Consider the following 68,475-nt stretch of genomic DNA (forward strand, 5'->3'; position numbering starts at 1 on the left):
ATCCTAAAAGAGTTTTGAAATTCATAGAAACTATTCTAGCGTTTTCTAGGGGATATCCTTGATAAAATGGATTTTACAAAATAATACAAAAAAATTTGCTCGAACCCTCAGAAATTATTTGGATTGATCCCAGATGAAGAGGTAAAGAGCTAAATCACACGATAGAGACATCTTCAAGGAAAAATTTCACACCGAGTGAAAAATTATTATCCCTAGCATAAAAATTTGACAAAAATCTAAAAAACTTGTCTCTTTGTTCATTGTTGTACTTTAGTGTATTTACATACATATGTATTTATATACACACTTATCTTCTAACACTTTGTTGCATGAATAAATATATACAAAAATATATGTATACTAGAAAGACAACAACATAAACATAAATATGCACAGCAACATATTTGGTCACATTTATGTAGATATACATATGTACATATATGAATGTACATTCTGACTACTTGAGTTGTGCGTAATATGAGTGACTGGGAGACCGCTGAGCCAGCAAATATGTGAGTACTCTCGCTCTCCCGCTATTAGCCTAGAAAGTCTTCAATACTTCAATATCAAATCATTCTAAACAACCTACTCGAACGGCACCGCGTACTAATGATTTTAGCTTTATGCTTTATGGAAGTTTCTAGTTTTCATTAACTCTTCATGGCTGGGTCTGCGCCCAAAACAACCTACTAACAACAAGTAAAATAAGTCTGTTGCTAATAACATACGTAGCTATAGATTTATGATCAAACTCCTCTAAATCAGACACAGTTAAAATCAATTTCTCTAAATTCTCTTAACCTAAGTAGAAAAAAATCGATTGTCGCCTGCTGTTTTTTGACATACAATTTTTGACATACATAAGTACTTTTGAATACTTTAAAATCAAATCATACTAAAAACCTTCACTTAAGTGCCAACCTAAATGTTTTTTATTGAACAGAAAATCGATTATTACATTATCAGACTTAGCCCTGAAATACAAATTTCACACACTAAGATTAATTAAGTAAGTTAGTCTACTCGCCGACTTGGGTATACCATACACCAGGTGAATACACCAGGTGAAAACAAATGTTTCAAATTTCGAAAACCAAATGTATGTCTATTAAATTGTTTTTACATGCCTCATACCATATGCTATCTCACTCACTTTACAAACACACCAGCACTCTGGCGCCGCATAGTGGGGCCTTTTGGCATTTTACATTGGAAAAATCATAGCTTCTAAGCCGATAAAGCGATTTAAAAAGCTTATGATAAAGAATACCTTAAGCTTCAAAATAAATGTTTGTCAAGAGTGCTGGGTGTTTGTGGTGCTGTAATATTCAAGGTCAAAGTCAGAATATACTTATTTCCATGCATGTTTTCGCTTTAAAAATGTAGCGAACCCTCGTTTTTTTCAATCACGTACGGAATTTATCATTATTTTAAACGACTATGTAACATTTTTCAATGTTTTATTTTGATTTTCTAACATAATTACAAAAAGGAAAAAATTAAAAAAATTTTTTAGGTTAATTTCGAAAATTTGCTATTGATGGCTGATTTTTTTCAAAATAATTTTCAATATTTACATCAATATCTGATAAACTCAACATTTTGGGACTATAGTTGCTATTTTTCAAATCCTTTCGTGATCACACGTGGCTCAATGATGCAATTAATGGGTCCGAAGAGGCTGCCAGCTTGTTAAAAAGATCTTCATTTTGTCTAACACGAGAAGTTATTAATGTATTAGTGTATCTGATCCTTTTGTAGTCCTTGTTTTTACATTCCTGTGCTTCTTCGGATAGCTCTCCAATTGGTAAACACTGAAATTCTATTAAATCCTTTAAGTGAGCCAAAATCCTATGTTTAGTAGTTTTTTTAAGTATATTTGGCAAATTTTTCACCATTTTCCATTTACTTGCATAATTAGGTAAAAAACTTAATATTTACATCCAATTTGGTAAACGGAAATAAAAAGGACCAACCTACAACTAGGACCAATTTTTCATCAACTTTAATAACATTTACATGCCTTGTCAGTTTTTCCAACGTAGGTAATTAGCAATCTAACATTGTAGAAAGGCATATATATGAACACGTAGTATTTACAAAACAGCATTAAGCACTGTTATCATTTAAATATAAAGAAGCTACAGCCAAATACGGATGCGCGCTTCTTCTTCCTTATACCTTGCAGCGCATTTTTTAGGCGAGGTTACCTTAGTTTAATGACTTCTGCATCGCTGTCGCGCAGGGCTCCGCATATTGGGACCATATACACGTCTGATAGGTAAATATTTCAGCTACCTAGTGTATTAAGATCGGTTGAGATACTAGATCCTTGTTAGTTGTATTCCACCAAAGTTAAAGAAACGTCAATATTTAGTGCATTTTTAAACGCTTCTAGTTCAATAACGATTTAAGCAATTATTAAAATTTATGAAACATGCTAAGTATTAATAAAGAACATACTTTATTAAAAATCCAAGATCGTTTGTTAAAATCGCCCAATATTCAGTTTTACAGTTGCCACTTTTTTGTAAAAATTATCATTTATTTCCATTTACTAAAAATGTCTCAACTTTGGGCGCCTCTAGCACCCATCAATCTAAACCGATTTGAAAAATTTTTTGGATTCATAATCTCTGAAGTATTCCCTTTCGATTGTATATATCATTTTTGCTAAACGCGATCATGAAAAAACTAATTTTTGCAACGCTATCCGAGCAGAGGCCCAACTGTGCGCCGCCACTAGTCAACGGCCAATTCTGCCCTTATGGATCCCGTAGTAAAATACGTTCATACGCATATTTTGCATGTTTCTAGTCCGATTTCCATAAAATTGTATGTATCTGCCTGTTACATAGATTTTAGCGACTTTAATATACCAATTCACCCTATGGGTGTATGGTATAAAAATGAATAGTTTTACCATATAAATATTTCTATCCTAGATCTTTCAATTCCCAAGTAGATTGACATAATATTCTACAGCCAGCACATTGCTATTAAAATTAAAATACTTGATTTTACATTCGAATATTACATACAAAATACTTTTCGAAATGATTTCCACGAAAAAAGTGTCCATTTCAGTTTTTTGTGTATTTTTTTGTTTTCAATTTTTCTGATCCTTTTCCGCTTATTAACTGTGTCAGTAATGAAAACGTCAATTTTTGAGTAGTAGTTGACCATTATCAGTCGTAATAAACAATTTTCAGCTGAAAATTATAATTTTCTATAAAAAAGATTGATTAATCAGAATAAATTACACTTTACTTCTTGGACTTTTGCACTCAATACCTGTTCATGGTTCTCCGTTCAGTCTACTTGTTGGTAGCTCAAAGTAAGAAAGACTATAATTGTTCTGTCGCATTCCACAACGATAATGCCTCGGAAAGTATGATTTAATTTGTTTAATTCTTGGGTTGTGGCCTTATTTAGTGGGATAAGGTTTTTTCTAAACATATTGAAAGATTTATTTATTATCTTGTACTTATACGAATTTATGCTGAAAAATATTCGTTTAACCCGGATTTGATAAAATTAAAACCATTCGAGTTATTTCGAATTCTTAGACTGGCATTTTAAAATATCAAATCTTAAGATGGCACATATGAGGAAAAATTGATATGAATACAGTGCGTTAAGCTCATTATTTGAATTGAAAAATCTTTTCAGAATTTCTGCAGCCTTAGATGACTCTAAAACACAAGGTGCTCACACAGCTTTATTTTGATGTTCGACGTTTTCGTCCCTGTCCTATCCTATATATATTAAATATATATTACAATTTGATGTTTTCAACAATACTTGACACTTTATAACATTTATCTAATTTTAATGGACAATGTCTCATTCTACTCGAAATTCAAATTACTTTCTTTCTTTTTAATGCAGAGTTAGAAAAATTTTAGACCGTCTTTTTGGTATGAAGTTTTTTGAAGTGTAATTTTACTATTATTATTATTATTATTACTATAAAGTGTAGGGTATATATAACTTTATATGGTCGGAGATGCTTCCTTCTGTGCGTTGCACACTTCTGACCAAAATTAATATACCCTTTGCAAGGGTATAAAAACCCTCGTATAAAATATCTATAATCTTCAAATCAATCGGAAAACTATATAAAATCAACTTCCCAAGTGGCAATCCTTCTATAATATTCGAGAACATATTCTACTTTTTTTTGTAACTCCGTACAACATCAAGTAAATTAAGAATTCAGCATTAAACTTTACTTGTAGTTAAAGAAAAGATGAAACAATTGTTAACAGTTCGATTTTTTTGAAGTTTTTATTTCAAGTTATATTTCAATCATGTTTCACATTTGTTTGTTTGCTTGTAATGCTTTTCTTTGTATAAAAAAGAGTAAATAATTGTAATCTTGTATTGTATCATTGTTTGTTTTTCACGCCTTTGTTGATCCATTTCTTTTTAAAAACATATATATATCTATTTATATATATAAGTTATGGTTATTGGTGTTTGTGGTGTAATAATGTATGGTAAACACTAACCAAATTTACAATAATAATTTTGACTCTTCTTTTCTATTATTGTTTTTTTTTTTTTTTGTTTTTTTTTGTTTCGTTTTTCTTTCTTTCAACGGAAATGCAACATGTTAATAGTTTGTTAATTCATTGTTGTTGAATTCACGTTTGTTTTTTTTGTATTTTGATTTTATATATTTTTTTTTTTAATTTTTCGTTTTGTTTTATGGTTATTCTATATATTTTACGAATAGCTCTTAACGTACACCCAATTATTGCTACCGATCCAAATCGTGCCATTGCTCCCCAAGAAAAAGCAGCTCAACTGCCTAAATGAGGAGTGGCCGGACGATCGGCCAATAGCAAGCTCTTGAGTCCAGAGAGGGCATAAAGTTAAATTTATATGAAAGAGAATTTGAATGAAAACTGCAAAACATGAGTTGGCCCAAGTAAAAGAACAAGTTAGTGAAGGGTTATTACTATTTGGGGCTGAAATTGTGTGTTTTGGATGTTTTACCACATTGGAGATATGGAACACCAAAATTGTTGTATAGCTTGGGTGTAAAACTCATTTGTTGCACGAATTTTGTTTTTTTTTTTGTTTTTAGATTTTGTTTTCTTTTTAAGCAAAAACAAATGCAATTGTTAAGAAAAAGCGTCAGTGATTTTGTGTGTCAGAGTGTTTGTCGTTAGAAGTATTTCGCTTCTCTGTTGCTCTTCTCTATAGATGTTGAATGTCGTTGTTAGAAGAAGAATAAAGGAAAAGAAGAAACTTTAAGCGGCAAATAATGATATCTGGAGACTGTGCTTGAGTGTTGTTAATGGCTGTGAGTTGTTTTTGTGTGTGTGTGAAGTGAGATGAAGTGTGTGTGTTGTTGTTTCTGGTGTCGCTTGGAGTTCACTGCTATTGTTGATTGTTTAGTGTCTGTGTTACTTTTCGATTCTCTCGAAACAAAATGATACTCGTTTTCGTTGAACTCCAAACGCGATGCTACTGCTGGCGGACATCCGCCTAAACATTTTGTTGGCTGCACCAAGCTCTTGGTCGTACTATACAGTGGTGGTGTCCACCGACTCGATGCGTGCAGCGCCCGTGTCATCTGCGCCATTGCCAGCAGCTGTTTGATCTTCGCCATTGAGGGCTCCGCCATCACCAGCATTACCGTCTTCTCCAGCGCCAGCATTACCACCAGCTGCATTGGTGCCCTTTTTAGCTCCAAACTTGATCAGCTCTACATTGACATTAATGGTTTTTGTCTGCACTGGTGTTGCGGTCTCGACCGGCTCAGTTGTCACAGCAGCAGCATCGCCGCCGTCGGCAGCAGTAGATTCTGCACTGGCACCACTGCCTCCACCAGTGGTAATCGTCAGAGAGAGATCGTTCAGTGACTTTAGCACCTTGTCAATATCATCCTGGGTGCTGGGAGTGCCATTGCGATTTCCGAAGTGCAAGAAGCATTTACCAAAATGACCTATAAACGAGTGTAAAAGAAAAGCACATTGTAGAATTAATAAATTAACAGACTATGTTTCTTGGCTACCTTTCCACGTGATTGACATGGGATTGCATTCGCGTTTGCGCAATTCCGTTTTCAAATCTTTGACGCGAATGTCGCGCGTCAGGTTTGTCAATTTGATACAAAAGTCACGAGGAGCGCGGTTCTTCTTCTTTTGACGACGCTCGCCACCTCCGGCCTCATTTTGTTTACGATCCTCACTCTTTGCACCACCCTCAACACCGGATTGATCGCCCTCAGACTGCAAACCAAATGGTTAAGGGAAGTTAATTTAAAGTTAAAAGATTTTCTGATCCTTATTACACTTACCCTAGTTGGGCGTCTGCGACGATTAATATAACGACCTTTACGACGGGGAGCACGCTTCTGTGCGTTATCCTGCTGCAAAAAAAAAACGAATAACATTTAATCTAATATAGTATTTAACTGTAGAATTTCAAAAGAATAAACTTAACGACCACAAGGAAAAAATATCAAACAAGCTAACTTCGGCTATGCCGAAGTTTATATACCCTTGCAGTACTTGGCAATAATATTGTTACATTTTGAAATTTCTTTCCCAGCAATTCAATTCATCAATACACAAACAAACATTATTACTCTCTTTTTACTACAATTTGTTCTTCCATCATTCCCTAAACAAAGCACGGCACGAATGCACATACAGCTTATGTAGCGTTGCGTCTGTATGTGTATGCGAGTGCGTATGCTCTGTTGATTTGATGATGACGTAGAAGGCAGCAAGCAGCGCTGCCGGCAGAGTTTAAGCCGATTTATATTGACTGTAACTTGTGTTCTATTTATCCGATCGGAATTAAATTTTGGGATCTGATGTTTTATATCCAATACTATCACATTAGTAAATTTCATTAGGATACTTCAATTTTGATGAAAATGTTTCTTCTAGAGCTATATGATATAGTGGTCCGATCCTGATGATTTTCATACTTTTTCTTAGCCGGGTAATAAAAAGACCCCCCCGATAGCTCTTAAGATGGCTGAGTAAAACGCATACACGCGGATGGACAGACGGACATGGCTATATCGACTCAGCTTCTCATGCTGATCAAGAATATTTATACTTTATGGGGTCGGAAACGTCTCCTTCTGCGCGTTACAAACCCTCTGCAAGGGTATAAAAACATAAAACGGTCTTCGAACATATTCTCTTCGTTCATTTTACATTTGGCAAAGTATACACCATAACAGCTTCATTTTGTGTACTTACTCCACCGACTTGCTGTTCGTTATCAGTCTGAGAGGTGGTGCGTCCTGGGTTTCCTCGTTGGAAGCGACGACGCATCGGTCCACGACGACGCCTATTGTTTTGATGCTGCTCGACATCGGTATCTTCCTCCTTCAGGGCTATGGCCTTGCCCGACTTCTCTTCTCGCTCCTTAAGCTGTTGCAACACGGGCAAAATCTTAAGGCGACGCTCGGACAACACTTCCCAGAAGACACCGGCGGGACGGGGCAGGTGTTTGGCCACGCGTATCACTTCGGTGGGCGTTATAATTAAATCCACCGGTGTATCGTATTTCTGAAACAGGTTTACAGGCAACGTGTCCACCACCTGCAAATCATGCACAATTGTGGCAATGACTGTTTCTGGTGTAATGGCGCCCAATTCAATCAGGAGACCTATGTCCAGATCGGCAAATCCATTACCGCGGCCAATGCGATAGCCATCGCGCGACACCACTACCGAACCGATAACTACCAAATCAAGTTTCAGGTTACTGTCAAGTCCAATTTCCGTGCGGTACTTTTGTAATTCCTGGACACGCAGGGCCACCTTTTTTTGCTCATCGGGGGCATCCCCTGGCACTTCAACCTTAAAACAGAGTGCCGACGAGTCACGTGTGCTGGGCAAGTAGACAGTCTTGTTAGCCAGCAGAGCCTGTTCCTTAAAGTCGTGCAAAGCCCGATCGATGTTCACTTTAATGTGGTCTGCAAGTGGTCAAAAATCAAATTAAAATGAGGATAATCAAAATTCAAATTTAATTTTCTTATTGAATTAGGATATTTTTCAACGTACGTGCTTTCTTGAACTCCTCCTGCTGAATGAGCAATGCAGCGGCCTTATCGGCATCCACGAACGCAGGAATTCGATTGAATATGCTGTTAGAGCCGATTCCAACCCTGCCCTCCTGGATTTTCTTCCAGGTTTGGACGCGCAATGAGCGCTTTGTAGGCTCCAAGGGCTGAGCTATAAAAATTAAAATAGGAAACCGTTATATTGTATCGACAATAGAATAGGAATATAGTCGGGGCATTGCATGGAGACGCAACAATTTAAATTTATTTTTGATAGAACCGCCCCAAAGTCGCACGTTATCTCTTATCGCTGACCCAGGTTTTAGCACAAGCATTTTCTTATCACGTCAGGTTCACTTTACTAGGTGATAGCTGATAAACCGGTTTTCACGCCCAGTATACGAAGCGATAGCAATAAATAAAACTGAACAATTGGTAGCTGCATAATACCGCCGTATTCAAATTGGAATTACTTTATTTTTCTCTCTTTTTAATTTTTGAGATAGAAGAAGCAGAGATCTGATGCCGTTTTTAATAGAGTTGCCACCTGTCTGCACGGCACATTGTACATCCACACATACATGTGTTAACGAGTAGTAATTAAATCAAATGCCAACTACTGTCGGTGTTAGAACATTCCTGAATATGTATGTGCATGTGAGTTTATACAACCACAAACGAAATTGCGTGTCTGCGTGTCAAAAAATTGAATTGCAAAGTCTTAAAAATATCGATATTGACGCATGACCAATAAGTTGGCAACGCTGCTGCGACCACTCATTCATACGCTAGCACGCACACACACACACACACACCACAAACATTGCTCAGCGATGAGACCATCAAAATGCGAATTTATCAATTAAACTGAAGAGGGGCAAACAAATGTTTTGCATTTCACGGAAAACTTGTCTTTTCCAAAAGAAAGTTTACATTGATGACAGTAGTTTATAGAATATTCTTAAAGAACCCTCCTCCCATGTACTTGTCGTGTGTGTTTTTGTGTGTGAGGCAGATGCGTGCGTTTGTGTGCTTTGCTTGCATAGAATGACATTAGCGGCGAAAGAGCGAGAGGACAACACACACACACACAAACATATATACCAAAAAGTAAAAATAATAACTTGAAACATTCAAATCATCGGCGGCCAAGAGCAACTTAAATGGTCACCAACTATGATTCACTTTGCACTATTAGTTGTATGTGCTCTCTCGCTCTTCCCCACCGCACACTAATTGTAAAATCTTAAAGCAATTTTCAGCATAAGAATGCGCGCCACGATGACGTAATTAATAATAGCAGCAACAAAACAAACATGGATCGCCGAAGGAAAGTAAAGCGGTGGGGCGGACTCTTACATACATACATATTTGTATATATTTGTTGTTGCCGTCAAATTTAGTTTACAGTTTCAGCAATTTGACAACTCTTATTTACCGCTAGTAATCTATTGAAAGAAATATGGCGGCATTTTTTTCATTCTTTTTTGACAAGTTCGTTTAAAAATGGCCGTAGGCAAAAATTGGCAGCTCCCAACTCCCTGCCCTTGATCCATTTGCAAAGCATGGGAATATATATTCGCATGCTGTGTACTCAAAATTCACGGTGCCAAATGCACATAATTCTAACGCATCACAGAACAGTCATCACAATAATTTTGTTTCACAGACGCAGGCCAGAGAAAAATAAAATACATATGCAATTTCCCCATTTCATTAAAGAAAAAACTTACTTGTCGATGATACCTCCTGCGCTGCGTTAGCGCCATTCTCAGTAGCGGCGGCAGCGGGAGCTGCGTTGCTTTGATTTTCCATTGTATTTCGTTTATATAAAATGTGTGTTTAAACTGTTTTCCGTTCTCGTTTCTTCTGCTACTTTTCTTTTTTTTTCTTCAACAATTTCTGCTCTTTTTCTTTCACTCAATTTACACAATTTACACAGCAACGTCTAACTTCTCCGGCGCTTCCAACAAAACCACGTTGAAATTATCGATAAATAAATAGGGCTAAATGAGTGGAGATAAAAAAAAAAGTTGATATCACTATCGATATATCGATAGTTTTGCATTTGTTTTAATATGGTGTTTACACTTTTTGGTTTATTTTCGTTCGATTACGGCTAAAATGAATGTATGCCACTAAATGTAGTGAAATTTGTGTTCGAAATCCTAGGTGGAGGGTTCGGACAATTTTTTTTTAAAGATTAAAACATACTTTTTTATACCATACACCCATAGGGTGAAATGGTATATTAAAGTCGCCAAAATGTATGTAACAGGCAGAAGGAAGCATCTCCGACCCCACAAAGTATATATATTCTTGATCAGGATCAACAACCGAGTCGATCTAGCCATGTCCGTCTGTCCGTCCGTCCGTCCGTCTGTCCGTATGAACACCTAGATCTCGGAGACTATAAGAGCTAGAGCCACCAAATTTTTTATGTAGACTCGTGTAGTATGTAGAGTGATCAAGTTTATTTCAAATTTTTGCCACGCCCCTTTCCGCCCCCGCAATTTAAAAAAAGCGTTTATCTCAAAAACTATTCTAGCTAGAGACACCATATTTGGTATGTATATTCGCTTAGTAAATGCACACATTTTGTATGTATAAAAATTTTGCCACGCCCTTTTCCGCCCCCGTAATTTGAAAAACTTGATTATCTCACGTATTTTTTTACCTTATGCAATCAAATTTGGCACACTTAAATTTAATACTAATATCTAGCAAAATACCAAATTTGATCAAAATCGGACAAAAAACAGTCGAGTTATGCATATAAACGTTTTTCCATAAGGCCGGAGTTGGCCGTTGGCTGGTGGGGGCGCTAGGGTGCTCGTATGATTGAGTGAGCGAGATACTAAGATATGATTGTAAGAAGCATGTGAAAATGCATTTGTTTAATACAGATGAAATATTTGCTTTACTGGTGTATGGTATACCTAAGTCGGCGAGACGACTTACTTCATTTTTTAAAGATTCCGGATGGTTTTTTGTATAAATTTTCGTCCATATACCAATATTATTTTTCGTTTAGTACACTAATATAAAACTTTAACATCCTGCCATAACAGTAAACTTGGTACATATGTACATATGTAAAATCCTATATTAACTAAATGTTGCCTCTACGAGTTTTTAATAAACAGGAATGTTTTAATCAGTCAACCTGTTATTTTGTAAAAGTTATTTTCAGTGACATTATGTGTGGTTCTAGTCTCTTTTGAAAAAAAAAGTCAAAAAAGAGTCAATTCCGCAAAGCTGCTACAGCGGATTTTAATAACTTTTCGTCTTCCACATACATACACTATCAAATAAAACATACTTTTCGCTTCTGGCAGAAATGAACGGAGTGTACAGATGAGTATAGCTACGCAAATCATTAGGACTCAAAGAACTCACCTGAGGCTAAGAGAATCTCCTCGACTTCCGTTGAATATTGGACACTGGCAAGATTGATAGAACACACAAATCAGAAACTTCACAAATTAATGAAAAATTACTAAAGTCAATGCTTAAACCAACCGGCTACGATAAAGTGAGAAAGTCGACTGAACGTCGGGTGACATTAAAACAAACAGTACGTCAGATTTGGTAGACTTGTCAAATTTGTTATTTTTTTTGCTTTGCTTTTTTTTGACTTAATACTGTTTAATGCTGCTGTTAATCCTACTTATATTGATACAATTTGAATTATTTACACAATACACATTTTATATCTATTAAGTGAAATCTGCCATTGCACTAAAATGATATAAAATTGCCCGGACGGGGTCAACGAATGGCTTGCGACATATGCAACGGGGTTACCATAAGGGTAAGCTCCGCATCCTTAAGGTTTGCACCTCTAAGGTTTGCCTCCTGCAAATCGCTGCCCGATAGATTGCAGCGCTCCAGATCCGCCCCAGCAAGGACTGCAGAGCGCAGATTGCAGTTTTTCATATTAGCATTCTTTAAATTGGCAACACGTAAATTAACACCCGCCATGTTACTACTTTCAAGGCATGCACCTGAAAGATTAATTAATTATGCATATTTATATATTAATTTCAAGAATATATAAATAAATAAATATATATATATAAATTTCACCTTTTAAATTAACGCCCTCAAGGTTTGTGCGGACTCCGGTTGGATCCTCAAAGTTGCAGCCACGCAGATTAGCCCCTTCCTTCAGAAAAAAAGAGACAGATAAATAAAAATGCAGTATTTGATAAACGAATTGAAGCAAACCATGTTAGCACACAGGGCTCGAATGGAAACCAACTGGGCGCACTCTAGGTTGGCATACTGAAGATCCGCTCGCTCTAGACAGCAGTAATTAAGATTCGTGTGAGATAAATTGCAGCGCGACATGTTGGCGTATTTAAAGTTTATGTTCCGAAAGTCAAGCTTCCTCAGATCAGCGCCAGATAAGTTAACGCCTTGAAAACGCAATTCAGTTAGCACAGAAGTCTGTATTATGGCCTTGATCACATCTATTCGCGTGAGAGGTCGATAATCATTGGGTGGTCCTTCCTGCTGACTTATCAGCTCCTCTAAGTGAGCCACCAGAGAACATATGCCGAAAAATCTAGCCTCCTCCAGCACACCTTTGATGCTTATCTGAGCATCGCACACGAACTGGCCATGACGCAAATAATTCAGTATAGGCTCAAAGTAATGTGGACTGCGATCGATCAAATAAGCTCCCTGCTCATCCCTTTCGCTCGGTCTAATTACGTTCCCATCCTGAAGGAACATGCGAGCCAGCATCGAGTCCGGTTCTCGTAACAAAGTGTCGACTGTGGTTGTGTACACCTGACCACCCACATTTAATTTGACCCATCGGCTAACAGCCTGCTGCAGCTCTTCCCCTTCTCCACATTCGTTGCCACTCGCCTCCTTTTCCATCAATGGACATGCACTTTTACCCCAGAGACTTGTTTATTTTTATTTATTATATTGGCCCCTATTTCTCTTTTTGTCTGATACTTCACCCAATATTTTCTGCATGGCTGTATTATCCAACACTAGATGTTTATATATAAATTTTAAATGAAGAATTTAAAATTATTTCATTTTTTGTATAGATTCAATCTACTCCTACGTATGTATCTTTCCTCAAAAGTGATATGTGTCTTTATCCTTAGTTAGTTTCTTTAGATAATACGATTTATTTTAGAGTTTTTTAGCTGGGTTTCTGGACTACCTTAAGATTTGCACCCTTGTTTGCTAGAAATATTTACAAACCCCTTTATTTTGTTTTGTAGGTGCTTTTTATTTCATTATTCCGTTATTCGTTTGTTAATAAATAATATTAATAATAAGTGCTAAAATGCTTCAAAGAGTCGAGACTCCCCACGATACCCTACCGATTTGCCAGCCAAAATGAATGATTCAAATCGAATCATTCGATGTTGGCACCTTTTCTTGATGCAATCGTGAAATCGATTGACTAATAGTACTTCTGGCAACACTGCTTGACTCTACTCATAGAGCTACCATACATTTTGTAAATATCCGATTTAGCTTATATTTTCCAATCCTCTGACACATCATTATACTATATCCTTGATCGAAGCACACGATTCGCTACAATATGGCTACCGCCGAGGGCGATCGTCCAGTAGGCAGCAGCAGTTCGGAAACTGGCAACTCTGCCAGCCAACGGGGAGTTAATCGAGTCCTCCATAAATTGGCCAACTCGCTGGAGGCAGGCGAGTTCTATGAGGCTCATATGATGTATAGGACATTATATTTCCGTTATACGGCTCAGAAGCGATATCAAGATTGCTTGAACCTGTTGTTCGATGGAGCCGAGAAGCTGATTGCCAAGGATCAGCACAGCAGTGCTGCGGATCTAGCTCTGCTACTGATAGACACGCTGGAGAAGAGAGGGTCCTTGCCTGGAGATAATAATTTCTATTGGGTCCCTCGGTTGGGTTCACTTATACGTGGCTTTAGCCCGACTACTGTGGAACGCGACACATTTATAGTGAGTACCAACATGTACATACATACATATATAATTTTGAATGATGTGACAAAATCTTATTGGCTTTTCAGCAACGAGTCGTTAAATGGAGCAGTGGTCTACATGGCAAGTACGGGCATCCAGTTTTGCATAAGTTAATCGCCCATGTGTATTGGGCCGACGGCAACGTTGAATTGGCGCGTCACCATTATCTACTTTGTCAGGATGGTAGTTTGTGTGGCCGGGTGCTAATAGAAATCAGCGTAAGCAAAGGTTTTCGCAGTGAGGTGGATTTGTTTCTTGTGCAGGCCGTGCTTCAGCAATTGTCGCTGAAGGATCAAAGAACAGCCGAAGTTATGTTTTATGAGTATACGCGTTACCACCCCAAGATATTACGGCACGAGTTCCCATTTAGAGAGCCTCTTGTGAATTTCCTTTATTGCTTGTTCCGCCTCATCGACACGAAATCCGTTAACGGCTTCCGAGCCCTGCGAAAGCTCTACGATCCCTCACTAAAGCGGGACACGTCATTTCTAAAATATCTGACGAAAATTGGCATTGTCTATTTTGATGAACAGCCCGAGGTGCCGCACAGTGGTCCATCGGGACTGGGTGGGATGATCGGCGATATATTCAACCGTTTAATGCAAGGCTTTGATGACGAAGATATCGACGAACCGCAATCTTCGGAAAGACGACATAACGCCAACAACGAGCTCGACTAATATCGGCTCTAATTTGAATGGATAATGGACATGGTCTTTGATAGCATTAAGCGCCCGTTTCAGTTCAAGTCGACACCAAAAGCAACAGGAACTACCGCAAAGTCCTTTCTCACCGGACTTTATTTTTCAATGTTATTATTTTAATGTATTGTGTGCAAATTAATTGTACTTTAGTGTAACGGTGCGCTTAATTCGCAATGTATTTAGACTCCCGATCGGATTGAAAAATAAATGTATTTTAAACGTGATTCATTGACTGTTTTTGTATTGTTAAAGAACTTGGCAATCGGTTCACATTTCGTTTACCAAAGTCTTTTAGGCGTACATGGTGTGGGCTAAATTAAGTTAGCAACTTGGCTTTTTTTTAAAAGCATTTATTAGAAAATAATAGAAAATGATATTCTTCCGGTTGGGTGTGTTTATTTGATATTCTTCTTATTGTTGTTGTACATGGTAAAAGAGGAAAATTTATTTTCAAAACAAACTAACAACTATCGAATACCATGTTCGGCTTGATAGCAGCTGTTCCTTACGCAACCAGAGCAGAGGCGGTGCTCGATTCGTATTTCCAGTTTGGTGGCAGAACGCTCCTTGTCTTGTAGTAGCGGGCCAGGCGGTGAATTCTGGATTCGACCAGAATCAAACGGAACTTGCCGTCCTTGTCCTTGCGATTGCGTTCCAAATGCTTGCGGATGGCAACAGCCTTCTTGATCATGTGGTACAGATCTTCTGGGATATCGGGCTTCAGACCCACCGATTTCATGATGCGCAGAATTTTGTTGCCATTCACGAAACGCACCTGTGCAACACCGTGGGAGTCACGCAGGATGATACCAATTTTGGAAGGGGTCAAACCCTTCTTGCCCAACTTCTTAATCTGCTCCTTAACATCTTCAGAGTTCAGCTTCAGCCATGATGGCACTGTGCGACGATAAGGTAGAGCGGATTGGGAAATACCCTTGCTGCAAGAAGAATCGGTGGGTTGTTAGAGCTGTGCGCATTGAGTATAGTATCGCGAGTACATTTGCAAAACATGTGCTTGCCTCTGTGGCCAATTTTTCAACTTCAATCCCACTCTGGCATTGAAGGTAACATATAAATTACATCAAACTATAGCACGCACATAGTTTACAAATGTACTGGTTCAACCGGCTGCTTTAAATTTAATAGAAAATGCAATTTTTACCCAGGAGCGTGCATACGACCCATCTTGATAGCCTGATTTTTGACACGAAAAGAATGTAAAACCGATATCCAAGTATCGATATTGGTGCTAGTACTCACTCCATGCTATCGATACCATTTATCAGCAGAAGCAACTCTGAAAAAAGGAAGAGATTACAAAATCGGTCAAAACAAGGCATCAATGCAAACGATATTCTGACTTTTTAGAAGTTTTTAGCTAGCATATTTGTGTTGTTTTGGATTTCTTATTACAGTTTCTTCTGCAGAATTCTTTTTAATCGATATTATTTCCAAAAACAACTCTGACAACAGTGTTGCCAGAAACATAGAAAGCACGCCGTAGAGATGAACAATGATCAGATTTTTTAATCACTGTTACTTTGGCCGAGAACGAAATATTTAAAAAATTCCCACATAGCAATCGGTTTAGTTTCAATTTAATACACAATTGTCAAAAGGCCTAAATCCGAACAAGAATAAATTTTTAAATAGCTAATGTGCTAAATATATTCATTCTATCTTCAACGCATATTCAAAGTGGGAATCCTTGTTTTCAAATATCCAAGAAGAATTGCAAACACGTAAATGTCGCTCATCTCTAGCTTCTGCCAACTGATGTAAATTTTATTTTTTGTTTTGCGTTAGTTTTTACAGCTGAAAGTCTGAGGAAAACTAGTTAACATACAATTGAGTACAAAGAAAGTGCAAATAAATAAATCCAAATTAACCAAAAGCAAAGACCAAGCCACATCACACAAAGTAAGCAATAATCGAAACTGATATCCACCTGTGCAAAAGTGCAACAATCCGATTAATATTAGCATAAATATTGCATTGTACATTCGCAGGTGTGGCATTCTACAAGATAATGGATGACATTGCGGCAGCGGCCGCACAATCCACACAAGTATCCGACTCAGGATCCGTTGACCATACAACGCTTATAGTGCAACCGGATGGAGAAGCAGATTCTATTCCCATACCATCTGTTGTTGCCGATAAGGACATACTACTAAAGGCAACGACAGTAAATACCAACTCATCCACAACCGTTTCGGTGAGTGCTGATCCTCAGGAACCAGAGCGATGTTGCTGGATTTGTTTTGCCACTGACGAGGACAATCGACTGGCCGCTTGGGTAAAGCCGTGCCAATGCCGTGGCACCACTAAGTGGGTGCACCAAAGCTGCCTTTATCGCTGGATCGATGAGAAAACTCAGAAGGGCAATGCACTGCGATCTGTATCATGTCCGCAATGCCAGACAGAATACATAATTGTGTTCCCACAAATGGGTAAACTTGGTGGTGCCTTGGAAGCAATGGATAATATTATAAAGCGCCTGAGTCCATTCCTGGCGGCCGGTTTTGTTGTCGGCTCACTCTACTGGACGGCTGTGACATATGGTGCTGTTACATTTTTGCAAATTGTTGGCCACGAAAATGGCATGTCCATCATGGAGGGTGGCGACCCATTGATTCTGCTTATTGGCCTGCCCGCTATACCAGTTGGCCTGATATTAGGACGGCTAATACGTTGGGAAGACGCCCTATTGCGTTTAATACGCAACCGCGGCACGGTTGTTCGCAAGTTTCCCTTTGTGAATTTGATCTATCCAAGACTGTAAGTCAGATAATTTCACATCATTCTGGATTATTCAACAAATTTCTTGTCTTTTGCAGTAATCAAGATTCTGAGGAGCATCAACAGAGCATTAGCAATCCGGTCACACCTGCTTTAACCGATCCCTTATCGGCAACTCGCGTCTTTTGTGGTGCTCTGATACTACCGACTATATCCTCGATTGTAGGACGCATACTATTTGATTCTGTGGACAATACATTGCATCGTACTCTTTTGGGTGGTTTGACCTTCATTACAGTCAAGGGTATACTGAAAATATATTTGAAACAGAAACAATATGCCCGACGCAAGAAGCGTCGCATTGTGGACTACACCGAGGAGAATATACGCAATTTCATGCATCGCAATGTTAATCATGCAGGAGGAGGAGCACCAAATGCAAGCGGAGGGGGGCCCCGTAATCAACAGCCACATGCGCCGCTCTCTGGCGGCGTTCATCTAGCGCCGGCGCATGACCGTCAGCAGGGGGCCAATGTTGGCAGCGTTGTTTAAGATGATGATGTTATCAACCATCCTATATCCTATGGCCTAAGACCAATTGGTTTTTCTTTTAAGTTAATTGATTTTCCCCACTAGCAGACACCCCCACTCCACACACACACGCTAAACGCAAAACGAATTCATGCTAAATTTATTGTTAAATGCATTCTTACCACGGAATTGCGCATTATGGGCCAAGAACAAATTGTCTTTTTTTTTGTTAACCAAACCAAAAACAAAAAATTACGACACAGGTTCCCGGTCCCTTTATTCTAGCCATATTAAGGACTTATAGGTACTTCCAAAAAAAAAAAACTATTTTGAATTTATATATTACATATATTTAACATTAATACTTGTAAATTACAATGTTGCCTATGTAAATAATAAAAATCAAATCCTCGGCTTTGGCTGAATTATTGATATAATAGTATGGCCTTTGGAATCGACTACGAAACACTTTGTAATATAGTGCAATGTCCAAGAGATAAGATATATACTTATGTATATGTAGACACTATTGCTTTGCGAATCTGCACAAGACGAAGATCGATCTTCCTAAGCCTTGCAAGAAAGTGTAAATAATATTTCACTCAGCCTTGTAATAGGGCTCTGCTGAGTCATCGAGACTACACACATATCTAAACATTTGCGACACATATACTATGTATATTTATAAGAAAGTATGACTCAATGTGTGTGTATACATATATTCAGCATTAAAGCAGAGCAACAGCTTCTATCCATCTATTATGTATGTTTGATCGAATTGTAGAGACACAAAAGATTCAGCATTAAAGCAGAGCAACAGCTTCTATCCATCTATTATGTATGTTTGATCGAATTGTAGAGACACAAAAGATACTGTTAAAGACCGCGATCCCGTCCGTCTCAAAGTGAATGCTCCAAAAAGCGATCTAATCATTTATAATTGTTAGCAAGTTTTGTGTTTGTTTGTTTTGTCTATTTGCGCTTATCATTGAGAAAACACAACAACACGGTTAGTCGAAAGATATCCGCTGTGTGCATATAGAAAATATATACATACGTGCAAACGGAAAACCCAATCTAATATCGCCACTGGTGACTCTTGAATGCACTTCAATAAAGACTTAGTGTTAAACGTTTCCTATTAAAAAAGAATTGTAAATGGCACTGCCCAAATTTTTCTAGTCTATTTTTTTTTAAATTTCCATTTAAATTTTTGGAAAATGTTGATAAGAAATGGGTGGGAACGACTTCTAGAATGGGTAACTTTCCACAAGCGCAAAGGCAAACCATTAGGTTTATTACTATAAAAAGCTGGAAATAGGAAACCAATGGTTTTCCTTTTTCTATCATTTTAGTTACTATAAGGGGCAGAGTATTGAGCGAATGTGTATGATGCTTTTCATCGAAAGTTGGCAACAGCATCAAGTAAGTCCAACAGGCCATACACAGTTAAGCTTATGTATGTATGTATGTCTACACACTCACACACACGCATACAAACAAAGACAGTCAGGTGTGAGTGGAGTGTAGTGTAACCCACCTGTTCGGGTTTTCAGGAGCAATCACACACGCTAAGTTGTAAGATTTCTTGTTGCTTTCTTTCTGCCACTGCTTGTTCAAATTTGGCGACAGGCAGCAACAGAAAGAGCCATAACTCCAACGGATTGAATTTTGTTCTTTGTGACTGACTGCCGTTTTCGCGGTGGAAAAGGGATTGAGGGAAAACCCAGGCCGGGTCGGGACAGGCAAGGCATATAACGTAAACGTAACGAATTGCTGGCAGTCGCGTCGGTTAATAGCAGCAGCGCTGAGAACTTGGCCCGCAGTCAGTGACTACACTCGGCACGGGCACCATCATCATCGTCTCTTTGTATTGACTGATAAAAAAAAAAAGAAACAAAAACCAAACCAAAAGTAACAAAAACGAAAAAAGAAAAGCTTTCATATATTTGTGCTCTGCTATCGCGCTCGGGGGCAAAATGAACTGAATTCGAACTGGGGAATAGATCGATTGCTTTATAACTTTCGGGCTTGTACTAAATATAAGTAATACTGCAACACATACAAACAAGGGGCAGCAATAACTACACTAGACTTCCCCACCGCCCCCAAAGACCAACCACATTATCATCGTCGTCGTCGGTATTATCACCATGAGTAACACTATGACAGCTGCCCACGAACCGATTCACTACCTGGACAGCATTCTGAATGAAGAGGAGAGAGGTGCTTACAGCCATCAGTGGCGCAATTTCACCATCTCCCGTTCCGGCCGTTTCCGATCGAAGAACAAGAAGCGCGATGCCGTCGACGGTAAACTCTTCGATGCCGCCCACAATTCGGGAGGAGTGTCTGCCAAAGAAAACAACGAAAAGGTGCGTGTCCAGGGCCAAAAGCCTTATCACAAGTTTCAACAATATCAGAGCTCTATATATGTACATATGTATGTAGCTATACCATAAATAGATTGTGCGTGAATGTGATTTATAGGTAACGACATTTTGTCGCTTTTTTTTTATCTAGAATTGGGTCTTAACCAATTGTCACCGCGTCACCATTTGGAAGTTTTTATTATACCATGCATTAAAGTACTAAGAATGAAAAAAGGAAGCTATTCCGATCCCATAAAGTGTATATACATATGTAGTTTGTTCTTCCTCCCCAATTTTAATAAATTTTGGAACATTAATATTTTATTTCACTTTCCATCACTTTTTTGATTCGCATAACCCATGTCAAATTTCTTAGCTCAAAGTTTTACCCATGGATGGTTATATGAAATTGTAGGTATATGTAGATGTTTAATTGATGCATGGTATATTGTAGTCGGTATGACTTCATTTTTCTAGTGAAATGTGCATAATAACATAAAACGGAAATACTCCTTAACAAAACGGAAGTTTTTGGGCTTCATTTCTGTTTTGATAAGAGCGGAAAAGACCCCCTGTTATACATATGTGATTGCAATATATTTATTGAAGGTTATGCGATACTTTGTAAGACTTTCTATATGCTTTTATTTACCATTTCAATGTCACTCCAAGCGACGAGTTGCCTGATAGACTGATGACCTCTGCGAGACATTCATCATCACAAAAAAAAGCAATTAGTAGTTGTTAAAATTTTTTAAAGCTCAAAAACCCCTTAAAATATGAGTATCTAGAGACCGAGTCGACTTAAATGGTTTAACTTTCGGGTCAAGTTGGGTTAAGTTTGGACTTTAGGTTTATTCTCAGCACTTGGATAGAATTTTGACAAAACTATTGATTAAGAAAACTTGTACCTTAATTTGTCCTTGAGTGATTTTTATTGTAGTCAAGATTTATATGTATTTAATGAAGAAGATAAGATTACCAAAAAGGGAATTTTTTTTTGGATGTTAGTCTGCCTATCATTCTCTTGACAAGCTCATAAACCAAATTGCAATTTCGTTCGTCTGTTGGAACGATATGACATTTCGCAATTCTCACATGCCGTAAAGTCCTTTGTTATCGCATAATCCCCCCACAACCCCCCTTTGTTTCATAAAAAAGAAGAAAGGGTCGTATACTTGAAAAAAGGATCATAAAAACAAGCTGAACTGAAAACATTGCGCACATACAATTTCCTATAAAAAAAAGAGAAAGAACAAAAGTTAATTTCTTTTTGTTTCATCTGAGACAACAGAGGCCGACCGAGACCGACAAACACACCTCTCTGGAAACCTTATACACCCATAAATAAGTAAAAGTGACTAAATTTCGCCATAATGTGACACAATGCAAATTATAATACACAAACGTGCATACATACATACATATGTATGTACATATATAAAATGTATAAAAAAAGAAGTGCAATTGGGGGTTTGAGTAAAAATAAAACACACCCTTATGAATTTTGGCAACATGCGAATGTGGTTGAAATTTTGTTTAATTTTTTATTTTGGCAACCGGTCAGCCTGGGATAGAGAGTGTCGCTGGGGCTGGAAATGGGGGGGGGGGGGGGGGGGGGGGGGGGGTTCCGTTGTGGTCGGGTGGCTTGCGCAACTCAAACGCAGTATCCGATCGATCGATCGATCGGCCGACATTGTTGCTGCGTCATCGCTCATTCGTCTGTACATTGAACTTGAAAGAGCCAAGGAGGAAGGGTAGCAGCAGTAGGGCAGGGGAGAATGTTTTATTATGTCTTGGGTGTTGTGGTTTATGGGGGGATGGATTTGATTAAGATTGTTTTACGTAGATACGTATGTAAGTGTGTGTGTGTAGGTGCTAAATGTATCTTATAAACTTCACTAAGCAGCAAGAATGAAATGAAAATTCAACATATGTACATATACATTGAAGCTGAAAACTCAAGTCAATTACAATTGTGGTATTTAGTTGGAAACTCTCCAATCAATGTTCAAAACCCTGTTTCCTAATCCTTCTTGAATCAAAATGTTGCCTACAGGCAACATTAGTCCTGGAAGTGTTAAGGAACATGAAATGATCTTTCAGGATGGTTTTCTCAGGGATTGTCATTTGTGATTTCAGTGTTTTCAACTCTATTAATCAGTTTCAATTGCCGCTGCTGATCAAGAATTATATATGTACAAACAGTTTGACGTCGTATATTAGCTCACTTTGTCGTTAGAAATAGTGAATTTTATGAGTGTATTGGTGCATTATTGTTGATAATAATTTAGCACACACTGTTTCCAAGGTTTTCCAAGCGAAAGAAGTACACACTCAACACTAACACTATATAAAAAGCCCATGCCAGGCCATATCAGATATTGCAAATTTTCTTCTTCATCGACCTGCTAAAATAATAACAAAATACACACACACACATGTTATCACGAATGCTAGGGAAAAAACAAAAACAAACGAAACAACAAAGACAACGGTTTTTTTTTGTATTTTATTATCGGAGCAAGTCTGACTGCATATATATGTATGTATGTATGTATATAGAAAAGTGTTTATATGTACATATTAAACGAGTGTATACATTGTTGGACTGGTTTTGTCGTCTCTTTTGGAATAGAATAATTAGAAATTGTTCATTTGGTGATAATTGTATTGAAGCATTATAGCCAAAAACGTTGGAGTATTTCTACAGGATTCAAATTATTAAACAAAAAATTAAAAATTCCTTTATAAACTCTTTGTATTTTTAACTGTTTTAGTAAAATCCTGTTTAGATAATTTAAATGGTTTCAGTTGCTTGTCCTAGTTTAAAGAAAAACATTAAAGTCAGAAGAATTAAAAATGTTTATCAGTCTATTATGTTCTTAACCTTTTGTTAAGTAGTTCTAAGAACAATATTTTCTGTGTATTTGTTCAAGTGTTCATATGTGTCTGTAGTCAATGGTAATAAGCCTCGATATCGATTAAAATCAGGTCGGCAAACCATAAATACAACTTTCAAGCATGTCTTCTGATAAGTTAAAGTGTAATCTCAATTTAGTTTGATTGTTTAACTTCTTCTATCAATCGGAATCAACTAGAATATGTCTTATCTTTTATTGCAGATCTCATCGCGCAACACAGCCGTAACCGTAACCGCAACCGCAACCGCTAACATGTTCAGATCCTCCACCTCTGCACAGACACAGTCCCCAGTTTCGGGCACATCTGCAGCAGGAAACACAACACGAAGTCAACGTGACAAAACAGAGACCTATAAAAGTTTTTACGAAACGAATTTATAGATAATGAACGAATTGACGGCTTATTATTCTTATTATATTCACCATACATATATGTATATATACTTATATATAACATTTAATGACGCTTTATTAAATCAAAAGAAGGACAGAGAGGAAGGAAATGCCTAGCTGGGGCTGCTCTGGCTGCTGGATGAAGCTTTAGTATTACATAAATATATATTCATTTCCGGAGATTTGATATCAATTTCTCCACATATGTTCTTATATCGCCTGTACATTAATATCTCTTGCTTTGCTTATATTAGACAAGTATTAAAACGTGATACCTATATTTAATTATATGTTAGAATTACTTTATGAAGGATTATTGTTTAATCTTACCAATAAAGCACAAGGTTCGATTAAAACTACAATGAGTTCTTTAGTATTTAAAACATTCGCATGGGCATAGTAAAGTAAATCACAAGGACAAATCAGACCCCTGGGAGTCCGTTTGCACTGTCGCTGCTGCTGGTGCACTTATGTAGCTCACATCCAGCACGCAAAACTTGGCGCGGCACATGGGACACGTGCACTTTTGCTCTAGCCACACTTCACGATCCACATCGCTTTGCCGAGCAGCAAACCAACGGGCCAAGCACTCCACACACCACATGGGTCGGCAGTAGCAGTTGGAGCAGCATGCCTCATCCGTGAGAGGTACGCCCTGGCGATTCACATCGACGCATTGCTTGTTTATCTTAATGTTCGGCTCGGCCAGCATGCAAGCGAAGCATTTGTCTGTAATGGGTTCCGAATTAAAGATGGGATTTAGAGCAACTTGCGTTTTGAAAACATCCACAAATCGATCAATCACACTGCGATGAAATTGGATGTCCGATGGTATGGCGATTGGTCTGCGGACGCGATCCTCCAAATTGCGAAACTCCAGAGCATTGATGCGTATGTGGAAATCGGATACCCCCTGTCGCATGGGCTTCACAACGATGCTGATCATTTGTAATGTATCATTTTGGTCGTGTTGCGAAATGTTGTACGTCTCAGCCTGACAACATAAATAGGTTTAAATCTAGTTAAGTTTTATTGATAAGGGTAAAATAATCAAGCAATATTTGATATCTGTTTCTTTATTCCCAGAAAGCTAATCCAAGAACATCTTGATACATCTCACTCACCTTTGCTACACTGAGCGTAGTGTTGCTTTGATGGGCAAAGTGCACATTGTACATTGTCGTCTTAATCAGCCAGTTATCTGTGGCAATGACCGTGCTAATGGAGTTCAATTTTTTCTTGTAGATCTCCGGTCGACGGAACTCGATGGCAATGTCGCTGGCCACCGTTCGGTAATTTCCCGGATTATTGTTGTTGGCATATTTGGATAATGCCTTATTGATAGGGTGGCGACGCCAGTTTTGCTGGTGCCAATTAAAAATCAATGCTGGCACTGCTAGTACGGCCAGGACGCTAAACCGTTGAGCAGTCTTCCACGTCAGCGTCTTGAATGCCACCGCCTCTTGTGGCATAGGAAAATCTGGGTCTAGGTCAGACTCCTCGAGGGGCTCTTGCGTGGCAAAAACTGAGAACTTAAGTCTGTGTATAAGGAAATATGAAAACGGGAGGCACGAGTGAACAAATAAATTGAGCGATGTCCGCCGCAGGTGGTAGCCAACAAAGTCCTGATACTCCTCGCCCAATAGCCGCGAAAACAGCTGTTCAATAGTAAAACCCAAACGGGAGAACTCCTCTGGTGGGTAAATGATTACCATACAAAGCAGAAAATAGAACAAATTGAAGAGCAGTTCCGACTCGTCCATGTTGCGAATAATTTTGGTGTATTAATTAAAAATGCTTTTGCAGATCTTTAATTTGTTGGTGACCCTTTTTTTATTGTTTGAAAGTCTTTTAATGCAGTTGCCCTAATGTTTACGTTTTGGACATCAAATTGTGCACATTATTTTGACTGTTTGTAGTAATTTACTACAATATTGTTTTGAATAATTATGTTAAAAATAAATAATAATTTCGCCCTTTGCGACTTGCGAATTCGCCCAGCTCAAATGCAACAACAACCACACGCCCGAATTCGCCCCAGCCGCACTTCGCCTTAAAAAATTGTCTCTAGAAGAATACCCAGCAAACATTTTCGCGACCACTTGAGCAGTTGTCTGTCTGCTGTCCTAAAGATACCTATGGTCCAAATTGCGAGCCTTGTACGGACTGCAAAGGAAATGGTATGGAAATATTCAGCCGGTAATGTTTCGATTCTATGGCTAATCTTTTTATTTATTGGTTAGACAAGTGCAAGGGAGCTGGCACTCGTAAGGGGAATGAAAAGTGTCTATGTGATGCCATTCGGGACCAAATTACAACGAATGCTCGAATAAGCATTATGAGTCCTTTAGAGATGATTCCAAGTTGCTTGGTGATGATGGAGGCTGCACGGGTGTCGGTCCAAAGAGTTGTCGGAAGTGTAAAGATGGTTGGCTGATGGACTCGGAAAATGGTTGTGTGGATATTAATGAATGTCTGGAGAGGCCAGCATCCGCTTGCCGTCTCCAGCAGTTCTGTGTGAACAACAAAGGTTCCTTTACGTGCCTGGAATGTGATAGATCGTGCGATGGCCGCGATATTGATGGTCCCGATATGTGCCGTAAATGTGCAACTGGCTACCAGCTTAAGGATGGAAAATGTCAAGGTAGCAAAGAAGTAGTGATTGGTTTAAATGTAATTGAATTAATGCGATTTCCATCCAAGATCTAAGTGCGGAGCAACGCGACTCTTATCTCAACTTGACGAGATTCCTCACGTATTTTGGCATGTGCGTGGCCACTTGCGTGATCTTTCAAAGCTCTGCCAACATGGCTTATATTGTTGGCGGGGCAGTTGCCATTTATATTGCCACCTCCGAGTATTGGCTTAACTCGACGGCTCAATCTGGTGGCCATAAGCCCGAGATCGATACAAAGCAATTAGAGGAATTGATCATGAAATCATTATAAGCCCGCTAGATCCAGATTCAAATATTCCGGATTATGGCATAGATTTATACAATTTATTCTGTGAATAATTCGTCATAATGCCATGTTCTATGATATTCTTTTGCAGAGCATGATGAGGGCGTGGAGAATGTGATGGCTGGGGATGAGCAGGATTCGCCAACAAGGCACATTGAACTGTAGCCTCCCTCCTGCACGTAGTCAATTTTTAGTTTTAATAGACAGTTATTAGTATTATCAAATCAATTTGCCCTTCCAAAAGAATATTGAATATTTTTATTTTTGCCAAAGTTACAAGAAACACATAAATTAATTAAATTTAATGCCAAGTTGCATTTTGTTTTGATATTCATATCACAATATATTTATTTGGTTTTTATAAATTTTAAAACGATAAATCACACATACACAGCGATAACACATAGTGATAATAATTATAAACTATAACATATATATACATATAAAAATTATCAACCCCGGAATTATACATTTGGATTGTTATAAAATACTGCTTGAAGCGCATCCGATTGATTAGCATGGCAAAGTAGATCCCAGGAATCCCACATTTGGATAAGTGGGCTGGTATTCTTAACGAGCTCACCGTTATCAAACCGATTTGTGAATTTCACTGCCTGCAGAACTCCTCTGAAAACTAACATTTTGCATGACGAAAACAATTTTTTTTGGGGAAAAAACGACCAACAAATAAACAAGATGATGAAAGAAAATAAAATTTACGTTGGATTATTTTGTAGGCTGAGAAAAAGTGGGAGCACAAGAATAACATATTTGCTCGGCGAAATAATGGTTTCCTTCAACCAATTCGAATATAGCGGCGAAGAGCGTTTAGCGAAACGAAAAATTTCAATAGTTACAAGTTTCGAAACTAGGAAATGGTGGTTCCATTGATCCCACTTATACAAGAACTACATAAAAGACTCATTTTATTTAAGATTTATTTTGTCGTTGTCATGATATTGATTGCCCGTGTTTTTATATCCGCCTCCAAAGGCGTTAGCTCTATCAAGGAATGGCGTAGCTTCAATTCCAATTGGGCCATAGATCGCTTCATTTTGAACATTTTTAGTATGTATAGGAACGATACCAGTGGAAAGATGTAAATCGGTAGACTCAGCAGGACACAGCAAGCCATTTCTTACTGTTAGCTATTGTAGTTTACATTTGTATTTTTGTATATTTTGTTTCCTCTAAAGAACAATGCTTACTGTTTTCTTATTTTCTTTTTTCGTATCATAATTGAACATGGAGCAACGCATTTGTCATGGTTAAAACAAAAAAAAAAATGGGTACAACTATGAAATATTTGTAGAAACTTTCCTCAATACAAACTATATATGTATATGTATTAGGTCGGTCCTCTTTTTACCATATGTAAATGCCAGATCTTAAAGCTAATATGATTAAAGGAATGTCTGGATAAAGGACATTGGCTTATGGACGGCCAGATAATGGCACTTTCTCGGCTCTACGGCTGCAATTCGCTTAGATTTGGAATGTTGCTGGCGTAATCTTCATTTGAGGCGGAGCTGGAATCGTTGGTAAGTTCAAAACTGTTATCACCACTGGTGCCCGTTACTGTGGTCAGGCTGGAATCATTGTTGGAATTCTGATGCTCCGAGTTGCTCAGATTCGGCAGGGAATTATCTGCATCTGGATCATCCTCCTCTTCATCATCATCATCGTCGTCGTCCTCCTCATTACTCAGACTGTTGGTGCTGCTGCTGCTATTGGCACTGTCTTGTTGGGTTTGCGTATTTAGATTTAATGCGCTAATCTCTGGTAAATTCGCTACTGCAACATTTGAGGTGGTGGGTGGTGATGACCCAATTTCCGCTGAGTTCTCGATTAATAATGTTATCCTGGGCAAATCTGTTGATTGTAAGCTAATGCCATTGCTGGTCCCATCCACCGAGCTGGAGGTAGCCGTTGTCGCCGATACTGCGGCAGGTGTGCTGGGATTGAGTATGGAGAGGTTTGGCACACTTTGTAGATGCTGCTGCGCTTCCTGTATTTGTTCGCTAAGATTGAGAATTGTTAAATTGGGTACATTGGGTATGCTTGATGACGTTGACGCTGAGCCAGCTGTTGCTCCTGTCGTTGTTGCTGTTGTTGTCGTTGTCCTCGTCGTCGTCGTGCCTGTCATGGGATTTTGATTAGAGGAATTGGCAGTAATATTGGATCTGAGTTGACGTGAAGATCGAGTCGGTGCTGTCGGTGGGCGTTCATTTACTAAAGGCTGCGGCACACTCTTGTCGTGCGGCTCTATATGCTTGTCAAAGTAGTCCAAATTTCTAGCCAGGCTACCCGGTTGTTCATTATCTACATCCATATCTTCTTCCAAATCCTCGGTTAGGTCTAGACTAATATGTGCAGCTGGACCATCCGCAGGTCGTTCTGGTTTCGATTCTAAAACAGAAATGAAAGTATTTTAAGCTCTCGATAAATGCGTGTGTCTTTACTAGATTCAATCCTACCACTCAAGAAATCCAAAGCTACAAAATCGGCGGCACTGTAGAGCTCTGCTTGGACGAGCAATTGCAGCAGTACGCCAACTGTGGGTCGTTCGTTTAACTTTCCCGAAGTCTTCCATTCGTCTATCATGACCTGTGATATGCTTTGATCAGGCGGCAATCTCTCCGCAACGCCATCAATCAGGCTTATGTCTTGAGCGCTGTACTTAAGCCCACCGTTGGCAGCTATCTCATGATAATTGAGTGCGCCGGCCGCACTTGCTGCTTGTACATCGAGACCCTTGGGAATGATGGACATCAGCTTTCGCCAGCAAGCATTCACATCCAATATGGTGGCCAGGCGGTAGATGTCATTGTCCTCGACGCGCCGTAATTCCGTGCTGCGTAAATATTTTGGCAAATGCGTTGAGGCGCCGCTTACAGTGACACCGTTTCCCTGCGCCACTCCCACTCTGGTTCCAGCTCCAGCTGGAGCATACCAACCGTTCGCCTTTGCCATATCGACGACCTGCCTATCTTGTCAAGTTCGCTCTCTTCTCTTCTCTGTGGGGGTTTTCCTTGTGCGTGGGCGTGCGTCCTGGGTGGGTCGTTATAAAACCATTTTAATAATTGCTTTGATGTTTTTGTCTGTTGCGTTTCACCGAATACTCTATGTCGTTGTTGGAAAGCAAAAAAATACCAAAAAAGCGCCCACATCTGGGTGGGCGTATACACGGTGGCGCTTATTGCGATAACAGTCTTGTTCAAAATTAATATCGAATACTCGAAATGGCGAAAGTTCAAGTCACAAAGAATCTAAATTCGACATGAATTCTTTAATTAGTCGTGAGATATTCGTTTCACATAAAATTAAGTTTTATTAGAAGGAATATTAAAAATAAATAACAAGTCAAGTTTTTAAACTTAAACTTTTGAGAAGTTCATTTTAAATGGAAATAAAAATGCTATATAATAAGGAAAACTTTGTTGCATTAAATCATGTAGTCCAGTTATTTAGAAACTAGTTTCAAACTTTAAGTATATAAATAATTATATTTGTCTTTCCAAAAAAGTTTTAATGGTAAAGAAAATCGTTAATTAATGTCCCCTCTTCGGAATTTCTTTATTTTAAAAATATTTTTATTCCTTTGCAAAATTAGTTGATATGAGGGTATTCACCTATTACAGACTTCTATATATATCTCAGATTCTGGCGGATCATTGGTATATATGATCCCATGGAATCAAGCAATATACTAATAATTTCATCAAGATGGTGTGCCTTTCTCATAAATGTGGTTTCTAAAGGAACGATCGGCACGAAAAATAGTTTAGTTAAGAAAAGCTTTCTCTATGCAATTACCAACAAATTAAAATATATGAACTATTTTTAAATTAGTAAATTTTATAATGTTAACCGTTTTTTAATATAAATTTTTTTACGACTTATTGTTAGTGTTTTCTTCTTCTTTGATACGCCAGAAGATACTTAGTCAAGGAAAACGAATACACAAGATACACTAATAACGTTCGGAGAAATTTATTTTTAACAAACATTTTTCGAGGCACATTATACAATTCAACTATCGTTTTTTTGTACTCATAATTAAAAAGAAATAGTTTTTGTTACTGAGAAAATTTGAGTTTCACCCTGGCACTGTAGGCCCGCTACAGTGAAAGAATAAATAATTGAATTGTATAAATTGTAAATATATTTGCGTAAATAAAAATGAGAATTCAGGTTGTCTGAATGTTTTATTTTTTACTGATTTCAGCATCAAGCACATTTTAAATCTCCAACGATTCGCAACTTTTCGATTGATTACCTCCCTGCCGAAACATAAAGATTTTAAGCAATTTGTAACTGGAAATAAAACCATCTTTTGGTGTGGTATTGAGAATGTCATTAAACCAAAAGCATAATCTTTTCCTTTAAAAAACAATCTTATGTGGTTGTGAAATATCCCACCTTCTTGTGCTAGTTTTGTTATACAACTTTTATACATTTGGAAGATTGTTTGGTCAGAAAAATATTAATATATTTCGAAATAGTTTTGTACAATTGGACGGAATACAATGAATATGGACAACAAAACTAATTACGTTATGCTAAATATACACGATTCGAAAAATATCTATGTATAAAAATGATTCGATTCTTTCTTACTTTTATATAAGGTCACTTTCTTAAATACGGAATGTTTGAATGACTTGTTTAAAAGCTAAATACGAGACTCATAAAATGTGTGTGTGTGTGTGTGTGGGGTTATTTGTTTGTAAAGCTGTGTGCGCTTTGCCCCAAATCTTGGATGGCTATTTTGGTTACTTGATTTATGTCTCTTACACATCTTAAGCTAGTCTAGAGTTATTAGTAATCTATATAGAAAAAGTGTGTCAAAAAGAGCAATAAACTCATTATTAAGGCGCTATTGACGTTGCTTGTGTAATGCCCGCCACCCAAAGTGGCCGAGTTGCGGGTTGTTTTGCCCATCTGGAAGCGTAAAGTAGGACTGGACATGCGGCCATCGCCACCATTGCTGAACGCAAGGACACGCATGTTGTAGCTTTTGCCGGGAGTTAGAGTATTGATGTATGATTCCAGTTTTTGGCCAATTGGCACAATTGTGTTATTGGCAGTGATCATGTTCTGATCCGTTTCCCAAATGCGTACCTAAAATAAGAACATTGCAGAGTTTTACTTTAGATTAGATCAACATTGATATATTTCATATGCTTACCTTATAGCCTTCAATGGGCTCCTCGTCCTGCGAGGGAGATACATATCGCCAGACGACGCGCACAGTGGATGGATTTATTCCATAGACATGAACGGAGGAGGGCGGTTTTTGAGGCGCCTTACGGTATGTGCGTTCTGAAATGAATAATAATAGATGAATTTGAAATTATTTCTTCCTTTTGTCGGTGTGTCCTTACCTTCGAATCGTTCGCTTTCGGGTCCTTCGCCAGCAGCATTATAGGCCATTACTTTCACAAAATAATATGTATCGGGTTGCAATCCGACAATTAGAGCCCAGTTTCTTGTTGTGCGTGAAAGATAGTACACTGCATCTTCCTCCTGATGGGTGGTCTTCCAATATTTTAACTAAATTCAAAAAGGAGTTGAAGCATTTATATATTCTTTCAGACCATTCCGTTAACTTACCCGATGTCCGATTAGCTTGCCACGTATATGCTCACGAGACATATCAATTGGTTGCCAGGTGACATTGAAGCAGGTCGAATTGAAAGGTAACGCGAACGGTTTCTGGGGCGACACCTGTGGCATGTCCTCAGCGGAATAAATGGTAACCATCTCGCTCTCGGGGCCCTTGCCTACGTTATTGATGGCTTGTACTTTCACATCGTATTGCGTGTAGTAGTTCTCCCGCGGTATATTGACCACGGCGACGCCAACGTTCTCCTGCTTCATGATGATATCCGTCGCCCATTCCTTAGCACCCTTTAACTTCCAGAATACCTTGTAGTGAATGCCGTGACTGTGCTGCTCCTGGGGCAAAAGAGGATCCCACGTAATGGTCAGGTCACCTATCTTGCCACCGCCTCCACCCACATTCCTGGGCGGCACATATGGCTTGTCTTCGTAAGTACTATAGATGGGTGATGGGGCCGATGGAGTTCCGATTCCCAAATCATTGACGGCAGTCACGCTAAACTCATAGGAAGACCAGGGCGTGAGATTCATTACTTCGGCCTGCTGACGCATTGTATATCGGTCGATTTCTTTAGCCTGCACATGAGTCGAGACATTTGTCCAGGTGCGATTCCAATTGGTGCGGCCCAAGATGTTGTAATAGCGTATGGGCCGCCCATTGTTGGCCCCATCCACCCATTCAATGATGGCCTTGGTCTTAGCAATCTGATTCACTTGAACACCGCCCGGAGCACCGGGTGCCCCTTCTATTACGACAACTGTTTTGGCACTTATCTCATTTACGGCAGATTGTACTACGCACTCATAGTCTCCGGCATCGGCCATTGTGGTGTTATGTACGGTCAAACTGTTCCAATCCACAATCTGAAAAGAAAATATTGCCAGTTGAAGTAGGACATCTCGAGAGGAGGCGAAAGGATTGACTTACAATACGCGTTGTGCCATCGTGGTCGTTTTTCAATATCTCGCCATTGTGTTTCCAGACGTAGGCTATGTCCAAAAGCTCGTCGTAGATGGCCTCGCAGTGTAAATAGATCAGATCGTGCTCCTTGGACACAATGCGCTGTGGTGGAGTCTGAAGGAAACGAATTTCTTCTGCAAAAAAGAAAAAAGGATTTTAGACAATTTCAGGATCCGCGGAAGCTTTTATTCTGACTTACGTAGGACTATGACGCGGGCGTGGGACTCATCTGTGCCCGCCTGGTTGGAAGCAATGCAGGTGTACATGCCCTCATCGTCACGCGATGTTGGCGATATTATCAACGTGCCACTGGGCAGAATGCGACGATGTCCCCCTGAACCCAGAAGTTGGCCATCCTTTTTCCACTGGAACTTGGGTCGCGGAGCTGCCTCGGGATCACAGACAATTGTCGTATTGCCATTGAAGACGGCATATATTTCGGCCTCGAGCGGATGCTTCTTGAACGAAGGCTTCATGGAAAGTACACGCAATTGCGATGATGAGAACGAAGTCTTTAGTTGATTCTGTGCTCCGCACTGGTACATGCCCTCGTCCTTATCCTTCTCTAGGAACTTGATTGTCAGCACATTATCCTGGATGACATAGCGGTCCCTATTGATGGTCAGCGGGTCCAGTCGTTCGGCGTTCTTGTACCAGGTGTAGTTGGCATCAGGAATGGCAAAGGCCTCGCATATGAAAGTCACATCACTATTGTAGTCCTTGATCATGTCCTTCAGAGGGATAGTAAACTCGGGTCGCATCTGGATGTTAATGTAAATGCTCTTGACAAGAGTCTTGCGCAGATTGGTGATGGTGCACGTGTATTCGCCGTTGTCATTTGTCGTGGCGTTCTGTATGATGAGAACGCGACCATAGTTTGTCGTATATGCGTTTCTCTGCAAATTTTGGCCCTGGCGCGTCCAGTTGTACGATGGAATCGGATAACCGAATGCCATACACTCTAGCCGTATATCCTCGCCCGCTACAGGGGCCTCGGGGAACACCTTGGGGAATGTGTTGGCGAAGATTAGGGCCTGGTAATTGCTATTGGGTGTGACCCGCAACGAGAAGAAGGGTCCGTTGCGACCCGTATCGGAGACAAGAGTTTGCACCGTGCACGAATAGTTGGCCCGATCCACAGTTTCGATGAACGAGAAATACAAGGCTCCATCATGTGAGACGAACACACGTTGATCCTCCTCCACAAAGTTGGGGAAATAGTCACGAGCCCAATAATAACGCACTGCCGGGTAGTGCTGGGGTGGATCACAGAAAATAGATTTGCCCCAGTTCATTTCACTTGTCTCCGACGAACGCTTTAAATTAAACTCCATAATGAAGCCAAAGTTCAGATGGGCACTCTCCGAGCGAACTCGTCCAAATTTGTTCTCTGCCACACAATGGTAGGCACCCTGATCGAGAGCTTGTTTCGGCTCATAGATGATGAGATTGCCGCCGGAAATGGTGTAGCGATCCTGTACCAGAGGATCGATCCTACGATACTCGAGAGTATCGTTCACATACACCTCGCGATACCATTGATATGTGGGAGTGGGAAAGCCGCCTGCCAAACAACTAAGGGATACGTCATTGATCAGTCGATTCTTGTTCACATCGAAAGTCGTATCATTGGGCTGCTTCACAAAATAGGGACCACGTGGAATGCGCTCCAAATCGCGTATATCCAAGCCATAATGATAGGGACGCTTGTCATCCAATTTAATGTTTACATTATCCGGAGTATAAAGGGATCTCGATTCGCATATAAAGAGATTTAATTCAATTTCGTAGGCGGGCATAAAGACCCATTTATCGCGTTTCTTTGAAAAGGCATAGACCACGCGATCACGTATATAGCCATTGTCGCCGTAGGGCTGGTTGGCACCTGGTTAGGGAACAATAATGTGTTAGTCAACTAATATTTTTCGCTACAAGCACATAAGCTTACCAATATAACCACGCAAATTATTTTGATTCCGTTGATTCACATTGCCGGGCAAGACATTGTAAAACTGATTGGGATTGTTGGGATTCCGATTCAAGTTCAGGTCATTCTGCACCAAGAACCGATTATCGTGAAGATCTTCGTTCTCGAGTGGCAACTGCTCATCGAAGGCGAACGAATCCTCAATATGGATCAGCTGTGTATTGTCATCATTCACCCAATTCTGTGGTCCTGTCTGGCGAGCCGAAATGAAGAAACGATTTTGTCGCTGATTCTGCACGATCAGATTCCTCAAGATGAACGAATGCTTCTCCACATTGTCCACATTAATCAAATCTGCATTGTAGGCTTTACAAATCTTTTTCGCCTCGGCCCAATTGCGTTTGGGTGAGCGTATGAAGCGATAGCACGTTTGCCTAAAGGATACCCAATGTTCGGGGCAAAAGTTCTCTTCATCGCTGAACATATCTCTATAGCCCAAACCGCCAGCTCCTCCTCCCAGTCCTCCGCCTACTCCTCCTCCAGAATTAAGACTATTGCGGTTAAAGGGATCGTATTGGGGCCCTAAGCCAATGCCACCCAGATTTTGACCAGGTCCTCCGACATTCACATTGCCTCCGCCTCCGATTAATGGACGATTGCCATCAAAGTATCCATTGTTTGGGTTGTAGTTGTTCGGATTGTTGTCTAGCAGTGGATTATCGTATTGATTTGCATCGATATTCGAATTAGGTTGTGGTTGCTGTTGTCCTGTGTACAGTGGATTGTAACGCGGCGAATAATCCTTGTTGTAGGTGGGCTGATATGTTTGTGGCTGGGATTGCGGTTGATCCAGATTCTGCTGCGGCATGTATTCACTTCCTGGCAATTGGGCCACAGCCAAGAAACATAGTTCCACCAACAGAAAGTAGGTGAAGTACCTACTTAATCCTCCCACTATTTGGAACATGGTTTCTAGGGGTCACAGAGTGCGAGTGTGAGAACTGCTGCAGATGGCGTTTCACCCTAGACTAAAGACACATTTTTCTTCTGCCCGAAATTCGCTGGAGTCTATAAATAAGAAAACAATAAATAAACTAATTGTTTATTTTCAAACAACAAATGTTATAAACAAATGCTTCATAATGATAATGAGCAACAAAGTTATGCGTGTAGGTGTGCATGCATGTTCATGTGTGTGAGTGCCGTAATTATGTGTGTACGTGTGAGTAGGTGTGGTCTTGAGCTTGCTTTGTTAATTAATTAACAAAAATCTTTAAATCACTGATGTTTGGCTTAACTTATATACAAATACTAAGTTAGTTGCTTAAAGATGACTTCAAAATAACATGACCAATAGTTAAATTTAAACAGCAAAGCCGCCGCCCCAAGCCGAGGTTGTGAATTTTATTCAAAACCACACCTTAAATTTATAAAAAATTATGAATTTACTCTGAGAATGTGTTTCTTTATTCGCCTGATGAGGAATTTTAAAAAGTAACGGAAACAGTTGGCTCACACGTACTTTGTATAGTCCAGTTGGAAAACTTAATTTATAAAACACTTTAAAATTATAATTGAATTGAAAAAATAACAAAAATTAATCACAATTTCGTAAGCAGGTTGGAGATGAGAAAGCCGACAAGTGTGACCGTCGTTTTTTAAGCTGGGTCCAACATCCACCAATCGATATCAATGTTTCTCCAGCTCTGCCGCATATCGATACCTACAGTGAGTCTAAAAAATGTTGTCAGCCATAAAGTTTTCTGCATTAAGCCGCTGTTTTTTTTTGAATGTGGTTAAAGCAAAAATCTGGTAAACATATTTTTTGCAGTTAAATTAAATAAGAGGTGCAAATTCCCCTCAAAAAGTATTGACGGAATTTTGATTTTATGGGACCAAATTAAGGTAAATAAATAGTCTAAATAAATTCAAAATGGGCTTTTTGACACAAGGGACAAAATGATTATCCATATTTCTTTTGATAAAGTAAGCTACCAAACTCCCATCCCGTTTTTTTTTGCCTTTGGATTATATGGTTTGTGCTTTGGGTAAATTTTTTGTCCTTCATTCTGGTTTTTCATATTCTGGTTTTTACTTACTTGAAAATATTAAGTTTGCCAATACATTTTGGGATCACTATATACGAAACGATTCAACCAATCGGTGTGGTGAATGCGTGTGTTGAATATGATTTTTGAATTAGACCCATAATTATAAATTTCCAAAAAATTATTTAAATTCACATATATGTATATATTTCCTGATTTGGTTCACGTAAGTTTAAGATTTATAAACAATAACAAGCTCTGAGGAGATATTTTTAATGGTATTACCAACTAATTTACGAGTAAGAACATAAACGAGGTATTTTGTATAACAAATGCTTGCTTACTGTAAATTTGCGCCAGGAGAGTGGATTAATGTGGATTGTGAGTACAAATAAATAAATTTTTTAAATTATTGTCATTTAGCCCGGTATACCTTCTGACTGGGCTTTGAATAATGTGTCTCAAATTGTACTCAAGCGCATCTGTAATTTACAAGCCTTTGTTATACCAGACGGTATCCAAATCAGGGTTTTTCTTCTGTACACTCTCGCGAACATCCTTCTCAAGACTGGCCACTTTGATTGCGGCGCGTTGCTTGAAAAAGGCGCATCCCAGAGGCGTGGCAAAGATTAGAATGAAGCCACAGAAGAGCGTTTGAATTGGGGCATTTGATCGCGGATATTTAGCTAGAAATCCGTTCTTTTCCAGTTTAGTCATCAGTAAGGGAGTCAAAGCTAGCAATATAAACAAGAAAGATTAGAAATTTGCTTTATTTAAGATTTGTTTTTCTATTAATTACTCATTCCGGGTAAAGCCATGGCAATGCGGCTTAGGATGACCGCTGAGATACCGATGAATGCCGCCTTCTGGGATATTCCAACTTCATTGTTTTTCTCATCAAGTAGTGTAACACCATTCTGAAGCTCTCTGCAAAAATCCATGAGATAAATTAGTTTTAAAGGTAAGCAACGAATTCAAATGTAAGAAACATAAAAAATTCATTCTCTCTTTAGGATCATACTTACTGCATTCTCATGCAAGGAATGTTTATGCAATTCGCAGCTGCCACAGCTGCCAAAGGAACTAGGCGACCCACCAGGGGATTCATATTCTTAACCGCATTGTTGAGGGTTAAAGCTGTGGCTAAGGCGCCTCCAGTGGCCAGGCAATATGAGGTCAGAAGTTGTCTGCAAATGGAACGGCATGAGATAAAGAAGTCCTGCTATGAATGGGTACTTACGTATTGCTTAATGGAGTGGAGCCCGAACGATTTGTATAGTTGACAGTGGCATTGAATGTTTGATTGACCCACTGCCAGAAGACTACAGCCGGGGTGGTTTTATAGAAGGTCATCATACCTAAATGAAACCAACACACACACACGCATAACAACAACAATAAGATAGCTAGTTTAACAATCAAAGCGCGGAAGCAAATTGTTGTGAAATTTTCTAATTGAATCACATTCTACACACTTACAGCCCGTGATGATGGTATTCATTGGCATTTGTGCCGACATTCGTCCAATAATAATCTGCTTCTCGCCCGTCTCTGGATGGAAGGCCGAATCATAAAGATACTTGGCCTTCCATATATCATCCATTGATTTGCACTCGGGCACATCTTTCCCAGCGCGATATTTGAGGACTATTTGGCGAGCACGCTCGAGTTGCTCGTTGGTGGCGAGTATATTTAGCGGATTGGTAACTAAAAAGAAATGCTTGGCTCTGCCAACATACGTGCTCTGATCATATTTTGGCTTATCAATATCGACACGAGGCAATGGAGTCATTTTTGGTAGTTAGTTACTGGATTTTAACTGCAAGTTCAAAAATACAGTTAATTAAATAAACTGAATTAGTATCTAAAGAACAAATCAAAAAAATATTCACAAAAATTAATTGCAAAATGTTGAGTCCCCGTCCGTCTGCTCTTATCAATGTTTGTGACCCAACTGCGTCTCGCTTGTCGCTAGTAAACAAGTTTCTCCCGCATATACATATCTATGCGAGGGTTGCTATAAAATTATGTTTACTTTTTGCATAAAAGTTTTAATTGAAAACTACCATGGAGTAAAAATGTATGCACCGTGAACGATAAGTAAAATCACATCACATCTAATAATCATTAACAAAGGAATTGGTTTAATTTTCTTATCCTTATAGAGTGGCGATAAGCGAATATATTTTACTTCAAGGCTCTTTTACTTTAAAGCAAATGCAAAATTTCATTTTGAAACTGTTTTTTAATCAAATAATGAAATTTTTATATGCCACTTGTATGTAAAGTGATTAAAAATAAATACAACGAGAGTACGTCTAACTTTATAGTTATCCCTCGTATATTTTTATATGTATATTTGAACACATATACTTGAATATTTCTTTCAGATTTTGGACTTGAACCGACTGTCAATGGTCAGCAGTTCGATTATGTATTATGAAGACAAACCGAAAAACAATACTTTTGGCTGTATTATATAATGGCGTTAAAAGGGCGCATTCTTATTGAAAAATCTATATACAAGTGTTATCAGTGCCGCTAGCCGACGCAGACTCTCAGCTGTGCATAAACAAAAGCTGGAGAAAGAGAACAGGTTGTATTCGCCTATGTGTGTGTGTGAGTGGGTGTGTACATACATATACACAGGCACACTCACACACGAATCGTATAATTTTTCCACCTATCCACAAAACACTCACTCGCACGTCTTGGCACTCTCGAGCTCCGGGACCGTTCCTACCACTTTGGCAGTGAAAAAACGACTAAAAAACGAAAACAAAACGAAATCTAAAAGCCTGCTGCTGCCTCCAGAAAGCACACTCGTATCTGTCAATGTTAAGCAAGGCTGTTCTCGTTTTCGATTCCGATCCAAATTACACGGATTTAAATCGCCTCCATTTTAGTAAAAAGCGTCTTCCAAAATATTGTTAAAATGAATCTTCAATATGTTGGTCACAATATTAATCTGCAGTGGATAAATTTGGAACTGGTATTTGTAGAAGCCAATGGAATTCGACAGCAATTAAAATAATTTTTATTATCAGTATCTTAAATCTTTCAAAACCACAAGATTTAAACGGAACAAGACGTAGTCAAAGTAGATGAATGTAAAAATGTTTTCCAATATGTAATTTAAAACGGCCAAGTAGGCCTTTGACAAGTGCTAAAGTACAGAGGTGGTAAGAATTTCGTTTTACGAGTGAGATAGCTTGCGGATGAATTGATATATATTTTATCACGATGGTCGGGGAACCCTGGCCAACTTGACTTTAACATGCTTCTGCACCACGTTGAGGAGTTTGTGCCACATTTTTACGTGCGTTTCCGTATGAACACATAGCTATCGGAGACTATAAGGGACTTGCTGTGGCTATATCCCTTCATGCCATATTTTTTAGATTTATGTATATTGTAGCTAAATAAGTGCACTAACTTTATAAGTTTGGTGACTCTCATTCGAATACTTAGATAATCAATTTAATCAAAGGACTGAATCAATTGAAAACTGTGAGGGCTATGACTAATAGTCAAATTTAATGAATTTGTCCTCTTACGGCATGTTTTGGCCCAATTGGTCGTCTTGCTCTTTACAGATGTCGATTTAATTCCCCTCACCATGAGGGGGAAAAATTATTAACGATTTAGTTAAAAGGTAGGAAATATTTAATATATTTTTTTTTTTTTGTTTGAGCCTAACTCTTCTCTGACCAGGACCAGTGTGACTTGCTTGGTCAGAAGCCTAACATTACCGTCCCCACTGCCTTTGCAGTTCTCATTCATTTTAGTCGTTCTCTAATCATCCGACTGCTCAGTTCTTGAATTAAATTTTTAATTATACAATTTAATGCAGACTCCAAATAAGTTTTATTTCAATTTAAGTTTAAAGTGCTAAAACCAAGTCTTTAATAAAAAGTTTTAACATTTTGTGAAGCCAAGGAATTTAAATTCAAAAGGGTAAGTTCTTTTGAGACAGCAAAACGTTTGGTTCCTTAGACCCAGAGAATAAGAAATAAAAGAAATGTTTAATCGTGTATATAATTATGCTTTTATTATTGGAATCCATTGTTTGACTAAACATAACATCAACAGTTTTGTATTCTAGCAATAGTTTATAATGTGTTTTAGTTAAATTGTCATAATTAAATTTTTTAAAGATTTTTCATTTGTTTTAAATGTAGATTTCGCAAACAATTATAGTCGTAATTAACACAAATGTCAAGATGTTTCTTTGATGTATGCCTAGTTGCACATAGGTGTAACAATTATTGTAGATAGTTTGTATAGTTTTTTTTTTGTTTTTTGGTTTTTGGGTTAGTTTCTGTTGTTTGATTTTAGGTTTTTGGTGTATTTTGTTATCCATCAATCGACTTCAATAGCCATATGTATGTATGTATATTTGTATATATATATTATGTATGTATGTATATGTTTCATAGGTATGTAGGTAGACTTCAGTTAAAAGTAACACGAAATATATATTTGATTTGATTTCCTCAACTATAATAATACATACATATGTATACATAAAATAATTGTAATTGTAATCGTAATTGTAATTGGGAATGGAACATCGATTAATAAGAACACGAGTACTTGTACATTGAAATAACGGTAAAAACGGTCTGTCAATTGAAATTTTAATAATTGAAACACTTAATATTTGACTCTATTTTCTTAGATCGGTTAGTTGGTTTTTGGTTTTTCGTATTAATTTTTTGTTTTTGTAAGATTCTCTCGTATGAAAATTCTTCGAGTGTCCAACGAGACGGAAGATCTTCACATGGGGAAGATCCAATCCTTGTACCATGGTTATAATTTTGTATATGAATAATATACTTATGTATGTATGTATGTATGTGCAACGACCAGTAATTTATGAAGAGGTTCCACTGGGTCGAGACCTCTTCAGAGATGTGTTGGCCCTAAAATGTAGTTATATGTATGTGTGTGGGTGTCTGTGGGGGTTCTTAGTGGGAGTTTTCATTATGCGATTGTTCATACATTTATTGTTTTTCGTTTTAGTTTCAAGGAAGTTGCATTGATAATTCATCGTATTCAGTTTCATCTCATTTCATCATGTCGTCTCCATTAATCTTTTTACACACATTTCTACATACATCCAACTGATGAATATACATGTATGTGTATGTATGTCATTATCTATGTATGTATAACTATGTCTTTTGAGCGCTTTCATATAGCCAGTGCATTGCTCACTATGTTAGTATATTTTTGTATTATTAAATATGTTATGTAGGTATTATGTATGTTATGTTTATATTTGTCATATCTGTATGTATTTATGTATATAGTATGTTAATGTTGTATATATATTTGTCTTACACTTTTCGCTTGCAGCTAAAATCTGATACTGATTCTGTGTGTCGGAGTTTAGATTACTAATACATTTGGGTGAAGGGTGACATTTAGTTAGCTAACGTAAATGCAGTTAATTCTTGGACTAATTCTCGTTCGGAGTTAAATATAAATTATAATTAGTTAATATGTATTATTGTTTCAACAGGATAGAGGCAATTGCGAAATGAAAAATCTTTTCTTGTTTCCAATATGGTTTAACTGGATTTTGTTTTGTTTTTATTTATTTTGTTTCGTTTTTTGGTTTTAAGTTTGTTGTTTTATTTATCAAGCAATTTAACAATTTATACACGAGTCTAAAAAATATTTCATTTATATATTTATTAATGTTTTCGAATTTTAATTTAAAAAAACAAAAGCAGATCTTTCAATTCAAGTACATACACAATACATACATATTTCGTCATTATGCACCAACAATTGACTCTAAATGTATAATTTATTAAATTTTCAATTATAATTTGTGTTTTATTTTTGTTTTGTTTCGTTAATTATTTACATTCAAAAATTGACGCCATTAATTGCCATAAAGTTAATATATCTGTAATTTTGTTTTGCTAACATTAATGCCATATTTTTAGTTGATCAAATAAAATAATCTAAAATGGCGACCAAATTGGAACTCGATTTTTACTTCTGCAATGGATCTGTTATATATGATTGGCCTGGATTGAATGTTTTTGCAAATTCGGATATAGATAGTATGTAGAAAAATGTAATCGTAAGTAAAATTAATAAATTGAAGCAGTAAATTTGATTGAAATAGGAATGTTGAACGGACTTAGAAAATATATTGAATAAGGGAGTTTAGCAAGCGAAAAATTATTAAGGGTATTGAAATTTTGGGTTGTGTCCGGACCACCAAACTGTCCCCCGGATCCATCGACGTTTTCAATGAGAAAAAGGGGAATAGAGTTTATGTATATCTAGTTTTGACTAATGAAATCTGAACATATTTGCTTTTTAAGTTGGCACAAAACAATCTTTTTGACACTTATGATCCGAGAATATCTTGCAAAAGTGTTGGAAATTCGGAACAACCGAAATTAGTTCAGCCCTTTCTTCTTCTTGCTTTTGTTGTTCATTGTTTTGTTTTCGATTTATTGTACAAAAATATATAGTATAGTGCTTTGCCTTGGTTGTTATTGTTTATACGGATGTGAACTAAAAATAAAATATTTAATTGAAACGCGTATATAACAAAAATTCGTTGCTCGATTTGCTGTCGACATTTGTTGTAACAATATTAAACCATAAATATATGTATTAACAATAACAATGTAAATATAAAGGTATATGTATGTACAATATGGTACCTACTATAAAATATTTAAATAAAATTTCTAAAGTACGTATTAACCGCTCTTTGTTTGACTTATTTGTTTTTGGTTTTTCTTATGGTCATGTGTGAAATGTTGCGTTGTTCTGTTCAATTTTGTTTTTGTTCCTTCAAACCTTTGCCATAAATACATATATTTAATGTATATAGTTATTATTTTAGTTTCATACATTTTGTCTCCCTATCTACAGTGCTATGTTGTTGTACACATATGGTTATTTGGTTACCTAAATATCATTTAAATATATATTTTTTGTATATTTTCCATTTGTTTGTTTTTTTCTTTTTCTTTCATTTGGTGCAATGTAAAAATCCATGTAAAACGCGCTTCGAGTATTAAATTTGTCCATTGATTAATGTTAAATATTTCTATGTATGATTGTATGTATTATATACTTATATGGAGTACACACATACATATGTGCATATGTATATGTAAGTATATATCGGCTGTCGGTGCTTATGCTGCTGAAATTGACTATGATATTTGGTGCTTGGTAAGAATCTGGCGAATCCATACATATACATATATGCCGGTGCATCTGTGGCTATATTTTGTCTAGGCTGTTTAGGCTATTTTGCTTAATATGTGCCTAAATGGTAGAAAACGAATGAAATAAGAATATTGTAGTTAATTTATAGGAGATTAAGGCAACACCACGAATTGCGAGTACTACCAAGTTTTCTTATAACAAGAATTTTGTCACCTGTATAGAAGCCTAAACTAGTTGGATTATAATTAACTAAAGCGAAAACAGGTACAGCTTATAGCTTAAAAGTTTATCTATCTTTTACCAATTCCCACTTCGGAACCGACCAATATGGTTTTTTTTTCTATTTTTTAATAAATAAATAAATAGAAAATAAATAAATAATAAATGAATAAAAAAGAAAAATAAACAAAAAATAAAGAAACAAAAAATCCACAATAAAAAACAAAATTATAAAATAGAAAATAACCTTATATAAGCCAATGATTTCGAGTGGGGAATCGAACCAGGGACATTCCCCAAGTCACATCACGAAGCGAGCACTCTATCGTTACAGCCACCGGGATACATACGAAGAAGATGGCAATATTTCTTGATATTCTTTCCACAGGGGCATTTCTTATTCGCATTGTCGCTGTTTTGTCGAAAATTAAAAATTTTGGTCGAGCGAGCTATTGAAATGCGATGTTGTACAACTTCACGTCACACACACACTACGAAGCCTGAGCATGTACCGACGAGTGTACACATACATAGACAGAACGAAATCACAAGCGACGTAGGCCTGCCTTCGTCGTTCTGTAGTCTGTGCTACTCCCCCACTTTACGCTCTCATTGAGAGTACGAACGTTCGGGTTTTCCCGAAGTTCTCTGGGGTTCCATGACTAGGCTAGCGTTTGCAATCAAAAAATCATGAGTTTGTCCTATCTATGTGTTCTATGGTTAGTGCTTTTACTTTACCGACTATGAATAATTTACTCTGGACCTTTTCCATTTCCAAATTGTTTTAAAAGTAAATAGAAAGAAATTCTGCATCTTTTTAAAATATTGTTATTATCATTTTCGTTTCAAATTTAGAAAAGGTCGTCAATATGATTTGGTGTCGAAAAAAAAGAATCAAGGCCAAAAAAAGTTGAACAAAAAATGTAAAATTCCAAGTTTATTTTGCTGTAGTTTCGACAAAAAATGAAGAATAACAGAACTTTGCTTGATATGATGATATTTCCCCTATCCAACCCAAGATACATACATATGTCTACATATTGAAGCGAATCTTAAGAAAAAGGTGTTTTGCCTTTAGAAGGATATTTGGAAACAGGTCTCAATCCAAATCTGAATTCCCATTTTTTAGCTATCTAAAATTGATTTAGGACAAAAACTAGATATGGACAAATACCAGATATGGCAATAGTCAGTAAGTTGAACCAAAACATTTGTTCTTTAAGTTTGAGCTAAGTAAATGATTCTTTTATTTAAACACAAAACCTCCAAATTATCGATTAATAATCTGTCATAATTAATAATACTCACTTGGACACTCGGGTGGGTTCATATAGCCAAACACATTCAATTCATAAAGCGACGCCAGCGTGATGAAGAATATATACCAGACCATGAGTATGATTCCCAGGCGTTTGTCGAGCTTCCAGCCATTTAAATGCGTTGACAGAATCAAGAAGACAACGGTGGAGAAGAGCGATAATGTAGAGTAGGCCAAGCCTGAAATGAAAAGCACAAAACAAAAGAGGAGCCAGTAAGCCAACTCTCGACAATTAGTCATGAAATGATTAGGGGAAACACTGAGATCTAGACACATCGAGGACAGCTACGTAACATGCCAGGCATACCACACACACACACACTGAGAGAAACATCGAGCTATGTTGAGGTAGTTAAGGAGTACATACCCTTGGATATTACGTTGACATGAGAGCCGGGCTTTATGATGGCCGTTTGTATGAACCATGGAAGACCTAAGCACACTAGTATATCAAAGACATTCGAGCCAATTGCATTCGATACGGCCATATCGCCGAAGCCTTCTTTGATAACAGCTATTGAGCTTAGGGCATCAGGCACAGAAACGCCAGCGGCCACAAATGTCAGTCCCATCACGGTGTCCGGTATGGCTAGGGTGGAGCCAATGACGGTGATCATCCACACCATAAAGTACGAGTAGAACGAGATCCAAACCATTGACATAAGAAATGTGAATGGATACCAATTGCGATACTGCTCCAGCCGGCAATCGGGCATGGTCTTCTTGCAAAGAAAGTGTATGGGATAGACGACGTACCACGCCACCAAGGCGGGCAGACCACCTTCAGTGGGTCGTATAAGGGGATCCGGGCGGGGTTCACGTTGCTTGTCTGTCGATTTGTAATAGTCACCAGTGGAAGCAGAAGTTGCCACCACTTGTCCACCTTTTCCGGTCGCTGAAGCGGCGGCAGCTGCTGCTGCTGCTTCGCCTGTCACTACCGAATCAGGCTGATCGGCATTGTAGCCCATATTCTCTTGGCCCATGCCCATGCCACCCCAATTGTCAACGGGCGGTTGGCTGGTTGCCACTGGATTGGGTTGACTCTGTTCTCCCCACGCCGCATTCGGATCCCAGCTGGCATTAGGATCGCTGTAGTTCTGATAATCATTATTTTGCTGCGCCTGATTGCTGTTGGTGACGGGGGAAGTAATGTCGCCAGTCTCCTTCGTTTGCTGCTGTCCCTGTCCTTGGGTATATGATCCTTCTGGCACATTTTTGTAGGTTACCAAAGCTGACTGCTCCTCTTTGCTGGGCAATTTGAAGGGTAGATTCAGGCTCAGTGCCCAGCGTTCTAGCTCCGTGTTAAAGTGCAAAGCAATGCAATAGCCGACATAGCAGAGCAACATTACCACAGACTCGAACTGCAAAGAGAAGGGAATCATTGTAACTGCACTCAGCTCCACTATATTGAGCACTCTACTTACGCAGGATATGACATCGTTGAAGATAATGATCAACATGACCAATATGGACACACAATAGAAGAAACAATCGCGCACCAATGGCCACCAGTTTAATTGGCATACGGTTCCAGAGCATAGGGCGCACACTGAGATCACAAACATAATGTTGAAGACAGCGGAGCCGATGACTCCGCTGATGCCGATGTCATCCTTGGCGAAAAACACTCCAATTACGACGGTTGCCAACTCGGGGGCTGAACTGCCGGCAGCCATGAATGTGGCACCCGCCACATCCGGCGAGAGTTTGAGTTCTAATGAAAAAAGGATGCAATTAGTCGCAGATTTTATTATAGACAATTGACTTACCCTCGCACAAGCGATCCAAGCTGGCCACAAAGTACTCATCGCACACAATGGCGAGGCCGAAGAAAGTGAAAACTGCCACCAGGATGTGGAGAATAAGGCCGCCATGTCGTCGCGCCCATTTGTTCATCAAGGGCTCCGGAAATTGCTCAATTGCCGGCGGTGTACAATTATTTCGCTTCGGCCGCCAAGTGGGCACGGCTCCATGTATAGGGGTGGCCACTGTGGACGGCATCTAAAAGCAATAAAGAGAGAACAAGTTAGCAAAACAATTTCTAAAACAAGTTAACTACTCACCTCGGAGGTTGACAGCGGCTCGTCTTCAATGATTCCATTACTTGGTTCACTAGGTTTTACATTGGTATCCGCATCACCAGCATCCTCGGCTAGGCTGCCCACATCGGGAGTCAGCGTCTGGTCAACGCCCTCTTTGACATCACCCTTGGCCGAGTAAATACTAACGCAGTAGTAGATCAAAAACAGCAGCCCCATGTTCCACATACGGGCGCGGTGGGAGCGACGACGTACGATCTGGCAAATGGAATACAGGATTAGGAATTACACTGCCAAGACAAAGGAACAAGCTACATAAGCACACCATCCAAAGTGCGGCTTACGTTCTCAGCTATCAGCTCATGCCATGCTGCGCCAAGAGGTGATGCCTCTGATAAGATTTGCCATATGCTGAGTGCAAGGTAAGTAACTACCCACTCACCCCCATCCACATCTACAAGTATATAATAAGTACATTCACTTAATATCCTACTGGCAAACTTATTAGGTTTATTTTCACCGACTTGGTGTGGTTTGGCTTGGCTTGGCTAGGCTTGGCTCGATGGTTTGACTCACAATGGAAATTTAATACCATTCCGTCGCATGAATCCAGACTAACGTCTGGGTTTGAGTAAAAGCAAAGGGAAAAATAAAGTTTTTATATGGCTCCAATAGTTTGATACCTCTTTAAAAGTTGAATATACTCTCTAAATTATAGAAAATTTGATATGAAAATTTAGAACTTAAAGTTTGAAAAAGCATTTTGGTTTATTCATGTATAAGTCCAACTGAAAATCACAAATCGACATTAGTTTCTCATATTCTTGGTTTGGACGTTGACAAAAAAACCGATTTCAAATAATTATTAATTTAGCGTTAATAACGCTTAACATCTATATCTAATGTATTATTTATATATTATTTATTAATATCCAATATTTTGAATTACCAAGTTTGCTTCTAACTATTCACATTAATATTCTGCCGTCATCTATGTATGTACATATATTCATTTGGTTTCTATGGCGGTTTTTAGAAAAAATGAGCTATTTAAGTAAAAGTGAATATATTTTAAACTAAAATCGGGCTAGAAGAAAAGCGAATTCAATATATGTCTATATTTATTTTAGCATAGCATAAGTATTTTGCTGTAATTTAATGGCAAACAAGTCTTCTAAGTAATTTCAATAACTTGAACTATTCGCTGTGCGCTGAAAGAGAAGCTAAAACTTTACTCAACCATGTTATGAAATTGTATATCTTTATGTTCTGTTTTAACTTTTACCCTCTAACTTGTTAAAGTTAATTGGGTATACCGAACTTTTCAGAGAGACATAGAATATCGCAACATTGTGCGGAAGTATTATTACTAACGGGTTATCTTTGGCTGGATCCAATTGACAATATCTTTTTGTGGATTTTTTCAGTTATTTTAATCAAATCTAACCCTAACAATTATTAATTTTTTGCCTAATTATTTCCATGTTTTTTGGCCCTGATTAGACATTAAAGTCATAATTTGGAATGGCAATATTACGAATATTTTTTGTACCTTTTTCTATTGTCTTCACCCCAAATTAGTGAATTTTAAAAATGGCCCGAAAAATGATAAAATGTTCCCCTTGAAAACTGATTTTCCTAAGTCTAAAGCATAATTTTTTGTCTCGACACCCTCGGAAAATATTGGTATAAAAGTTATATTGGCACCCATGGTGATAAGCGGCGATCTAGATAAGTATATATCGCTTGTCAAATATCTTAAGTGAATAGGTAGAGTCCTGGATTACCCTATATGTCAGTCGATTAGAAGAATATAATGACAAAAAACTATGTAATTGTTGTTAAAATGTGTACTAGAGATAGACTAGCTATCAGGCCCGGACTGGGACCCTGAGGGTCACCGGGCATTGAAGTTGAAGGGCCCCCTATACTACATGCTTGAAAAATTATGTCGAGGAAAATGAAAGGTACACATTTTTAGGTTTTACATCAAGTATGATCGCTTATGTGAATAAAACAAAAACGACTTCTTACAAACAAACAAACAATTTTATTTGCCTATCTTTTTTCAACAATGCACTTCTACGTAAGGCGTAATTTTACTAGATTTTAAATCATCAAACAGTCAAAAGTTTTTGAAGTAAATTGCTCTGTAAGTATAAGGCTTTTTTTGAACTGCCATAAGCAAGAAAGTTTCTAAAATTTTATAAACAATGTCTAAAGTTCCAGTAGCTTACAGGGCTTCTGAATTCCAGGGGCCCCAGGGTCCATCAGTTTATGACGTTTAAAAAATGATTCGTACTGAGAACCTCGTTTGAAGGGCCCCTAGTAGCTAACTGGTATATTGCTACATTCAACTTCGGTTTTTCAAGAAAATTTTTCTATATTTCATTCGTTTTAAAGGGCCCCAGTCTTTTCGAGTCTGTGAACGACAGGGGCCCCAGCGTCCATCGATTTATTATGGTACAAAAATGATTCTTGGTGGGAACCTCGTACGAAGGGCCCTAGGGACTAAAAACTGCTACTCTACTAGATGAAATTTCATCAAAAGGGGCCCCCTACCTTGAGGGCCCACCGGGCATTTGCCGGTTGCCCGGTGGGCCAGTCCGGGCCTGCTAGCTATAAAACAGAAAACTAAATATATATTGAATAGAATATAATAGAACGAAATGGATGATTTTCCATTGCCTGTGGGCATTAAATTGCAAGAAAAAGTGAAATTTAAATCACTTTAAGTATTGAAAATGCTTGAGTATTTGATATTGAGATAGCAATTAATGCCATCAAATCTCAGTCCATTAAGGCAAATACCCAAGGACCAAAGTTCTTTACTTCAGATTCTAATATCACAAAACTGATAAGCGCTGAGCAAACAGCAACAAGACGCCGACCAAGATTCTGTGTTTGCACTGGCAGAATCTGCTGCATTCTCGTTCCACCCATGGGCGTGGAGCTATGGCCCATGGGCGGTGGAACCTAATAGGTAGGATTTGTCATATGACATCATGGAATTGTTCTTGAATCGTAACAACAAATGTCTTTGAATAACATTTCACTTGTTTGTTATTGGCAAAAATCGTTGATTCTTGTTGTTGTTGTTGCTGGTGTTGCTGGTGTGATAACAACGCAAATTCGTCGCAGCAGATGGAAAGTGAGCGAACGAGAGAGAGAGAGAGAGATGGCGAATAAACGAGTGAGAGTTTTCACCACATTCATAGGTGGAGGTGGAGGGAGGCGAGCGGAGGCAAAGCCACCACACAACGAGCGGGCGCTACTCTTGTGGGCCACTCGGTCAGGCCGCACAATATCGATTTACATTCAGAGACCAAAACCTCCTGCCGCCCCCCAGACGCTCTTACGCGCTGTTGGGTAAGGTTGCAAACGTTGGGAACAACTTGGTGGGTCAGGGGGGAGTGGAGTGGAGGATGGTCGTTTGACTTTTGCTGTTAGTTACAGTTGTTTTATCTGTGTGTATGTGTGTGTGTGATTGTTGATGTTGTTGCTGGAGCAAGCGACGATGACGGCGTCAATGATGCTCACGTCCCGACGACACTCTAACGGAGGCTGCAGCCGACCACCCCACCGACCCACCGACCATCTTATAAAAATAAATGGCTGCGCTAACTAAATACGTAGCTGCGGAAGGAAGGAAATCGGAAAAAGAGAAGGAAAACGTCAGGACTACTGCTTGGTTTTTTACAGCTGTGTGGCATTTGGAGGGAGGGGTGGGGGGCGTTGTTGGGCTTGGGGCTTACATCATACATATTTTCTTCTTAACGTCGCAAAACAATGGGGCAAGCACAATTTCGAGGACTTGACGAAAAAAAAAAATATATATATATGTATATGTATAGAAAACAATGGACAAAGAATAAATCCTTTGGACAATCGGTGCGGGGCAATTGTCAAAAATTGACTTGCCATTTCGTCTCATTTCATAATCCTCTATCTTACCATTTTCCCCCAGTTGTTGTTGCTCCTCGTGTTCGTGTTTTAAGGCTCAAAACTTATTCTTTTTGCACTTTGCAAAATCGAGTGTATTATAACTTTTGGCTTTTTTGTCAATTATACATAGCTTCTGAGGAAAACAGATACAGAAGAAAACCGTTGCATTGGAAAAGTGTGAATGGTTTTCAACAATTTTTTCACTGTATCACTGATGTCTCATTTTCTTCAGAGCACTTGTTTCTTTGTTTTTTTAAATGTATGTTTTTATAATAACTTATTATTTTTGCCGCGATGTGCGTTGATGTATGATTTTGTGTGTATGTGTATGTATGTGTGTTTTTGGTGTGGGGGAGTGTGTGTGTGTGATACGAGCACTACGAGCAGACCAGGCAGAGCAGATTGCCTTTGTTTTCGACTGGCAACGACTGAACACAAACTGAACTGACGACTTCGCGTCGCCAAGTCTGCGGCGTTTTGGCTGGCCAAGTCCATCCCAAAGTGTCGGAGCGCGTGGAAAACTCACCACAGCCGACCGCCCCCCAAAGGGCATCCATTTAAGCCGAGTTGGTTGTGGGAAATTCACAACATGGTAGTGTGAAATTCACTTTTTGCCGACCATTAGAAATATAATATTTTCGGTTATATTTCTGTTCATGTGTTCAAGTTCATTTCTTTACAATTTCTATTTGGCGCTCAAGAAAAATTCAAATTGATTCTTAAAAGCTTTTCACCATTCAGAAAAGGTAAATCAATCTTCTTTGGATATGAGAGGAAATGCCACGGCTTTAAAACAATAGCGCCATCTATGGTTAGCTTACAGATGCAGCCTTGACCTTCTAAGCAAGGACTACGAGGGTTGGTAGACCAATTCGATATACTGAGTGCCAAGTGGAAAGCTTTTTTAAATTCATAACACCAAAATTTATATAAATTATATGCTGTCACAGTTAATCTTACAAGCATAGGACTGCAAATATGTTAGAACGCACTTTGTGTACTTATTTGGAATGTTATAAGTTTTTTATTTATTCTAAATATTAACTAAATTTTGCACAAATACGTTCGGATTCTGATAAGGTTTGGGTCGCATATTTATACAATTTTTTTTTTGTCTTTGCAATTGACAAAATTGATACGAGAAAGTAAGCATATTTTTATATATTTTTGAATGCATAGCACAAAGTCTAAAATTGTACATACACTTATAGAGCTTGACGTGACTGATAACATTCGAGCCACAAATTTAGTTTAAGTTTTGTTTTTTTATTATTAAAGAATAGGATATAGTTATAAACTATCAACCTAACTATATTTTACAAGCACTGGCAACTAAGGCCTTCGGCTTAGACGAAAACTACATCCATACACTAGCCTGGGATTCGAACCCGGATCCTCGTTGTTCAGTTGACTAAATGACTGGGCCACTTAGACAACTCATCTACCGAGGACTGCAGTTTTGTTTTTTACTTGTAGTTTTAGTTTAGAAATGTAGGAAGTGAAAATATTGCTCCACAAAGTATGCAATGTTTTTTAGACACTATTGCAGCTATTGCAAAAACTTTATACTTTTCAAAACAATTTAATTATTGCAGAATCCTGTAGCACACATATTTTTTTTGCATTGTTGCTGTATAAAAAACACATTCAGAAACAAGAGTATATGACAACAAGATGGGAGAAAATTTTCTAGTTTTAAACACTTATTCTCGTATTTTTTTGGCATAAATGATAAGATGTTTATTTCCTTTTTGATTTGTGTGACTTCTAGACTTTTCACATGGTCAAAATATATACCAGCAATTCTGCTAAGCATTACAAAACCATTTAACATATTTTTGTAAGGTAGTTAATAGCTTATCAAATTTTGACTAAATTTGCAAAAAAACCAGAGGGCTGGGGCTAACTTCGACCGCGTCAAAGTTTGTATACCCTTGCAACTTTTATGGTAACTCTTTCCTTACCTATAGCCATCAAAGTGGAAAAATGTTTAAGCTAAAAAGGCTAATGTTTGCAAAAGAACGGCCAACAATCTTAGCATAGGAAAAAAGTAAGATATTGATCAAAGACACTATTTTCCACCGATCGTTCCTATGGGAGCTATATGATATACTCACCCGATCTTTATCAAATTCGGCACAGTCATTAACAGATATATTAAACTAACAAATGTTTAATTTGAAAGCAATCGCGTCAAAAGTGACGAAGTTATTGACAAAAGTCACTGTTTTCGAAAGATCGTTCCTATGGGAGAGATATAGAGATATAGAGAGATTCCTATGATATAGACACCCGATCTTGATCAAATTCAGTCGTTCAGGCACAGTCGTTTATATGTGTAATTAACTCACTAATACTAAATTTCAGGACAATAGCTCAGAAAATAACGAAGTTATTAAGAAAAGTCACTGTTCGTGACTTTGCCATTTGTATGGGAGCTATATGATATAGTGATCCCATCCGGCTGAATCCGAGATATACAACGCCTGCAGTATATACAAGCCTAAATGCAAAAATTTCAGCTCTGTAGCTCCAACGGTCTAGGAGGAGTTTGCGTTGATCCAGACGGACGGACAGACGGACAGACGGACGGACGGACGGACATGGCTATATGAACTCGTCTCGTCATGCTGATCAAGAATATATATACTTTATATGGTCGGAAATGCTTCTTTCTATGCGTTGCACACTTCTGACCAAAACTAATATACCCTTTTTGCAAGGGTATAAAAAAAATAGAAAGTATGTTACTACTAGTTAGGGATTCTAATTTCTAAATAGTTACAGAAGTTAGAATCCCTAACTGATATAAGTTATAAATTTATAATTTAGGGGTTTGTACTTAGAGATTTTATTTTAAAATGAAGTAAGTCGTCTCGCCGACTTAGGTATACCATACACCAGTAAAGCAAAGATTTCATCTTTATTAAACAAATGCATTTTCACATACTTTTTCCAAGCATATCTTAGTATCTCGCTCACTCAAGCATACGAGCACCCTAGCGCCCCCACCAGCCAACGGCCAATTCCGGCCTTATGGAAAAACGTTTATATTCATAACTCGATTGTTTTTTTTTCGATATTGATCAAATTTGGTATTTTGCTGGATTAGTATCATTTTTTTTAAATTGCGGGGGCGGAAAGGGGCGTGGCAAAAATTTAAAATAAACTTCATCACTTTACATACTACACGAGTCTACATACCAAATCTAGCTGTTCATACGGACAGACGGACATGGCTAGATCGACTCGGCTGTTGATCCTGATCAAGAATATATATACTTTATCGGGTCGGAGAAGCTTCCTTCTGCTTGTTACATACATTTTGGCGACTTTAATATACCATTTCACCCTATGGGTGTATGGTATAAAAATATAGTTCAGTCGGTTCAGTCGTATACTACAAATCTCCGGCCGCCGACTCTAAAAACACAGATTTGAAAAAAAAGAAGGTTGTAGTTTCAAAATTTAAATTTTTACAGTGTAAAACTAAAATGGAAAATATATTTGTTGAAATTCCCAATCATGGTTTTGTGCTTCTTTTATTGTATTGAGACACAAAACGAGAACCCGAAATATAATAATATTCAACAATACACACCATTTCTTGAAAAGAGTTGAAAAAACGATATAATCACTGATCTGTGCTAATTGAAATTATTTTAATGAAGTTAAACCTTGGTCATTGGCTAATTACGCATTTGTTGAGAAATTGCATTAAAGACAATGAATATACCACATGACACATTTAGATTGTCTTCTAATATAGAAATTTGTTATGTTTGATTGTTATTTATATGCGCCCTGCCTCTTCGGCCATGGACCTCAAGTGTTTTTGGTTGGCCTAGGCAAACAGCAAACAAACGCAGCATTTGAAGTGCCGCAAAGGACATCAATTGTCTGGATTTTGCCACATTATCCTTTGAATCGGCATCTCTGATGTGCAACGTGACATTGCTACATACGGTCGTCTGATGTAGCCGCCCTTGTAGGGTTCCTTCGGGGCCTTATAACAAACCGAAAGAAGAAGAGGCAGAGGCCCTTATGGCTAGTATCATAAAAAATTGCTATCACAATGACGAATTTACCTGTTGACACCTTACAAATGGACAACGACATTTCTGCAAATTAATAATGGGATCGGCTGCCATTCAATTGTAACAGGTTAAGTAAACGGCTCAATTACAACTTGAGAAGACAAACGGGATCGGGGTAGTCCTAGAGGGTTCACAAAAGACTGGTAGTTCTCCTGCCCGCCGCCTATAAGAAATGTGGAGCGACTGTCAGTCTGCGAAAGTCGGTGAATAGTGCGCATTTCTTGGGAAATTCAGCGGCTGCTCTTTGGAGAATGACACGACTAACCCAGAAATATGACATTGATTCAGAAATTTCAGACATTGACTTATTTTTCCAGTGGTGTGAACAGCTTATGGGAAAGTGTGTGAGATCGTTAAAGGCATTACCATCGTAAATCGTAGCCAATTTTCAACTATTGTGATTAAAAAATGAATCTCTCCAGAGATTTCAATTTTAATTGTTGTTTAAATTCTTGTACTACATAGTAAATAAGCCTCCATGAAAAACCGAATCCAATGTAAGCTGTGTAGCTTAAAAAAACTGAAAGAATATGCCTTGATGGATGCGGTTAGACGAAGAGCGCTCCATGGATCTGATGGATGGATGGCAAGATCTGATCCATTCTAAGTGCATGCATCTTTATATGTTCGTAAATGCTTCTTTCTATGAGCATTTCCGTTTAGTCAGGTTGTAAAAATGATACCTTAGTTAATATTTTGGCCAGAACTATCCAGATGATAGAGTCATGAAAGTTTTCAAAAGGTTAAATGAAGTGCTGTTTTGCTATGTCATGTTGTTTGTATTACGTTTTGAAAGCCTACATTTGTTTTAGTCTCCATGTTGTATTTCGAGTGTGTTTTTAAGAGCATGTCTTATTTCATTGTATCCATTGGATATTCATTTCAGAACGCACAGCACTATACCAATAAAAGTGTTACCTGAAAACCGTGCCAAAGTTACGTTGTGAAACTCTTTGCCCTATTACAGGTGTTAAGACCCAAAAATTTTGGTAAAAAGTTTAATTTTTTTTCGATTAATACATTGGTTGAATCTTCTCTTACTTACTCTTAACTTAGAGCCTAACAACAAGCTTGAGATATTTTTCTTAGTCTAGTACTTAATATAAATACAGGGGATGCTGCAAGTGGCCCTAATAAATTATTATTGGGTTGGTCTGTCATTTCATTTGCGACCAGTTCTGTTATTATTCCGGCAAGAGCTTCTAGGATGTGCTCCTAGTTTTGAAGAATACTTTAGTTGCTGAGTGTCTACTTCAGATTTCACGTTAGGTATATTTAGACCATTTTGAATATTGTCGTTCCGTATGTAACACGGAGCCCCAGTGATTGTTCTCAGAATCTTCGACTCCTTCCCGGTGTATGACTTCGATATTACCCCATAGTGCGACTGCGTAAGTTAATGATGATGAAAGTTAAATGAGACAATATTTTCCGTCAGTGAGTTCAATCAATTGGTAAAACGAATAAATATGAATTATATATATTGGGACATTGTATGATTTTTGCAGAATCTCAACAGGTAGTTAATCTGCACAACAAAGTGTTCAAATTATTGTGTTAAGTAAAAATAATGGATTAGTGCTTGTGAAATACTAGTAATAAAAACTATCAGTATTAGGTAATTTGGCGAGATTAAGTCCGTTGTAACGTAATAAGTTGTAATAAGTTCCCGTTTTGGCTGTTTTTACTCCAAGATACTTGTGGATTACTTTCAGTATTTTGCTTATGAATGTCTGAACATTTAGAAAATTGTTGGTTGATGCAGCTCCCTATGACTTAGAAACCAATATATAGGCGAAAGAAAATATTTGGACTGACTTGCTTAAAGATACTTATTATTATTCTAAATTCCTTATTCGAAGGAGACTTTAATTTACTTTCTAAAAAATAGCTAAAAACGTCACCAAGACGAAAGACCCAAAAATATTATATGGGTATTGCGATTTTAAATTGGCCCCAAGTCGGATTACGGGGCTAAATTAAAAGTTTGAGGTATTAATTTTATAAAAGTTTTTTCTAAGGTTTGAAAGTACTTTATTAATTTTATTATATCTATATATATTTTATTTTACATATATATATATATATAGGTATATATAATTTTATTAAATTTATTTCCCTGTGTGTCGTTTATCGAAGCATCAACAAAAAAGTTCGATATCATGTTAGAAATGTCGATCAACTGCATTTTGGAAAGTATCAAAAATTAAATGCCAGGAAACTGGATGATATTTTTGAAAATGTAGGTACCTTAATCATTTCGCTGACTAAAACTTTCATTCCCCGCAAATATTGTACTCCTCGGTACATCCTAGTACCTTATAAAAGAACACCAAATGAATTTTATAGACCATACACAACTAAAGTTCCTTTTACTTTCCTTTTTCCGTCTTATCCTAAAGTATAGACTGACTAGGCTTTAATTGCCCTTCGTGACATGAGCTGTCAATTTTCGTATTTCCCTCGTATTCTAGAAGACTTCTTTTAAGGTGTCTTCTTTATTTAACCGTTTTATTTTAATACGCAACCCTTTCAATGACGATGTAGACTTGCACAGGACAGATTGACTCACCTTAATCTGTCCGTACCTTGTAGACCATCTAGTATTCCTTTATACCAGGGACCGTAACTGTTATAAGATAAAATACTCAAATATAACTCTTATTTTTGATTTTTATTTTTTCCCTCAACCCATTACTGTTATTTTTGGAAAAAAAATAAAAATCATTTGTGATTTATATAAAAATTTTTTTGGGAAATAATAATTATTTTCGGTCCCTGCTTTATACCTCTAAGACAATGTTCTACTAACTATGCCTTTCATAAACCTTAAATTACCTGTAGTTTATGTATTATGATCGCTTTGATAGACAGGCTTTGTCTGCTTTTCGTAGGCTTATTATACCCTTGCAAAAAAGGTTTATTAATTTTGGTCAGTATGCAACGCATAGAAGGAAGCATCTCCGACCATATAAAGTATATATATTTTTGATCAGCACGACGAGACGACGATAGCCATGTCCGTCCGTCCGTCTGGATCAACGCAAACTCCTCCTAGACCGTCAAAGCTACAGTACTGAATGTTTGCCTTTTGTGTGTAGGCTTGTATATACTGCAGGGGTTGTATATCTCGGATTCAGCCGGATCGGACCACTATATCATATAGCTCCCATACAAACGGCAAAGTCACGAACAGTGACTTTTCTCAATAACTTCGTTATTTTCTTAGCTATTGTCCTGAAATTTAGTATTGGTGAGTTTATTACACATATAAACGACTATCCCAAATTTGATCAAGATCGGGTGACTATATCATATAGCTCCCATAGGAACGATCTTTCGAAAACAGTGACTTTTGTCAATAACTTCGTTACTTTTAACGCGATTGCTTTCAAATTAAACATTTGTTAGTTTAATATATCGGTTAATGACTGTGCCGAATTTGATAAAGATCGGGTGAGTGTATCATATAGCTCCCATAGGAACGATCGGTGGAAAATAGTGTCTTTGATCAATATCTTTTCTATGCTAAGATTGTAGGCCGTTCTTTCGCAAACTTTAGCCTTTTTAGGAAAAACGTTTTTCCATTTTGATGGCTATAGGTAAGGAAAGAGTTACCAAAAAAGTTACAAGGGTATACAAACTTTGACGCGGTCAAAGTTAGCCCCGGCCCTCTGGTTTTTCCATGCGATTCGTGCCGTGGTATATAAGGCTGCACCCCTGGTTCGATCCGAAGGAAAGTGGGCATATAGTGGACTGACTGTTATTATATGAATAGAGCTTTCTTACACCTGATAAACACCTAAAAAAAAGTAGTCCAAAAGATAAAAGAAAAGCATAAATTGATTTTAATTTGATTAATCCTGAAATAAAGCATCTTTAAAGTGTTTTAAATGTTTTCTTTATTGTTCGGCTTAGTCCCAGCAGCAGAGTGGATAATGAATGAAATCGAATCGCCAGTAACCATGACCAAATTTACCAGCCACAACCGTTCCATTTGTTACCGCACACCGCTCCTCCTCAGTGCCATCAATGAAATCGGTGTTCTCATGATTAACACCCTAGGTGGCATACTTCATGGACATAATTTCATTAATGGGACACACGATTTTGAATTAGTTTATAAACTAAATGCAAATATTGTAACTAAAATGCGTGAGCTAATCAATTTCGTTCGCTCAATTTGTGCGGCGGAGAAGGACCTGGTTCAGCTAGCCACACTGGCGACCGCACTTAAGGATATGAAAGGTGCCAAGAAGATGCTGCTGCTGCTGCTGCTGCTGTTGCCTGGTTGTCTACGTCATACATACACAGCACAAAGGCGGTGAGGTCACAATAGACTTTTGACGCAACTGCCCGAAATTGGCTCGCTCATCATTATTTATATGCCACTTTCTATTGAATCGAATGACAAAGATGAGGATAGGAGAAGGGGATGGTGTCAAGCCAAAGGTGTTTGGTACAGACATAAGGGACAGCCCCGTTTCGAGGCGAAGACGTGCCACAGTTTTCACTCTGTCTTTCAGTCTATTGTTTTCGTCCTTTGCTTTTGTTGGTTTTTAGTTCTTCCCCTTCCATTGGCATCAGTATCAGCATCGCTCTCTTCGAGTGTCTTGGCCTATAGTGTCCGTGGTTTATAGCGGCTGCGACTACGGCCCGAAGAGGCAATCCTTTGTCCATGGTGACTCAATAAAGAACTTATTGTGGACAAATTTCGACATTTTTCAAATGCTGTTTGTCGGTTTGTCTATACCTCGTTTTTGTATATCTTCAAAAGACATGCTTGACTTTTAACAGGAATCAATTTATTTTATGCGAAATAATCGTGTTGATGGCTGCGTGCTCGCCCCTTTTTCTCGTTTTGGTTTTTCGGGTAGATTTTGGCCCGCCGCAACCCCAGTACCAACCCTCCAAGGAAGGGAGAGAGACGAAGGACAAACACCAACAGTTCTGCAACACGGTTGGACTCTCTGAGCCTTGATGAAGAAGGGTGGAAGTAATTTTAATTTATGATGTCAATTTACAGTAGTTTTTGCGGTTTTCCCAGACAGACACATAGACAGGACTAGATAGTTCTAGGCCAAACAACTAGACTAGAGTTTCTGTGTATTGAAACTTCAATATTTGTCTACTTCGTTTCGCCATTTTGTTAAACTTTTAATAGACCCCAATCGATCAAATGGGACCTTGATAGATTTTTTTTTTGCTAAAAAAGGGATTTTTTTGAGTAATTTTTTCATATTTTTTGATCCTAAATTTTTAGCATGCGTAACCGCACGAGCGTAACCGCTCGATCAATCAAAAGTATTGCAATATTTTGCAAGCAGGACAATTTCATGGCCCGTGGGCAATAGAATGGGCATCGAGATGTGTTTGAGGATCTCTTGTACACCTACAACAAGCACTTCAACTGCACAGTTCATCATTCATTTCGCTGTCGTTGCTATTCATTGGGAGATTCATTCATCACAGACAACACTTGACAGCTGACCCTGGTCAGAAACGAAACCCAACAAACCCTGGGCTGTTAGGTAAACATGAATTTATCGGTTATTATTAGCACCTTTCCATCATAATTGCACCATAGGAGTCAGAGAGAAGCAGGCCTCTGGTAACGTCCTCCTACCGAACCTTTCATTACAAATTTTTGCATCTTCACTGAAAGAAAGTGTGAAAAGGCTTTGCAGGATTGCCATTCAGTGGCATAGAGAGGACCTCCTTCTCTTCTGTTCTTCTATTCAACTAACTGCATCTCCTACCGCCCATTGTCTCACTTTCGCACATTCACATTTGCATTTGACTTTCCTTGTGGCCTAGTCGGGGGCGAACCGAACCACTTATGTATGGGAATCCACGTACTGAATGTTAAATGAAATTTCAACTGAATGTCACAGTTTGCTAGGCGGATCAAGGACCGAGCCGATTTTTGGTTCTGTAAAGAAAAAAGTGTGCCGTCCAGTTTCAGGACAATTGCTATAGATTTGTACATATATATCTTGCGCTCGCTTGCACAAATCTTTTTTCAATCCTAAGACGATTTCTCTATCCTACAAATCTGTTGTAAGTCGCAAAGCGTGTCACATGGCAAATTGAACTGAAAGATCTAAGTAAATACATACCGAAAAGTTTTTATAGTGCAGACATGTTAAAAAGGGAAATATGGATGTATATACATATGTATGTATATCAATGTTATCCACATATCTTTATTTTGTATATAAATATTTTTAAAAATGATTTCGAATAGTAATGGTAAAAACCTCTTAGTGACATTAACTTGATACTTCTTAAAAAACTAGTTTTGGTCAATTTAAAGATGAGGTTGAGTGATTTTAAAAGTCTTTAAAGTGTAAAATACTAATAAAATATGTATACATTGAATATGGGCCATTCCGCGGTGTAGCTACATACCTTACGCAGTTTGCACCGATAACGAATGTCTTTTTGGAAGCCATTTGTATAAGAAAGGATTTCAGGAGAAACTAGAGATAATTTTAACGTAAACAAATTTTTAATGATCATTCTTGAATGGTATTTTGAAAATATTTTTGTTTCATATACAAATCCCAACTTTTCAACTTCTCTTGAGCTCTGAGTCCTTTGATTGGCACAACGTGAACTATTCCTCTTTTTAACTTATAAAAGTGGGCAAAGAAAATTCGAAAATCGATATACATATACAAATTATGCTGGTTGCATTATAAACTCGAAATTTTTTTTCTAATTGATTGTAATGTGAGAAAAATTTTTTGTTAAACCCTTTTCCTTGTAAAAGCTTACCTACAAGAAAAAAGTTATTAAAAGTGCTCAAAAAATACATTGAAAAATAAAATAAAAATGATTTTATCACTTTGCATTCGATTTGCTCATTACGGTAAACTAATATATTCTCAAAATACATAAAATATTAATATTTAAACATTTTCTGATTAGAATTAAAAAAAAACAAAGAGTTTCAAGATGGTTTAATTTTTTGCTCTTGGTTGACACTTCTGCTGAAATACCCATATACCAAAGAGTAGGCTTGTTTAATTGTAAAGATCCTTTTTGTGGTTTGGCAATCAGGTATAATCTCTCTAAGTCCTCTTTATAGCTCCAAGTTTTTATACCATACACCCATAGGGTGAAATGGTATATTAAAGTCGCCAAAATGTATGTAACAGGCAGAAGGAAGCATCTCCGACCCCACAAAGTATATATATTCTTGATCAGGATCAACAACCGAGTCGATCTAGCCATGTCCGTCTGTCCGTCCGTCCGTCCGTCTGTCCGTCTGTCCGTATGAACACCTAGAACTCGGAGACTGTAGGAGCTAGAGCCACCAAATTTGGTATGTAGACTCGTGTAGTATGTAGAGTGATCAAGTTTATTTCAAAATTTTGCCACGCCCCTTTCCGCCCCCGCAATTGAAAAAAAGCGTTTATCTCAAAAACTATTCTAGCTAGAGACACCATATTTGGTATGTATATTCGCTTAGTAAATGCACACATTTTGTATGTATAAAAATTTTGCCACGCCCTTTTCCGCCCCCGTAATTTGAAAAACTTGATTATCTCCCGTATTTTTTTACCTTATGCAATCAAATTTGGCATACTTAAATTTAATACTAATATCTAGCAAAATACCAAATTTGATCAAAATCGGATAAAAAACAGTCGAGTTATGCATATAAAAGTTTTTCCATAAGGCCGTAGTTGGCCATTGGCTGGTGGGGGCGCTAGGGTGCTCGTATGATTGAGTGAGCGAGATAAGTACTAAGATATGCTTGTAAGAAGCATGTGAAAATGCATTTGTTTAATAAAGTTGAAATATTTGCTTTACTGGTGTATGGTATACCTAAGTCGGCGAGACGACTTACTTACTTCATTTTTTTTGAAAATTAATCATTGTGGTCTAGTGGTATCTAACAAAAAACAAAGTCATCAAGTATAACGGTTTTCTGTAAAAAATAGAAATGTGATTTCACGAAAATTGTTTTTGGTAATAAATGTGTCAATCATCAAAACAAGAATATTCAAAAATTTGTTCTCTTCAGTTATTGCATGCTTCCGATTTTATCTGGAAGTTAGGAAAAATGTTTAAAGAAGAAAAAATTGAAAACAACAATGTTTTAAACGAATTATATATTTTCCAAAATCCGGACACAAGCTTCTCAATTAGTAATATCAAATCAATTTTAAGAACATTTATTACACTATGCAACAAAATGAAGGGTATTAAAATCAAACCGCACCGGACCTTTTTTTTCTGAAAGTACATGTATTGAATAGCAAAACCCTATTTGGGTTTTTCAAAGTTAGCTCGTTTTTTTTTTATAGCGAGTTGAAATTCTTCATTTTGGGGGTATTTTTATACCATACACCCATAGGGTGAAATGGTATATTAAAGTCGCCAAAATGTATGTAACAGGCAGAAGGAAGCATCTCCGACCCCACAAAGTATATATATTCTTGATCAGGATCAACAACCGAGTCGATCTAGCCATGTCCGTATGTCCGTCTGTCCGTCCGTCCGTCTGTCCGTATGAACACCTAGATCTCGGAGACTGTAAGAGAGCTAGAGCCACCAAATTTGGTATGTAGAATCGTGTAGTGTGTAGAGTGATCAAGTTTATTTAAAATTTTTGCCACGCCCCTTTCCGCCCCCGCAATTTAAAAAAAGCGTTTATCTCAAAAACTATTCCAGCTAGAGACACCATATTTGGTATGTATATTCGCTTAGTAAATGCACACATTTTGTATGTATACAAGTTTTGCCACGCCCTTTTCCGCCCCCGTAATTTGAAAAACTTGATTATTTCTCGTATTTTTTTACCTTATGCAATCAAATTTGGCACACTTAAATTTAATACTAATATCTAGCAAAATACTAAATTTGATCAAAATCGGACAAAAAACAGTCGAGTTATGCATATAAATGTTTTTCCATAAGGCCGGAGTTGGCCGTTGGCTGGTGGGGGCGCTAGGGTGCTCGTATGATTAAGTGAGCGAGATACTAAGATATGCTTGTAAAAAGCATGTGAAAATGCATTTGTTTAATAAAGATGAAATATTTGCTTTACTGGTGTATGGTATACCTAAGTCGGCGAGACGACTTACTTACTTCATTTAGTTTGTCATATGAGGTAAATATGACTTATATACCGATTTCTTCTTCATGCATTCGACCTAAATCATCCTTATTTATTGTAGAAATATTGTTAATGGTCAAATAAATTAATTTTATAAATGTTATGTAACCCAAAATGACTTTTTCAGCTACAGTTCTAGAAAAAAAATACAATTAATCCCTTTTTTAGAGTAGTTATGGAAGTATTTTTAATTAATAACTATTTTTTTTTTTGAGAATAATAATATTTTGGAAGTATTTTTAATTGATAACTATTTTTTTGCGCGAATAGTATCAAGATTAATTTACAACAACAAATAAACTTTGAAATGTGCCAAATTAGAAACGAGTTCTTTTTGGTTGTGGTTCAATTTCTTTATCAAGATCAAAGTAATCCGATTCGTCAGTGGAGAACTCCATTCCGTCACGTTCATCTTCCTTCACTTCTTCATTTTGACTTTCATCTTCTTCGAATTGAAATATTTGCTTGGTCCACCAACGGCCAGTATAGCATCTGGAGCTCGTTTTCCCTGATACCTTAATTCAAATGGCAAGGCAATTTGATGGTACCGCTCTCCCTGTTCATCTGATTCAGTCGATAGCTGTCGACTAAATTGGTCCAAATGGTGGTGAAGAAAGTGAATTTTCAGCGACATGTAAACTCCAATTTTCGAAAATGAATTAAGCGTTCTTTTCACGGACTCGTCACAATTAGGCGAACGATTTTTGCCTAAAAGCCCAACGATGGTCTCCTTTAACGATGTCCACGCAATGAACTCGTCGCCAGCTAAAACTTTGTTAAAATCTTCAGACTTTACCAATCTCCAAATATCAGGTCCATTCAAAACGCCTAAAACATTTGATATAAGTCAAAAGTATTCGTGTAGATATAAAAAAATGACTTACCATTTTTTAATTTTGCATCACTAATCTTTGGAAAGATTTGTCGTAAACAGCAAAATACTTTGAAAAACCCAAATAGGGTTTTGCTATTCAATACATGTTCAGAAAAAAAAGGTCCGGTGCGGTTTGATTTTTGGTGTTGCACAGTGTTATCCAACTCTTAAATAGGTTCATATCTGAATTTTGGATATGGAATTAGTGTATTGAATGAATAGTATGGTAAAGTTGTAGTGATGTAATGTGATTCAAGGCAAAAACTAAATTTATGCGAGTCGGTTCCTATTTTGTGTGTGAAAAGTGTTGAGTGTATGCTTAGAATCGGGCTCACAGGCCTTGTTAATCCTTGGTCAGGTAAGTGGATATCTAGGTCGGTAGCCGAGCTATACAACTGTGACATTGTTTGAAGGCAAATGTGCATTAATAATAGAACGATTACCCATCGAGGTCAACACTTTTTGTGTGGAAACATTCACCGAGGTGTCTATCCTGCTCCGGCCCGCATATGCATATTCAAATTGAAAAACACCGCAGGACATGGACACAAAGGACTTGTCCGTTGGTCAGTCGAAGATGTCGATGTCATTGTTATTTCTCGGCATATGAATGAACTGCATTACAAGCGGATTACTGGATTTGAGGTTAAGTGCATTTTCAGCGATTAAGTGTAAAATAAAATTGAAATTCGAAATAGTGTAACAAAGATTTTCACAACTGTTTTGACTTTGCTGTTGCGCTCTGAGATGTGTGAAAAAAACCCGCTAAAAACGCAAGCGTACAGAGGATAGGCGGGGCAAAGTAGAAACGCCATTGCTGGAAGGGCAACTCTCTGCCACACGATGCACCCCGACGCTGCTGAAACCATGGCGCAAGCGAGAGAGACACAAAAAGAGAAAGAGAGGGAGGGAATTCAGCTGCCAGTGGCATGCCCCCAAAAACGCAGAAAGCAATCGTAAGGGCCCAGCCACGTGCGCCAAGGAAACCACACCAAACGACAAGGACGGGAGTTGATCATTGAGTGGTAAAGGACGACTTAAACGAGTGAGCTCGCTCCCTTGCTTGGCCTGGTGCGTTGAGAGGGCCGCAGAACAAACAACACAATGGTACACACTGTAGACTGGGGTTTATTTAATGGACCAACAGCCAACGCGGTTTTTGGTGTCACGGGATAAATGTTAATTGATCGACGTATGTACGGTTGTAGCATCCCTTTTGTCGTCCGTCGTTGTCTATTCTCAGCGTCCTGAAATGCGCATCGACCGCGTAGTGCCACCTTGGCATAGACGCCGAATGAATTAGTCGAGTGCATTCACTTGAAAAACTAATTTGATTTATGTTTTCGCGCTAACGTGAGGTTTCCTCTTGTGGTTTTCGTTTCGGTGGTGTCCACCACCATCTATGGCCCAGGCAAATCATCTAGATGCGAATTCAGCCTGCCATTGTAACGCCCAGAAAAGCGCCTTTTGATGTCCCTGCTTGGATGGATTTTTGCCTTAGTTTGGTTTTTTTTTTGTGGGGGTTCATTGTGTAATTAATTTTGTTTCTCGGAATTTGGAGGCAAATTTAAAGGCCCAGCTGTCGAGTCAATACAATATGTGTTTTGTACGATTATTTCAGAGAGCTGTACCATACATTTTACAGAAACTTTTGTAATTTGAACATATGAAATAAGGTTTTTATGCCTCTAAACTTTATTGAATTAACACTGACTGTACTACAAAGGCATAAACTTTATGCAAATGTTATAACTATAATAAGTATCGATATAATTCTTGTGGTCAAGAGTCAGAAAATAAATGAGGTTCGATCTCATTTTATTCCACTAAGAAATGTATTCAAAGCCTTTTCTGTTTTATTGGGTATTTTTGAGGCGCTGCCCCTCCCCTAAATATAGTCCTGGTTATATACATATATTAGTTACTCTTGATCTAAGCAAGGCCTTTAATGCTTCAAGATATAAACTTTGATTAAAAACCAGAGGTTTGTCTATTTTCCGTAGATTTTTAAAATCATCAACGGTCAATTAAGTAAAATTTAAATGGATAAAAATAATTAATAACAAATAGATAAATGAATATTCAAGTAATGGAAATGATTTCATTTTTGTTGGTTAACCAATTTCAGATGAAATGGAATAAAAATAGTTCTAGAACCTCTTGCTTGGTGGTCTAACATAGTGAAAATGTAATCCCTTTGCTAATCTGACCTATGTGGTCGAAGATTCAACTTTACCTGAGCATCGACCAAAATATGTGATCAAGTGATTTATCGAGATCACACCTAGTCCATCACGTGGAGTGATCAAAGCGGGGCCTATCATAAGCACTCTGGTTCAGTTCTGTCAAGCCGGATGTTCTGATCTGGACTTGGATCTAGCAGACCTGATCCATCGACCGACTGTGAGTATC

General features: G+C 38.0%; 11 protein-coding genes and 1 pseudogene across 14 annotated transcripts; 4 read left to right on the top strand and 8 right to left on the bottom strand.

Moving 5' to 3' along the window:
• Window positions 1-4,271: 4,271 nt before the first annotated feature.
• Window positions 4,272-10,032, bottom strand: LOC6650116 (methenyltetrahydrofolate synthase domain-containing protein). 2 transcript variants are annotated; one of them, XM_023179942.2, is made up of 6 exons: window positions 9,775-10,032; window positions 8,043-8,213; window positions 7,233-7,954; window positions 6,314-6,382; window positions 6,029-6,245; window positions 4,272-5,959 (listed from the first exon to the last, which is right to left on the bottom strand). In XM_023179942.2, the coding sequence occupies exons 1-6, from the start codon at window positions 9,854-9,856 to the stop codon at window positions 5,538-5,540; spliced, it is 1,683 nt and encodes a 560-aa protein (XP_023035710.1). In that variant the 5' UTR covers window positions 9,857-10,032; the 3' UTR covers window positions 4,272-5,537. The 2 variants fall into 2 exon arrangements, with proteins under 2 accessions (XP_023035710.1, XP_002072725.1); XM_002072689.4 differs by having other exon boundaries at window positions 6,314-6,385.
• Window positions 10,033-11,623: 1,591 nt separating this feature from the next.
• Window positions 11,624-13,003, bottom strand: LOC6650032 (BTB/POZ domain-containing protein KCTD9). Its single transcript, XM_002072690.4, has 3 exons — window positions 12,272-13,003; window positions 12,131-12,209; window positions 11,624-12,048 (listed from the first exon to the last, which is right to left on the bottom strand). Exons 1-3 carry the CDS (start codon window positions 12,929-12,931, stop codon window positions 11,813-11,815), a joined length of 975 nt encoding a protein of 324 aa, XP_002072726.1. The 5' UTR covers window positions 12,932-13,003; the 3' UTR covers window positions 11,624-11,812.
• A 491-nt stretch (window positions 13,004-13,494) lies between these two features.
• Window positions 13,495-14,967, top strand: LOC6650033 (Golgi to ER traffic protein 4 homolog). Its single transcript, XM_002072691.3, has 2 exons — window positions 13,495-14,015; window positions 14,087-14,967. Exons 1-2 carry the CDS (start codon window positions 13,620-13,622, stop codon window positions 14,717-14,719), a joined length of 1,029 nt encoding a protein of 342 aa, XP_002072727.1. The 5' UTR covers window positions 13,495-13,619; the 3' UTR covers window positions 14,720-14,967.
• A 152-nt stretch (window positions 14,968-15,119) lies between these two features.
• LOC6650034 (40S ribosomal protein S13) lies at window positions 15,120-15,984 on the bottom strand. The gene is made up of 2 exons (XM_002072692.4): window positions 15,906-15,984; window positions 15,120-15,681 (listed from the first exon to the last, which is right to left on the bottom strand). The coding sequence occupies exons 1-2, from the start codon at window positions 15,926-15,928 to the stop codon at window positions 15,249-15,251; spliced, it is 456 nt and encodes a 151-aa protein (XP_002072728.1). The 5' UTR covers window positions 15,929-15,984; the 3' UTR covers window positions 15,120-15,248.
• A 299-nt stretch (window positions 15,985-16,283) lies between these two features.
• Window positions 16,284-18,453, top strand: LOC6650035 (E3 ubiquitin-protein ligase MARCHF5). Of its 2 annotated transcripts, none has more exons than XM_047009387.1 (4): window positions 16,284-16,485; window positions 16,550-16,663; window positions 16,726-17,524; window positions 17,584-18,453. In XM_047009387.1, exons 3-4 carry the CDS (start codon window positions 16,773-16,775, stop codon window positions 18,035-18,037), a joined length of 1,206 nt encoding a protein of 401 aa, XP_046865343.1. In that variant the 5' UTR covers window positions 16,284-16,485; window positions 16,550-16,663; window positions 16,726-16,772; the 3' UTR covers window positions 18,038-18,453. The 2 variants fall into 2 exon arrangements, with proteins under 2 accessions (XP_046865343.1, XP_002072729.1); XM_002072693.4 differs by having other exon boundaries at window positions 16,285-16,485; window positions 16,753-17,524.
• Window positions 18,454-19,675: 1,222 nt separating this feature from the next.
• On the top strand, window positions 19,676-24,064 carry LOC6650036. Its single transcript, XM_002072694.4, has 2 exons — window positions 19,676-20,391; window positions 23,514-24,064. The coding sequence occupies exons 1-2, from the start codon at window positions 20,170-20,172 to the stop codon at window positions 23,691-23,693; spliced, it is 402 nt and encodes a 133-aa protein (XP_002072730.1). The 5' UTR covers window positions 19,676-20,169; the 3' UTR covers window positions 23,694-24,064.
• On the bottom strand, window positions 23,764-25,716 carry LOC6650037 (E3 ubiquitin-protein ligase TM129). Its single transcript, XM_002072695.4, has 2 exons — window positions 24,830-25,716; window positions 23,764-24,699 (listed from the first exon to the last, which is right to left on the bottom strand). The coding sequence occupies exons 1-2, from the start codon at window positions 25,466-25,468 to the stop codon at window positions 24,115-24,117; spliced, it is 1,224 nt and encodes a 407-aa protein (XP_002072731.1). The 5' UTR covers window positions 25,469-25,716; the 3' UTR covers window positions 23,764-24,114.
• LOC6650038 lies at window positions 25,500-26,946 on the top strand (annotated as a pseudogene).
• A 643-nt stretch (window positions 26,947-27,589) lies between these two features.
• Window positions 27,590-29,805, bottom strand: LOC6650039 (protein Tube). Its single transcript, XM_002072697.4, has 2 exons — window positions 29,146-29,805; window positions 27,590-29,077 (listed from the first exon to the last, which is right to left on the bottom strand). Exons 1-2 carry the CDS (start codon window positions 29,639-29,641, stop codon window positions 28,137-28,139), a joined length of 1,437 nt encoding a protein of 478 aa, XP_002072733.1. The 5' UTR covers window positions 29,642-29,805; the 3' UTR covers window positions 27,590-28,136.
• A 1,330-nt stretch (window positions 29,806-31,135) lies between these two features.
• On the bottom strand, window positions 31,136-36,814 carry LOC6650040 (contactin). 2 transcript variants are annotated; one of them, XM_023180707.2, is made up of 8 exons: window positions 36,704-36,814; window positions 35,203-36,249; window positions 33,454-35,139; window positions 33,222-33,388; window positions 32,285-33,157; window positions 32,056-32,224; window positions 31,860-31,993; window positions 31,136-31,792 (listed from the first exon to the last, which is right to left on the bottom strand). In XM_023180707.2, the coding sequence occupies exons 2-8, from the start codon at window positions 36,146-36,148 to the stop codon at window positions 31,490-31,492; spliced, it is 4,278 nt and encodes a 1,425-aa protein (XP_023036475.1). In that variant the 5' UTR covers window positions 36,149-36,249; window positions 36,704-36,814; the 3' UTR covers window positions 31,136-31,489. The 2 variants fall into 2 exon arrangements, with proteins under 2 accessions (XP_023036475.1, XP_046865354.1); XM_047009398.1 differs by lacking the exon at window positions 36,704-36,814 and adding an exon at window positions 36,631-36,693.
• A 596-nt stretch (window positions 36,815-37,410) lies between these two features.
• LOC6650041 (sideroflexin-1-3) lies at window positions 37,411-40,013 on the bottom strand. The gene is made up of 6 exons (XM_002072699.4): window positions 39,932-40,013; window positions 38,709-39,048; window positions 38,470-38,587; window positions 38,255-38,416; window positions 38,029-38,156; window positions 37,411-37,963 (listed from the first exon to the last, which is right to left on the bottom strand). Exons 2-6 carry the CDS (start codon window positions 39,019-39,021, stop codon window positions 37,719-37,721), a joined length of 966 nt encoding a protein of 321 aa, XP_002072735.1. The 5' UTR covers window positions 39,022-39,048; window positions 39,932-40,013; the 3' UTR covers window positions 37,411-37,718.
• Window positions 40,014-44,340: 4,327 nt separating this feature from the next.
• On the bottom strand, window positions 44,341-52,401 carry LOC6650689 (probable sodium/potassium/calcium exchanger CG1090). Its single transcript, XM_002072700.4, has 7 exons — window positions 51,972-52,401; window positions 48,042-48,275; window positions 47,748-47,979; window positions 47,403-47,692; window positions 46,346-47,339; window positions 45,969-46,157; window positions 44,341-44,540 (listed from the first exon to the last, which is right to left on the bottom strand). Exons 1-7 carry the CDS (start codon window positions 51,972-51,974, stop codon window positions 44,530-44,532), a joined length of 1,953 nt encoding a protein of 650 aa, XP_002072736.2. The 5' UTR covers window positions 51,975-52,401; the 3' UTR covers window positions 44,341-44,529.
• Between the last annotated feature and the right edge of the window lie 16,074 nt (window positions 52,402-68,475).

The sequence above is a fragment of the Drosophila willistoni genome, chromosome 3R, assembly GCF_018902025.1.
Source record: "Drosophila willistoni isolate 14030-0811.24 chromosome 3R, UCI_dwil_1.1, whole genome shotgun sequence".
Lineage (NCBI taxonomy): Eukaryota > Metazoa > Arthropoda > Insecta > Diptera > Drosophilidae > Drosophila > Drosophila willistoni.

Excerpts from the sequence above, each read along its gene's own strand:
- LOC6650116 (XM_002072689.4), bottom strand. The coding sequence starts at position 9,856 with ATGGAAAATCAAAGCAACGCAGCTCCCGCTGCCGCCGCTACTGAGAAT. Across the intron at positions 8,214-9,774 it reads GCAGGAGGTATCATCGACAA|CTCAGCCCTTGGAGCCTACA; the intron begins GTAAGTTTTTTC and ends TAATTTTTATAG. Across the intron at positions 6,246-6,313 it reads GTCGCAGACGCCCAACTAGG|TCTGAGGGCGATCAATCCGG; the intron begins GTAAGTGTAATA and ends TTTGGTTTGCAG.
- LOC6650032 (XM_002072690.4), bottom strand. The coding sequence starts at position 12,931 with ATGGAAAAGGAGGCGAGTGGCAACGAATGTGGAGAAGGGGAAGAGCTG. Across the intron at positions 12,210-12,271 it reads GAGCCCTGTGTGCTAACATG|GAAGGGGCTAATCTGCGTGG; the intron begins GTTTGCTTCAAT and ends TTTTTTCTGAAG. Across the intron at positions 12,049-12,130 it reads TGAGGGCGTTAATTTAAAAG|GTGCATGCCTTGAAAGTAGT; the intron begins GTGAAATTTATA and ends TTAATCTTTCAG.
- LOC6650033 (XM_002072691.3), top strand. The coding sequence starts at position 13,620 with ATGGCTACCGCCGAGGGCGATCGTCCAGTAGGCAGCAGCAGTTCGGAA. Across the intron at positions 14,016-14,086 it reads TGGAACGCGACACATTTATA|CAACGAGTCGTTAAATGGAG; the intron begins GTGAGTACCAAC and ends TTGGCTTTTCAG.
- LOC6650034 (XM_002072692.4), bottom strand. The coding sequence starts at position 15,928 with ATGGGTCGTATGCACGCTCCTGG. Across the intron at positions 15,682-15,905 it reads GGTCGTATGCACGCTCCTGG|CAAGGGTATTTCCCAATCCG; the intron begins GTAAAAATTGCA and ends TTCTTCTTGCAG.
- LOC6650035 (XM_047009387.1), top strand. The coding sequence starts at position 16,773 with ATGGATGACATTGCGGCAGCGGCCGCACAATCCACACAAGTATCCGAC. Across the intron at positions 17,525-17,583 it reads AATTTGATCTATCCAAGACT|TAATCAAGATTCTGAGGAGC; the intron begins GTAAGTCAGATA and ends TGTCTTTTGCAG.
- LOC6650036 (XM_002072694.4), top strand. The coding sequence starts at position 20,170 with ATGAGTAACACTATGACAGCTGCCCACGAACCGATTCACTACCTGGAC. Across the intron at positions 20,392-23,513 it reads CCAAAGAAAACAACGAAAAG|ATCTCATCGCGCAACACAGC; the intron begins GTGCGTGTCCAG and ends CTTTTATTGCAG.
- LOC6650037 (XM_002072695.4), bottom strand. The coding sequence starts at position 25,468 with ATGGACGAGTCGGAACTGCTCTTCAATTTGTTCTATTTTCTGCTTTGT. Across the intron at positions 24,700-24,829 it reads CTACGCTCAGTGTAGCAAAG|GCTGAGACGTACAACATTTC; the intron begins GTGAGTGAGATG and ends TTATGTTGTCAG.
- LOC6650039 (XM_002072697.4), bottom strand. The coding sequence starts at position 29,641 with ATGGCAAAGGCGAACGGTTGGTATGCTCCAGCTGGAGCTGGAACCAGA. Across the intron at positions 29,078-29,145 it reads AGCTTTGGATTTCTTGAGTG|AATCGAAACCAGAACGACCT; the intron begins GTAGGATTGAAT and ends TTTCTGTTTTAG.
- LOC6650040 (XM_023180707.2), bottom strand. The coding sequence starts at position 36,148 with ATGTTCCAAATAGTGGGAGGATTAAGTAGGTACTTCACCTACTTTCTG. Across the intron at positions 33,158-33,221 it reads ACGATGGCACAACGCGTATT|ATTGTGGATTGGAACAGTTT; the intron begins GTAAGTCAATCC and ends TTTTCTTTTCAG. Across the intron at positions 32,225-32,284 it reads GCAAGCTAATCGGACATCGG|TTAAAATATTGGAAGACCAC; the intron begins GTAAGTTAACGG and ends TTTTGAATTTAG.
- LOC6650041 (XM_002072699.4), bottom strand. The coding sequence starts at position 39,021 with ATGACTCCATTGCCTCGTGTCGATATTGATAAGCCAAAATATGATCAG. Across the intron at positions 38,588-38,708 it reads GAATACCATCATCACGGGCT|GTATGATGACCTTCTATAAA; the intron begins GTAAGTGTGTAG and ends GGTTTCATTTAG. Across the intron at positions 38,417-38,469 it reads TCCACTCCATTAAGCAATAC|ACAACTTCTGACCTCATATT; the intron begins GTAAGTACCCAT and ends TTCCATTTGCAG.
- LOC6650689 (XM_002072700.4), bottom strand. Across the intron at positions 47,693-47,747 it reads CTTGGATCGCTTGTGCGAGG|AACTCAAACTCTCGCCGGAT; the intron begins GTAAGTCAATTG and ends TTTTTTCATTAG. Across the intron at positions 46,158-46,345 it reads TGTCAACGTAATATCCAAGG|GCTTGGCCTACTCTACATTA; the intron begins GTATGTACTCCT and ends TTTTCATTTCAG.